Genomic DNA, 72,089 nt, shown 5'->3' on the forward strand with positions numbered 1-72,089 from the left:
CCTTCCTACCGACCTGAGTGGCTAAGAAAGATTGGTAACAGTTTCTGAGTTTGCTGGCTGTGGTTAGCATTTCCTTACAATTCTATTCATGGTAGGATATCAAGTTTTAGGCTTCGTTTAGAAGAGAAGCACTGCTTAGTGCTTAGGCTGAGTTCACATCAGCGTTCAGCCTTTCCGTTCTCCTGCTCCATTTAGGAGCAAGAGAACGGAAAGGACGGATTCAGCACATAACTGAGCCGAACGGAGCATACGGACCCCATAGACTATAATGGGATCTGTTAGGTTTACGCTCAGAAGATGATTTTGGAGTGGAGACAAAAGTTGTGCGTGCAGGACTCCGATTCAAAAATCTTCCTCTGAGCGGAAACCTAACGGACCCCATTATAGTCTATGGAGTCCGTAGGCTCCGTTCGGCTCAGTTATGTGCCGAATCCGTCCTTTCCATTCTTCTGCTCCTATAACAGAGCAGGAGAACGGAAAGGCTGCACGCTGATGTGAACTCAGCCTTAGAGTTGTGTTAGTTAACTATTCGGCACTGTGGGATACATTGCTCTAATGGAAGAATTGCTATCAGTATTAGCAATGGGAAACATTGTTGCTTTAAATAACACCACTTTCATATAGTCTGGTTCCTTATTCCCAAACAGCTGTATTGTATGGAATGGTCATAAACTCAGAATATAAATGTATGCAAAATATATTTTGATTTCATGTGTTTTTATGGTCTGTGTGAGCTGGTAATAAAAACAGCTTGTGTTCTCTGAAAGGCATTGTAATTGCAGCAGTTATGTTTGTTTATGTGTTATATTACAATTTTTATTTTATTGCGTTGATGTTTATCCAAAAATGCTTTCAATTCTTTGTTCCACGTGTTATACTAGACCTTTTTCCTTCTTTGTGTCATCTCTAAAACTGTTTACTCTGCTTTTATGAACATGAGACTGAAGGAAATCTTACATTTCTAGAATGCAGATTGATTTAAATTCATCAAAAAATTATTATCCAAGGTATTAAGTCTACGAGAAGGAAAAGTATTAGATATTAAACTGAAGGTATGGCTACTCTGCAAAGCTAGTTATCTTGTTTTCAAAAATGTTTTACACATGTCGCCATGAATTAAACTTTGTCAACTAAATAGAAATATATTGTAGACATTAAAAATATTTATCAGATTTTGTGCACTGTTTTTTTTTTGTATACTTTTCAAGACAGCATATACAGTATGAGATCATTTGTCATGTCCCTATGCAATATAAAGGTATATTCCAGGCAAAGCAAAAAAAAAAAACTCAATTAAGCAATACTTACAAGACTTACCTAGCCTCTTCAATCTTGTCAGTTGCAATAATTTTTTCATATCTAGTCCATCATATGTGTCATATTCATGACTAGGATATTTCTGGCTTACTTGATTCCCAATGTGTCTTAAAGGTAACATTTTGGCAGAGTTTTACTTATTAAACCACTGTCAGGATGCTACAGGGATAGTGCTTACATGTATCTGCCAGGGAAGCTAGTCCTGAGCTGGAACGCCCTAGTAAATATGCCTGTTTGGCTGATATTAGGGATGAAAACCCAGGGCCAGCAACACTGCAGCAGGGCGTTTCTCCTAGTAACCAAGAGGATGACCTCTGCAGGAAGGATGGGAAAAGGAGTGCAGCAAAGGTCAGACAGATGCTGGTGGTAGGGGACTCTATTATTAGGAGGACAGACAGGCTCATCTGTCGCCGAAACCATGAATGCCGAACAGAGTGTTGTCTTCCGGGTGCTCGGGTTTGGCATATTGCAGATCAGATTGACAGATTGCTGGGTGAGGCTAGGGAAGACCCGGCGGTCATGGGACACATTGGCACCAATGACAAAGTCAGGCGGAGATGGAAGGTCCTTAAAAATGATTTTAGGGAACTAGGAGAGAAGCTCAAGTCCAGGACCTCCAAGGTAGTGTTTTCAGAAATACTACCAGTGCCACGAGCATCACCAGAGAGACAAAGGGAGCTTAGGGAGTTAAATAAGCGGCTCAGAAGCTGGTGCAGGAAGGAAGGGGTTTGGGTTCATGGAGAACTGGGCCAACTTCTCTGTCGGTTACAGGCTCTACAGTAGAGACGGGCTGCACCTTAATGGGAAGTGTGCAACTGCTCTGGGGGAAAAAAATGGTTAGATGTCTGGAGGAGCTTTTAAACTAGGATCTGGGGGAAGGGGTCATACTAATAAGTGGGTGTATAGTGTAGATAGAGAGTGGGATATAGGAGGGGACACTGGGCATTTAGTAGGGGCTGGGGTTAGTGAGGAAAGTAGGGAGAAGACTGGGCAGAACTATACACCGATGAAAAATAGAACTGCTGGTAATAAGAACTAGAGATGTCGCGAACATAAAATTTTCCGTTCGCGAACGGCGAATGCGAATTTATGCAATTCTAGGGCGAATTTTAAACCCCACAGGGACTCTTTCTGGCCACAATAGTGATGGAAAAGTTGTTTCAAGGGGACTAACACCTGGACTGTGGCATGGCTCTGTAGTTGACGCAGAGTGTGGTAAGTTGAATTTGAAATGCGATTAATATAACCTGGATTAATCGCATTGCGATTACAACTTAGATCTGAGTTCCTAATGGTTGTATTGCTAGAATTGACGAATATAATGAATATAGCACTATATTCTCAATCTTCGTTATACTGTATTCTAGCAATACAACCATTAGGAACCCAGCTCTAAGTTGAATTCGAAATGCAATTAATATAACCTGTATTAATCGCATTGCGATTACAACTTAGATCTGAGTTCCTAATGGTTGTATTGCTAGAATTGACGAATATAGCACTATATTCTCAATCTTCGTTATATTCTAGCCATACAACCATTAGGAACCCAGCTCTAAGTTGAATTTGAAATGCGATTAATATAACCTGTATTAATCGCATTGCGAGTACAACTTAGATCTGAGTTCCTAATGGTTGTATTGCTAGAATTGACGAATATAATGAATATAGCACTATATTCTCAATCTTCGTTATATTCTAGCAATACAACCATTAGGAATCCAGCTCTAAGTTGAATTCGAAATGCGATTAATATAACCTGTATTAATCGCATTGCGATTACAACTTAGATCTGAGTTCCTAATGGTTGTATTGCTAGAATTGACGAATATAGCACTATATTGTCAATCTTCGTTATATTCTAGCCATACAACCATTAGGAACCCAGCTCTAAGTTGAATTTGAAATGCGGTTAATATAACCTGTATTAATCGCATTGCGATTACAAGTTAGTCAAATTTGTGACACTGCAGCTTCCGAATGAATCTAAGATGGATGCTGTCCTTGCTTTTTGATAGGAGGTGGGAGGGTCTGGGAGGGGGGGGGGTATGCTGATTGGCTGTAATGTGTCTGCTGACTGTGAGGTACAGGGTCAAAGTTTGCTCAATGATGATGTATAGGGGGCGGACTGAACATGTGATGTTCGCCGGGAACTGTTTGCCGGCGAATAGTTTGGGACATCTCTAATAAGAACCTGTTACATACAAACATCAACCAAGGTAACCCAAAAATTCCAGATATTCACTTTATAGGTAATAGTCATTTAAAATGTATTTTCACAAATGCCAGAACTCTAGCTAGCAATAGGGGGGAGCTGGAGGCTATGGTACTAGAAGAACACATGGATGTAGTTGGTGTGGCTGAGACATGGTTGGATTCTTCGCATGACTGGGCTGAAAATATTGAGGGTTTTTCACTATTTAGAAAAGACAGGGTCAATAGAAAAGGTGGTGGCATGTGCCTGTATGTGAGGAGTGATCTGAAGACAAGTATGAAAGAGATAATTGTGGGTGAAGATGGTGAGGATGTGGAAACCTTATGGGTGGAAGTTCAAAGGGATATAAACACTGAAAAAAATAATACTTGGTGTAATCTATAGACCTCCTAACATCACAGAGGATATATAAATGCAACTGTATAACCAAATGCAACTGTATAACCAAATAGAGCGGGCGGCACAGGCTGGTACAGTGGTCATAATGGGAGATTTTAACTTTCCAGATATGGACTGGGGTCATGGATCGGCCTCAAACGCAAAGGGGAGAAAATTTCTCAACTTGCTGCAGGACCACCTTATGGGCCAGTTTGTGGAAGCTCCCACTAGGGGCGATTCTCTGTTGGATCTGGTAATTTCAAATGATGCAGAGCTTGTTGGTAATGTTACTGTTTGAGAAACACTAGGTGATAGTGACCATAATATAATTATATTCCCCCTAAACTATAAAAAGCAAACTCTGTCAGGCATAGCAGAGACACTGAATTTCAAAAAGGCTAATTTCACTGGGTTGAGGGCTGAATTTCAGGGCATAGACTGGGAGCAGCTACTGTCACAGAATAATACTGAGGATAAATGGGAGAGCTTCAAATCCACATTGAGTAATTGCACAAAAAAAATGATCCCTTTAGATAACAAGTATAAAAGGTTAAAATTAAACCCCCCATGGCTTACAGCTACTGCAAAAAGGGAAATAAAAGACAAAAAGCGATCATTTAAAAAATACAAATCTGAGGGGTCAGCTGTAGCGTTTTAAGATTACAAAGGGCTTCATAAGATCTGTAAAAAGGAGATAAAATTAGCAAAACTACAAATCAAACAGCAGGTAGCTAAAGAGAGCAAAACAAATCCCAAAAAATTATTTAAATATATAAATGCTAAAAAACCTAGGTCTGAGCAGGTAGGACAACTAAATAATGGTAAAGGGGGGGGGGGGTAGTAACTAAAGATGAGGAAAAGGCGGAGTTACTAAATGTTTTTTTTAGCTCTGTACCATATATATAAAAGAAGAGAAAGTAGCTGATATCTGTGGCGCCGGGGCTGTTAGTACATCCAGTGATATACTCAATTGGATAACTGGTCCAAGAGAAGTTAAATAGGGTAAATGTGAACAAGGCTCTGGGTCCAGATGGATTACACCCAAGAGTGCTTAAATAGCTCAGTTCAGTCATTGCTGTGCTCCTGTTTTTAACTTTTATAGGTACTGGTACAGTGCCAAGTGATTGGCTCAAGGCAAACGTGGTGCCCATATTCAAAAAAGGATCAAGGTCCTTCACAGGTAATTATAGACCAGTTAGTTTACCTTCTGTTTTTGGAAAATGTTTAAAGGACTCTTAATGGACTATATACACGAGTATGTGACTATAAATAATATTATAAGTGATAACCAACATGGGTTTACCAAGGACAGAAGATGTCAGACTAACGTGATTTGTTTTTATGAGGAGGTGAGTAGTAGCTTGGACAGAGGGGCGTCTGTGGATGTAGTGTTTCTGGATTTTGCAAAGGCTTTTGATATTGTCCCTCATACTCTAGACGTTTAATAGTAAATGGTAAAATAAGGTCTATAGGCTTAGAAAGTATAAATTCTAATTGGATTAAAAACTGGCTGAAAGACCATGTTGAGATAGTTGTAGTCAATGATTCCTATTCAGAATGGTCCTGGGTTATAAGTGGTGTACCCCAAGGTTCTGTGCTGGGTCCTTTATTATTTAATTTATTTATTATTGATATAAAGGATGGGATTAATGGCACCATTTCTATTTTTGCAGATGCCACCAAGCTATGTAGTACTGTGTAGTTTATAGAAGATATCCATACACTGCAAGCTGACTTGGACACTCTGAGTGTTGGGCATCAACTTGGCGAGTTTAATATGGAAAAATGGGTAGGAATAATCTCCATGCATCATATGTCCTAGGGTGAGTAACATTAGGAGAGTAATGCACCTGCCTGACCCTTAACGTAAATGTGAAATGGTCTGCCTCGTCCTCTGCCTGTCATTTTCTAAATAACCCTCTGCCTAACTCCGTAGAGAAGAGCAGTATTTGTAGAAAAAGGTATATCGCAGCCCTCCATCAGTATTTGGAGGAAACAGGTATATTGCACACCTCAATCAGTATTTGGCTGAAACAGGTATATAGCACCCCTCAATCAATATATGGCTGAAACAGGTATATGGCACCCCTCAATCAGTATTTTGTGGAAGCAGGTGTATAGCACCCCTCAATCAGTATTTGGTGGAAGAAGGTATATGGCACCCCTCAATCAGTATTTGGCAGAAAAAGGTATATTGCACCCCTCAATCACTATTTTGTGGAAGCAGGTGTATCGCAGCCCTCAATTAGTATTTGGTGGAAGAAGGTATATTGCACACCTCAATCAGTATTTGGCTGAAACAGGTATATAGCACCCCTCAATCAATATATGGCTGAAACAGGTATATGGCACCCCTCAATCAGTATTTTGTGGAAGCAGGTGTATAGCACCCCTCAATCAGTATTTGGTGGAAGAAGGTATATGGCACCCCTCAATCAGTATTTGGCAGAAAAAGGTATATTGCACCCCTCAATCACTATTTTGTGGAAGCAGGTGTATCGCAGCCCTCAATTAGTATTTGGTGGAAGAAGGTATATGACACCCCTCAATCATTATTTGGCAGAAAATGGTGTATTGCACCCCTCAATCAGTATTTGGTGGAAAAAGGTATATAGCAATAGCACCCCTCACTCAGTATTTTTTTAGAAAAAGGTATATGGCACCCCTCAATCAGTATTTGGTGGAAACAGATATATAGCACCCCTCAATCAGTATTTGGCGGGAAAAAGTATATGTCAGCCTTAAATCAGTATTTGGTGGAAGAAGGCATATAGCAATAGCACCCCTCAATCATAATTTAGTGGAAGATGATATATGGCATCCCTAAATCAGTATTTGACAGAAACAGGTATAAAGCACCCCTCAATCAGTATTTAGTGGAAGAAGGTATATAACAATAACACCTCTTAATTAGGGATGAGCGAACCCGAACTGTATAGTTCGGGTTCGTACCGAATTTTGGAGTGTCCGTGACACGGACCCGAACCCGAACATTTTCGTAAAAGTCCGGGTTCGGGTTCGGTGTTCGCCGCTTTCTTGGCGCTTTTTGAAAGGCTGCAAAGCAGCCAATCAACAAGCGTCATACTACTTGGCCCAAGAGGCCATCACAGCCATGCCTACTATTGGCATGGCTGTGATTGGCCAGTGCACCATGTGACCCAGCCTCTATTTAAGCTGGAGTCACGTAGCGCCGCACGTCACTCTGCTATGATCAGTATAGGGAGAGGTTGCAGCTGCGACGTTAGGGCGAGATTAGGCAGATTAACTCCTCCAAAAGACTTCATTCTGTGATCGATCTGCAGCTGTGGATCATTGAAGTGCTATTATTGACTTGCTCACTTTTTTGAGGCTGCCCAGAGCGTTTTAAGATCACTTTTTTTCTGGGGTGATCGGCGGCCATTTTGTGACTTGCGGTGCGCCAGCACGAGCTATCACCAAGTGTATTTAACCATCGATAGTGTGGTTATTTTGTGCTATATACTACATCAGCTGCAGGCTGAGCCTGTTTCACCGAAGTGCATTTAACCATCAACAGTCTGGTTATTTTTTGGCCATATACTACATCAGCTGCAGGCTGAGCCTGTGTCACCCAAGTGCATTTAACCATCAACAGTCTGATTATTTTTTGGCCATATACTACATCAGCTGCAGGCTGAGCCTGTGTCACCCAAGTGTATTTAACCATCGATAGTGTGGTTATTTTGTGCTATATCCTACATCAGCTGCAGGCTGAGCCTGTGTCACCCAAGTGCATTTAACCATCAACAGCCTGATTATTTTTTGGCCATATACTACATCTGGTGCAGGCTGAGCCTGTGTCACCCAAGTGCATTTAACCAGCAACAGTCTGATTATTTTTTGGCCATATACTACATCTGGTGCAGGCTGAGCCTGTGTCACCCAAGTGCATTTAACCATCAACAGTGTGGTTATTTTTTGGCCATATATTACATCAGGGGCAAGTTGAGCCTGTCACCCAGCGCCTAAAAAATAGACCTGACATTTCTATTCAACCAAATCTGTACTGTTTTAGCTGGTCAAGTTATTTGTATTGACCGTAAAAGCACACTTTTTTTTCTGGGTTGAAAAAGCATTCCCAAATTTCCCATTCTCAAAATAACTAGTTTCTGGTATTTGAGGCCTACTTGAAATCTATCCCAAAAAGAAAATCTTACATTGAAGGTATTGATAGTGTCATTCAGAAAAACCTAAGACACCCGCTAGCGTGCTGATAGAAGTGTCATTCTGTGATTAAACCTATACCTGTCACACAGTGCAAAAAAAACCATGTCTCACATCTCTATTCAACCAAATCTGCACTGTTTTTGCTGGTCAAGTTATTTGTAGTGACCGTAAAAGCAGACTTTTTGTTCTGGGTTGAAAAAGCATTCCCAAATTTCCCATTCTCAAAATTGTGGTGAACGGAAACAATGAGGAAAACATCTAATAAGGGACGCGGACGCGGACGTGGACATGGTCGTGGTGGTGTTAGTGGACCCTCTGGTGCTGGGAGAGGACGTGGCCGTTCTGCCACAGCCACACGTCCTAGTGAACCAACTACCTCAGGTCCCAGTAGCCAGCAGAATTTACAGCGATATTTGGTGGGGCCCAATGCCGTTCTAAGGATGGTAAGGCCTGAGCAGGTACAGGCATTAGTCAATTGGGTGGCCGACAGTGGATCCAGCACGTTCACATTATCTCCCACCCAGTCTTCTGCAGAAAGCGCACAGATGGCGCATGAAAACCAAGCCCATCGGTCTGTCACATCACCCCCATGCATATCAGGGAAACTGTCTGAGCCTCAAGTTATGCAGCAGTCTCTTATGCTGTTTGAAGACTCTGCTGCCAGGGTTTCCCAAGGGCATCCACCTAGCCCTTCCCCAGGGGTGGAAGAGATAGAATGCACTAACGCACAACCACTTATTTTTCCTGATGATGAGGACATGGGAATACCACCTCAGCACATCTCTGATGATGACGAAACACAGGTGCCAACTGCTGCGTCTTTCTGCAGTGTGCAGACTGAACAGGAGGTCAGGGATCAAGACTGGGTGGAAGACGATGCAGGGGACAATGAGGTCCTAGACCCCACATGGAATGAAGGTCGTGCCACTGACTTTCAGAGTTCGGAGGAAGAGGCAGTGGTGAGACCGAGCCAACAGCGTAGCAAAAGAGGGAGAGGTGGGCAAAATCAGAACACCCGCTGCCAAGAGACTCCGCCTGCTACTGACCGCCGCCATCTGGGACCGAGCACCCCAAAGGCAGCTTCAAGGAGTTCCCTGGCATGGCACTTCTTCAAACAATGTGTTGACTACAAGACCCGAGTGGTTTGCACGCTGTGCCATCAGAGCCTGAAGCGAGGCATTAACTTTCTGAACCTTAGCACAACCTGCATGACCAGGCACCTGCATGCAAAGCATGAACTGCAGTGGAGTAAACACCTTAAAAACAAGGAAGTCACTCAGGCTCCCCCTGCTACCTCTTCTGCTGCTGCCGCCTCGGCCTCTTCTGCTGCTGCGGCCGCCTCGGCCTCTTCTGCTGCTGCTGCCGCCGCCTCGGCCTCTTCCTCCGCCTCTGGAGGAACGTTGGCACCTGCCGCCCAGCAAACATGGGATGTACCACCAACACCACCACCTGCGTCACCAAGCATCTCAACCATGTCACACGGCAGCGTTCAGCTCTCCATTTCACAAACATTTGAGAGAAAGCGTAAATTACCACCTAGCCACCCTCGATCCCTGGCCCTGAATTCCAGCATTTCTAAACTACTGGCCTATGAAATGCTGTCATTTAGGCTGGTGGACACACACAGCTTCAAACAGCTCATGTCACTTGCTGTCCTACAGTATGTTGTTCCCAGCCGCCACTACTTCTCCAAGAGAGCCGTGCCTTCCCTGCACAAACAAGTGTCCGATAAAATCAAGTGTGCACTGCTCAACGCCATCTGTGGCAAGGTCCACCTAACCACAGATACGTGGACCAGTAAGCACGGCCAGGGACGCTATATCTCCCTAACTGCACACTGGGTAAATGTAGTGGCGGCTGGGCCCCAGGCGGAGAGCTGTTTGGCGCACGTCCTTCCGCCGCCAAGGATCGCAGGGCAACATTCTTTGCCTCCTGTCTCCTCCTCCTCCTACTCAGCTTCCTCCTCCTCTTCCTCCACCTGCTCATCCAGTCAGCCACACACCTTCACCACCAACTTCAGCACAGCACAGGGTAAACGTCAGCAGGCCATTCTGAAACTCATATGTTTGGGGGACAGGCCCCACACCGCACAGGAGTTGTGGCGGGGTATAGAACAACAGACCGACGAGTGGTTGCTGCCGGTGAGCCTCAAGCCCGGCCTGGTGGTGTGCGATAATGGGCGAAATCTCGTTGCAGCTCTGGGACTAGCCGGTTTGACGCACATCCCTTGCCTGGCGCATGTGCTGAATTTGGTGGTGCAGAAGTTCATTCGCAACTACCCCGACATGTCAGAGCTGCTGCATAAAGTGCGGGCCGTCTGTTCGCGCTTCCGGCGTTCACACCCTGCCGCTGCTCGCCTGTCTGCGCTACAGCGTAACTTCGGCCTTCCCGCTCACCACCAGGTGGAACTCCACCTTGCATATGCTGGACAGACTGTGCGAGCAGCAGCAGGCCATAGTGGAGTTTCAGCTGCAGCACGCACGGGTCAGTCGCACTGTGGATCAGACACACTTTACCACCAATGACTGGGCCTCCATGCGAGACCTGTGTGCCCTGTTGTGCTGTTTCGAGTACTCCACCAACATGGCCAGTGGCGATGACGCTGTTATCAGCGTTACAATACCACTTCTATGTCTCCTTGAGAAAACACTTAGGGCGATGATGGAAGAGGAGGTGGCCGAGGAGGAAGAGGGGTCATTTTTAGCACTTTCAGGCCAGTCTCTTCGAAGTGACTCAGAGGGAGGTTTTTTGCAAAACCAGAGGCCAGGTACAAATGTGGCCAGACAGGGCCCACTACTGGAGGACCAGGAGGACGAGGATGAGGAGGAGGTGGAGGAGGATGAGGATGAAGCATGTTCACAGCGGGGTGGCACCCAAAGCCCCTGGGGCCCATCACTGGTGCGTGGCTGGGGGGAAACACAGGACGATGACGATACGCCTCCCACAGAGGACAGCTTGTCCTTACCTCTGGGCAGCCTGGCACACATGAGCGACTACATGCTGCAGTGCCTGCGCAACGACAGCAGAGTTGCCCACATTTTAACGTGTGTGGACTACTGGGTTGCCACCCTGCTGGATCCCCGGTACAAAGACAATGTGCCCACCTTACTTCCTACACTGCAGCGTGATAGGAAGATGCGCGAGTACTACACGTTGGTAGACGCGCTACTGAGAGCATTCCCAAATGTCACAGGGGAACCAGTGGAAGCCCAAGGCGAAGGCAGAGGAGGAGCAAGAGGTCGCCAACGCAGCTGTGTCACGGCCAGCTCCTCTGAGGGCAGGGTTAGCATGGCAGAGATGTGGAAAAGTTTTGTTAACACGCCACAGCTAAGTGCACCACCACCTGATACGGAACGTGTTAGCAGGAGGCAACATTTCACTAACATGGTGGAACAGTACCTGTGCACACCCCTCCACGTACTGACTGATGGTTCGGCCCCATTCAAATTCTGGGTCTCCAAATTGTCCACGTGGCCAGAGCTAGCCTTTTATGCCTTGGAGGTGCTGGCCTGCCCGGCGACCAGCGTTTTGTCTAAACGTGTATTCAGCACGGCAGGGGGCGTCATTACAGACAAACGCAGCCGCCTGTCTACAGCCAATGTGGACAAGCTGACGTTCATAAAAATGAACCAGGCATGGATCCCACAGGACCTGTCCATCCCTTGTGCAGATTAGATATTAACTACCTCCCTTTAACAATATATTATTCTACTCCAGGGCACTTCCTCATTCAATACTATTTTTAATTTCATTTTACCATTATATTGCGGGGCAAGCCAAAGTTGAATGAACCTCTCCTCTGTCTGGGTGCCGGGGCCTAAATGTGTGACAGTGGCCTGTTCCAGTGGTGGGTGACGTGAAGCCTGATTCTCTGCTATGACATGAATACAGATTCTGCGCTGACATAAGGCCAGATTCTCTGTTACGGGACCTCTCTCCTCTGCCTGGGTGCCTGGGCCTAAATGTGTGACAGTGGCCTGTTCCAGTGGTGGGTGACGTGAAGCCTGATTCTCTGCTATGACATGAATACAGATTCTGCGCTGACATAAGGCCAGATTCTCTGTTACGGGACCTCTCTCCTCTGCCTTGGTGCCTGGGCCTAAATGTGTGACAGTGGCCTGTTCCAGTGGTGGGTGACGTGAAGCCTGATTCTCTGCTATGACATGAATACAGATTCTGCGCTGACATAAGGCCAGATTCTCTGTTACGGGACCTCTCTCCTCTGCCTGGGTGCCTTGGCCTAAATTGGTGACAGTGGCCTGTTCCAGTGGTGGGTGACGTGAAGCCTGATTCTCTGCTATGACATGAAGACAGATTCTGCGCTGACATAAGGCCAGATTCTCTGTTACGGGACATCTCTCCTCTGCCTGGGTGCCTGGGCCTAAATGTGTGACAGTGGCCTGTTCCAGTGGTGGGTGACGTGAAGCCTGATTCTCTGCTATGACATGAAGACAGATTCTGCGCTGACATAAGGCCAGATTCTCTGTTACGGGACCGCTCTCCTCTGTCTGGGTGCCGGGGCCTAAATGTGTGACAGTGGCCTGTTCCAGTGGTGGGTGACGTGAAGCCTGATTCTCTGCTATGACATGAATACAGATTCTGCGCTGACATAAGGCCAGATTCTCTGTTACGGGACCTCTCTCCTCTGCCTGGGTGCCTGGGCCTAAATGTGTGACAGTGGCCTGTTCCAGTGGTGGGTGACGTGAAGCCTGATTCTCTGCTATGACATGAAGACAGATTCTGCGCTGACATAAGGCCAGATTCTCTGTTACGGGACCGCTCTCCTCTGTCTGGGTGCCGGGGCCTAAATGTGTGACAGTGGCCTGTTCCAGTGGTGGGTGACGTGAAGCCTGATTCTCTGCTATGACATCAATACAGATTCTGCGCTGACATAAGGCCAGATTCTCTGTTACGGGACCGCTCTCCTATGTCTGGGTGCCGGGGCCTAAATGTGTGACAGTGGCCTGTTCCAGTGGTGGGTGACGTGAAGCCTGATTCTCTGCTATGAAATGAATACAGATTCTGTGATGACATAAGGCCAGATTCTCTGTTACGGGACCGCTCTCCTCTGTCTGGGTGCCGGGGCCTAAATGTGTGACAGTGGCCTGTTCCAGTGGTGGGTGACGTGAAGCCTGATTCTCTGCTATGACATGAAGACAGATTCTGCGCTGACATAAGGCCAGATTCTCTGTTACGGGACCTCTCTCCTCTGCCTGGGTGCCTGGGCCTAAATGTGTGACAGTGGCCTGTTCCAGTTTTGGGTGACGTGAAGCCTGATTCTCTGCTATGACATGAAGACAGATTCTGCGCTGACATAAGGCCAGATTCTCTGTTACGGGACCGCTCTCCTCTGTCTGGGTGCCGGGGCCTAAATGTGTGACAGTGGCCTGTTCCAGTGGTGGGTGACGTGAAGCCTGATTCTCTGCTATGACATGAAGACAGATTCTGCGCTGACATAAGGCCAGATTCTCTGTTACGGGACCGCTCTCCTCTGTCTGGGTGCCGGGGCCTAAATGTGTGACAGTGGCCTGTTCCAGTGGTGGGTGACGTGAAGCCTGATTCTCTGCTATGAAATGAAGACAGATTCTGTGATGACATAAGGCCAGATTCTCTGTTACGGGACCGCTCTCCTCTGTCTGGGTGCCTTGGCCTAAATGTGTGACAGTGGCCTGTTCCAGTGGTGGGTGACGTGAAGCCTGATTCTCTGCTATGACATGAATACAGATTCTGCGCTGACATAAGGCCAGATTCTCTGTTACGGGACCTCTCTCCTCTGCCTGGGTGCCTGGGCCTAAAAGTGTGACAGTGGCCTGTTCCAGTGGTGGGTGACGTGAAGCCTGATTCTCTGTTATGACATGAAGACAGATTCTGCGCTGACATAAGGCCAGATTCTCTGTTACGGGAACGCTCTCCTCTGTCTGGGTGCCGGGGCCTAAATGTGTGACAGTGGCCTGTTCCAGTGGTGGGTGACGTGAAGCCTGATTCTCTGCTATGACATGAAGACATATTCTGCGCTGACATAAGGCCAGATTCTCTGTTACGGGACCGCTCTCCTCTGTCTGGGTGCCGGGGCCTAAATGTGTGACAGTGGCCTGTTCCAGTGGTGGGTGACGTGAAGCCTGATTCTCTGCTATGACATGAAGACAGATTCTGCGCTGACATAAGGCCAGATTTTCTGTTACGGGACCGCTCTCCTCTGTCTGGGTGCCGGGGCCTAAATGTGTGACAGTGGCCTGTTCCAGTGGTGGGTGACGTGAAGCCTGATTCTCTGCTATGAAATGAAGACAGATTCTGTGATGACATAAGGCCAGATTCTCTGTTACGGGACCGCTCTCCTCTGTCTATGTGCCGTGGCCTAAATGTGTGACAGTGGCCTGTTCCAGTGGTGGGTGACGTGAAGCCTGATTCTCTGCTATGACATGAATACAGATTCTGCGCTGACATAAGGCCAGATTCTCTGTTACGGGACCGCTCTCCTCTGCCTGGGTGCCTGGGCCTAAATGTGTGACAGTGGCCTGTTCCAGTGGTGGGTGACGTGAAGCCTGATTCTCTGCTATGACATGAATACAGATTCTGCGCTGACATAAGGCCAGATTCTCTGTTACGGGACCGCTCTCCTCTGTCTGGGTGCCGGGGCCTAAATGTGTGACAGTGGCCTGTTCCAGTGGTGGGTGACGTGAAGCCTGATTCTCTGCTATGACATGAATACAGATTCTGCGCTGACATAAGGCCAGATTCTCTGTTACGGGACCTCTCTCCTCTGCCTGGGTGCCTGGGCCTAAATGTGTGACAGTGGCCTGTTCCAGTGGGGGGTGACGTGAAGCCTGATTCTCTGCTATGACATGAAGACAGATTCTGCGCTGACATAAGGCCAGATTCTCTGTTACGGGACCGCTCTCCTCTGTCTGGGTGCCGGGGCCTAAATGTGTGACAGTGGCCTGTTCCAGTGGTGGGTGACGTGAAGCCTGATTCTCTGCTATGACATGAAGACAGATTCTGCGCTGACATAAGGCCATATTCTCTGTTACGGGACCGCTCTCCTCTGTCTGGGTGCCGGGGCCTAAATGTGTGACAGTGGCCTGTTCCAGTGGTGGGTGACATGAGCCTGATTCTCTGCTATGACATGAATACAGATTCTGCGCTGACATAAGGCCAGATTCTCTGTTACGGGACCTCTCTCCTCTGCCTGGGTGCCTGGGCCTAAATGTGTGACAGTGGCCTGTTCCAGTGGTGGGAGACGTGAAGCCTGATTCTCTGCTATGACATGAAGACAGATTCTGCGCTGACATAAGGCCAGATTCTCTGTTACGGGACCGCTCTCCTCTGTCTGGTTGCCGGGGCCTAAATGTGTGACAGTGGCCTGTTCCAGTGGTGGGTGACGTGAAGCCTGATTCTCTGCTATGACATGAAGACAGATTCTGCGCTGACATAAGGCCAGATTCTCTGTTACGGGACCGCTCTCCTCTGTCTGGGTGCCGGGGCCTAAATGTGTGACAGTGGCCTGTTCCAGTGGTGGGTGACGTGAAGCCTGATTCTCTGCTATGAAATGAAGACAGATTCTGTGATGACATAAGGCCAGATTCTCTGTTACGGGACCGCTCTCCTCTGTCTGGGTGCCGGGGCCTAAATGTGTGACAGTGGCCTGTTCCAGTGGTGGGTGACGTGAAGCCTGATTCTCTGCTATGACATGAAGACAGATTCTGCGCTGACATAAGGCCAGATTCTCTGTTACGGGACCGCTCTCCTCTGTCTGGGTGCCGGGGCCTAAATGTGTGACAGTGGCCTGTTCCAGTGGTGGGTGACGTGAAGCCTGATTCTCTGCTATGACATGAATACAGATTCTGCGCTGACATAAGGCCAGATTCTCTGTTACGGGACCTCTCTCCTCTGCCTGGGTGCCTGGGCCTAAATGTGTGACAGTGGCCTGTTCCAGTGGTGGGTGACGTGAAGCCTGATTCTCTGCTATGACATGAATACAGATTCTGCGCTGACATAAGGCCAGATTCTCTGTTACGGGACCGCTCTCCTCTGTCTGGGTGCCTGGGCCTAAATGTGTGACAGTGGCCTGTTCCAGTGGTGGGTGACGTGAAGCCTGATTCTCTGCTATGACATGAAGACAGATTCTGCGCTGACATAAGGCCAGATTCTCTGTTACGGGACCGCTCTCCTCTGTCTGGGTGCCGGGGCCTAAATGTGTGACAGTGGCCTGTTCCAGTGGTGGGTGACGTGAAGCCTGATTCTCTGCTATGACATGAAGACTGATTCTGTGATGACATAAGGCCAGATTCTCTGTTACGGGACCGCTCTCCTCTGTCTGGGTGCCGGGGCCTAAATGTGTGACAGTGGCCTGTTCCAGTGGTGGGTGACGTGAAGCCTGATTCTCTGCTATGACATGAATACAGATTCTGCGCTGACATAAGGCCAGATTCTCTGTTACGGGACCGCTCTCCTCTGCCTGGGTGCCTGGGCCTAAATGTGTGACAGTGGCCTGTTCCAGTGGTGGGTGACGTGAAGCCTGTTTCTCTGCTATGACATGAATACAGATTCTGCGCTGACATAAGGCCAGATTCTCTGTTACGGGACCGCTCTCCTCTGTCTGGGTGCCGGGGCCTAAATGTGTGACAGTGGCCTGTTCCAGTGGTGGGTGACGTGAAGCCTGATTCTCTGCTATGACATGAAGACAGATTCTGCGCTGACATAAGGCCAGATTCTCTGTTACGGGACCGCTCTCCTCTGTCTGGGTGCCGGGGCCTAAATGTGTGACAGTGGCCTGTTCCAGTGGTGGGTGACATGAAGCCTGATTCTCTGCTATGACATGAATACAGATTCTGCGCTGACATAAGGCCAGATTCTCTGTTACGGGACCTCTCTCCTCTGCCTGGGTGCCTGGGCCTAAATGTGTGACAGTGGCCTGTTCCAGTGGTGGGTGACGTGAAGCCTGATTCTCTGCTATGACATGAAGACAGATTCTGCGCTGACATAAGGCCAGATTCTCTGTTACGGGACCGCTCTCCTCTGTCTGGTTGCCGGGGCCTAAATGTGTGACAGTGGCCTGTTCCAGTGGTGGGTGACGTGAAGCCTGATTCTCTGCTATGACATGAAGACAGATTCTGCGCTGACATAAGGCCAGATTCTCTGTTACGGGACCGCTCTCCTCTGTCTGGGTGCCGGGGCCTAAATGTGTGACAGTGGCCTGTTCCAGTGGTGGGTGACGTGAAGCCTGATTCTCTGCTATGAAATGAAGACAGATTCTGTGATGACATAAGGCCAGATTCTCTGTTACGGGACCGCTCTCCTCTGTCTGGGTGCCGGGGCCTAAATGTGTGACAGTGGCCTGTTCCAGTGGTGGGTGACGTGAAGCCTGATTCTCTGCTATGACATGAAGACAGATTCTGCGCTGACATAAGGCCAGATTCTCTGTTACGGGACCGCTCTCCTCTGTCTGGGTGCCGGGGCCTAAATGTGTGACAGTGGCCTGTTCCAGTGGTGGGTGACGTGAAGCCTGATTCTCTGCTATGACATGAATACAGATTCTGCGCTGACATAAGGCCAGATTCTCTGTTACGGGACCTCTCTCCTCTGCCTGGGTGCCTGGGCCTAAATGTGTGACAGTGGCCTGTTCCAGTGGTGAGTGACGTGAAGCCTGATTCTCTGCTATGACATGAATACAGATTCTGTGATGACATAAGGCCAGATTCTCTGTTACGGGACCGCTCTCCTCTGTCTGGGTGCCGGGGCCTAAATGTGTGACAGTGGCCTGTTCCAGTGGTGGGTGACGTGAAGCCTGATTCTCTGCTATGACATGAAGACAGATTCTGCGCTGACATAAGGCCAGATTCTCTGTTACGGTACCGCTCTCCTCTGTCTGGGTGCCGGGGCCTAAATGTGTGACAGTGGCCTGTTCCAGTGGTGGGTGACGTGAAGCCTGATTCTCTGCTATGACATGAATACAGATTCTGCGCTGACATAAGGCCAGATTCTCTGTTACGGGACCTCTCTCCTCTGCCTGGGTGCCTGGGCCTAAATGTGTGACAGTGGCCTGTTCCAGTGGTGAGTGACGTGAAGCCTGATTCTCTGCTATGACATGAATACAGATTCTGCGCTGACATAAGGCCAGATTCTCTGTTACGGGACCGCTCTCCTCTGTCTGGGTGCCTGGGCCTAAATGTGTGACAGTGGCCTGTTCCAGTGGTGGGTGACGTGAAGCCTGATTCTCTGCTATGACATGAATACAGATTCTGCGCTGACATAAGGCCAGATTCTCTGTTACGGGACCGCTCTCCTCTGTCTGGGTGCCGGGGCCTAAATGTGTGACAGTGGCCTGTTCCAGTGGTGGGTGACGTGAAGCCTGATTCTCTGCTATGACATGAAGACAGATTCTGCGCTGACATAAGGCCAGATTCTCTGTTACGGGACCGCTCTCCTCTGTCTGGGTGCCGGGGCCTAAATGTGTGACAGTGGCCTGTTCCAGTGGTGGGTGACATGAAGCCTGATTCTCTGCTATGACATGAATACAGATTCTGCGCTGACATAAGGCCAGATTCTCTGTTACGGGACCTCTCTCCTCTGCCTGGGTGCCTGGGCCTAAATGTGTGACAATGGCCTGTTCCAGTGGTGGGTGACGTGAAGCCTGATTCTCTGCTATGACATGAAGACAGATTCTGCGCTGACATAAGGCCAGATTCTCTGTTACGGGACCGCTCTCCTCTGTCTGGTTGCCGGGGCCTAAATGTGTGACAGTGGCCTGTTCCAGTGGTGGGTGACGTGAAGCCTGATTCTCTGCTATGACATGAAGACAGATTCTGCGCTGACATAAGGCCAGATTCTCTGTTACGGGACCGCTCTCCTCTGTCTGGGTGCCGGGGCCTAAATGTGTGACAGTGGCCTGTTCCAGTGGTGGGTGACGTGAAGCCTGATTCTCTGCTATGAAATGAAGACAGATTCTGTGATGACATAAGGCCAGATTCTCTGTTACGGGACCGCTCTCCTCTGTCTGGGTGCCGGGGCCTAAATGTGTGACAGTGGCCTGTTCCAGTGGTGGGTGACGTGAAGCCTGATTCTCTGCTATGACATGAAGACAGATTCTGCGCTGACATAAGGCCAGATTCTCTGTTACGGGACCGCTCTCCTCTGTCTGGGTGCCGGGGCCTAAATGTGTGACAGTGGCCTGTTCCAGTGGTGGGTGACGTGAAGCCTGATTCTCTGCTATGACATGAATACAGATTCTGCGCTGACATAAGGCCAGATTCTCTGTTACGGGACCTCTCTTCTCTGCCTGGGTGCCTGGGCCTAAATGTGTGACAGTGGCCTGTTCCAGTGGTGAGTGACGTGAAGCCTGATTCTCTGCTATGACATGAATACAGATTCTGTGATGACATAAGGCCAGATTCTCTGTTACGGGACCGCTCTCCTCTGTCTGGGTGCCGGGGCCTAAATGTGTGACAGTGGCCTGTTCCAGTGGTGGGTGACGTGAAGCCTGATTCTCTGCTATGACATGAATACAGATTCTGCGCTGACATAAGGCCAGATTCTCTGTTACGGGACCGCTCTCCTCTGTCTGGGTGCCGGGGCCTAAATGTGTGACAGTGGCCTGTTCCAGTGGTGGGTGACGTGAAGCCTGATTCTCTGCTATGACATGAAGACAGATTCTGCGCTGACATAAGGCCAGATTCTCTGTTACGGGACCGCTCTCCTCTGTCTGGGTGCCGGGGCCTAAATGTGTGACAGTGGCCTGTTCCAGTGGTGGGTGACGTGAAGCCTGATTCTCTGCTATGACATGAAGACTGATTCTGTGATGACATAAGGCCAGATTCTCTGTTACGGGACCGCTCTCCTCTGTCTGGGTGCCGGGGCCTAAATGTGTGACAGTGGCCTGTTCCAGTGGTGGGTGACGTGAAGCCTGATTCTCTGCTATGACATGAATACAGATTCTGCGCTGACATAAGGCCAGATTCTCTGTTACGGGACCGCTCTCCTCTGCCTGGGTGCCTGGGCCTAAATGTGTGACAGTGGCCTGTTCCAGTGGTGGGTGACGTGAAGCCTGATTCTCTGCTATGACATGAATACAGATTCTGCGCTGACATAAGGCCAGATTCTCTGTTACGGGACCGCTCTCCTCTGTCTGGGTGCCGGGGCCTAAATGTGTGACAGTGGCCTGTTCCAGTGGTGGGTGACGTGAAGCCTGATTCTCTGCTATGACATGAAGACAGATTCTGCGCTGACATAAGGCCAGATTCTCTGTTACGGGACCGCTCTCCTCTGTCTGGGTGCCGGGGCCTAAATGTGTGACAGTGGCCTGTTCCAGTGGTGGGTGACATGAAGCCTGATTCTCTGCTATGACATGAATACAGATTCTGCGCTGACATAAGGCCAGATTCTCTGTTACGGGACCTCTCTCCTCTGCCTGGGTGCCTGGGCCTAAATGTGTGACAATGGCCTGTTCCAGTGGTGGGTGACGTGAAGCCTGATTCTCTGCTATGACATGAAGACAGATTCTGCGCTGACATAAGGCCAGATTCTCTGTTACGGGACCGCTCTCCTCTGTCTGGTTGCCGGGGCCTAAATGTGTGACAGTGGCCTGTTCCAGTGGTGGGTGACGTGAAGCCTGATTCTCTGCTATGACATGAAGACAGATTCTGCGCTGACATAAGGCCAGATTCTCTGTTACGGGACCGCTCTCCTCTGTCTGGGTGCCGGGGCCTAAATGTGTGACAGTGGCCTGTTCCAGTGGTGGGTGACGTGAAGCCTGATTCTCTGCTATGAAATGAAGACAGATTCTGTGATGACATAAGGCCAGATTCTCTGTTACGGGACCGCTCTCCTCTGTCTGGGTGCCGGGGCCTAAATGTGTGACAGTGGCCTGTTCCAGTGGTGGGTGACGTGAAGCCTGATTCTCTGCTATGACATGAAGACAGATTCTGCGCTGACATAAGGCCAGATTCTCTGTTACGGGACCGCTCTCCTCTGTCTGGGTGCCGGGGCCTAAATGTGTGACAGTGGCCTGTTCCAGTGGTGGGTGACATGAAGCCTGATTCTCTGCTATGACATGAATACAGATTCTGCGCTGACATAAGGCCAGATTCTCTGTTACGGGACCTCTCTCCTCTGCCTGGGTGCCTGGGCCTAAATGTGTGACAGTGGCCTGTTCCAGTGGTGAGTGACGTGAAGTCTGATTCTCTGCTATGACATGAATACAGATTCTGTAATGACATAAGGCCAGATTCTCTGTTACGGGACCGCTCTCCTCTGTCTGGGTGCCGGGGCCTAAATGTGTGACAGTGGCCTGTTCCAGTGGTGGGTGACGTGAAGCCTGATTCTCTGCTATGACATGAAGACAGATTCTGCGCTGACATAAGGCCAGATTCTCTGTTACGGTACCGCTCTCCTCTGTCTGGGTGCCGGGGCCTAAATGTGTGACAGTGGCCTGTTCCAGTGGTGGGTGACGTGAAGCCTGATTCTCTGCTATGACATGAATACAGATTCTGCGCTGACATAAGGCCAGATTCTCTGTTACGGGACCTCTCTCCTCTGCCTGGGTGCCTGGGCCTAAATGTGTGACAGTGGCCTGTTCCAGTGGTGAGTGACGTGAAGCCTGATTCTCTGCTATGACATGAATACAGATTCTGCGCTGACATAAGGCCAGATTCTCTGTTACGGGACCGCTCTCCTCTGTCTGGGTGCCTGGGCCTAAATGTGTGACAGTGGCCTGTTCCAGTGGTGGGTGACGTGAAGCCTGATTCTCTGCTATGACATGAAGACAGATTCTGCGCTGACATAAGGCCAGATTCTCTGTTACGGGACCGCTCTCCTCTGTCTGGGTGCCGGGGCCTAAATGTGTGACAGTTGCCTGTTCCAGTGGTGGGTGACGTGAAGCCTGATTCTCTGCTATGACATGAAGACTGATTCTGTGCTGACATGAAGCCAGATTCTCTGCTATGGCATGAAGAGACTGATTCTGTGTTGACATGAAGCCAGATTCTTTGCTATGGCATGAAGAGACTGATTCTCTGCTGACGTGAAGCCAGATTCTCTGCTATGGGACCTCTGTCCAATTGATATTGGTTCATTTTCATTTTTTTAATTTTTATTTTAATTCATTTCCCTATCCACATTTGTTTACAGGGGATTTACCTACATGTTGCTGCCTTTTGCAGCCCTCTAGCTCTTTCCTGGGCTGTTTTACAGCCTTTTTAGTGCCCAAAAGTTCGGTTCCCCATTGACTTCAATGGGGTTCGGGACGAAGTTCGGTTCGGGTTCGGATCCCGAACCCGAACATTTACGGGAAGTTCGGCCGAACTTCTCGAACCCGAACATCCAGGTGTTCGCTCAACTCTACTCTTAATCAGTATTTTCTGGAAGAAGGTATATGACACCCCTCAATCAGTATTTGGCGGAAGAAGGTATATAGCAATAGCACCTCTTAATCAGTATTTTCTAAAAGATGTTATATAGCACCCCTCAATCAGTATTTGGAGGAAACAGGTATATAGCACCCCTCAATCAGTATTTGGCGGAAACAGGTATATAGCACCCCTGAATCAGTATTTGGCAGAAACAGGTATATGGCACCCCTCAATCAGTATTTTGTGGAAGCAGGTGTATCGCAGCCATCAATTAGTATTTTGTGAAGAAGGTATATGGCACCCCTAAATCAGTATTTGGCGGAAACAGGTATATGGTACCCCTCAATCAGTATTTTGTGGAAACAGGTATATGGCACCCCTCAATCAGTATTTTGTTGATGCAGGAGTGTTGCAGCCCTCAATCACTATTTGGTGGAAAAAGGTATACTGAAATAGTACCTTTCAATCAGTATATAGTTGAAGATGGTATATGACACCCCTCAATCAATATTTGGCGAAAAATTGTGTATTGCCCCCCTCAATCAGTATTTGGTGGAAGAAGGTATATAGGAAAAGCACCCCTCAATCAGTATTTTTGGGAAAAAAGTATATTGCACCCCTCAATCAGTATTTAGCGGAAACAGGTATATAGCACCCCTCAATCAGTATTTGGTGTGAAAAAGTATATGGCACCACTAAATCATTATTTTTTGGAAGCAGGTGTATCGCAGCCCTCAATCAGTATTTGGCGGAAGAAGGTATATAGCAATAGCACCCCTCAATCAGAATTTAGTGGAAGAAGATAAATGACACCCCTAAATCAGTATTTGGCGGAAACAGGTATAAAGCACCCCTCAATAAGTATTTGGCGGAAACAGGCATATGGCACCTCTCAATCAGTATTTGGCGGAAACAGGTATATAGCACCCCTCAATTAGTATTTGGCGGAAACAGATGTAGGGCACCCCGCAATCAGTATTTTGTGGAAGCAGGTTTATTGCACCCCTCAATCAGTATTTGGTGGAAGAAGGTGTATTGCACCACTCAATCAGTAATTGGTGGAAGAAGGTATATGGCACCCCTAAATCAGTATTTGGCGGAAACAGGTATATAGCACCCCTCAATAAGTATTTAATGGAAACAGGAGTATGGCACCCCTCAATCAAAATTTTGTAAAAGTAGGTGTATTGCACCCCTCAATCAGTATTTGGTGGAAGAAGGTATATAGCAATAGCACCCCTCAATCAGTATTGAGTGGAAGTAGGTATGTGACACCCCTCAATCATTATTTGACGGGAAAATGGTGTATTTCACCCTCCAATCAGTATTTGGTGGAAGAAGGTATATAGCAATAGCACCCTTCAATGAGTATTTAGTGGAAGAAGGTATATGGCACCCCTTAATCAGTATTTGGCGGAAAACAGGTATATAGCACATCTCAATCAGTTTTTGGCGGAAACAGGATATGACACACCTCAATCAGTATTTTGTGGAAGTAGGTGTATTGCACTCCTCAATCAGTATTTGGTGGAAGAAGGTATATAGCAATAGCACCCCTCAATCAGGAATTTAGTGGAAGAAGGTATATGGCAACCCTCAATCAGTATTTGGCGGAAACAGGTATATAGCACCCCTCAATCAGTTTTTGGTGGAAACAGGAGTATGGCACCCCTCAATCCGTATTTGGTGGAAGTAGGTGTATTGCACCACTCAATCAGTAATTGGTGGAAGAAGGTATATGGCACCCCTAAATCAGTATTTGGTGGAAACAGGTATATAGCACCCCTCTAAGTATTTAGTGGTAACAGGAGTATGGCACCCCTCAATCAAAATTTTGTGGAAGTAGGTGTATTGCACCCCTCCATCAGTATTTGGTGGAAGAAGGTATATAGCAATAGCACCCCTCAATCAGTATTTAGTGGAAGTAGGTATGTGACACCCCTCAATCATTATTTGACGGAAAATGGTGTATTTCACCCTCCAATCGGTATTTGGTGGAAGAAGGTATATAGCACCCCTCAATCAGTATTTGGCGGAAACAGGTATATAGCACATCTCAATCAGTATTTGGCGGAAACAGGATATGACACACCTCAATCAGTTTTTTGTGAAAGTAGGTGTATTGCACCCCTCAATCAGTATTTGGTGGAAGAAGGTATATAGCAATAGCACCCTGTGGCGAAACCAGCCTCGTCACAGTGTTTTGGAGGGGGCTGTTTGCCAGCCTCCTGCCCCAGGATTATGGCCCATACTAACTTTGAATGAGAAGACAGACCGGCCGCACAGCTTAAATCTGTAGAACTGTTTTGGGCAGGAAAGCCATGCTTGCGGCCGGCCAAATGTGACTTCCATGGAATTCGGGAACCCCTGCTCGGATCTGGGTGATTTTTGGATATGTTGTTCACCCAGATCAGAGCTATCCATGGATGTATACATTATGGGGATGTGTGGGGTTTTGGGGTGTTTTCTGTGTGTTGAGAAAAATGTGTGTTTTCTGTCTGGTAGTGATTAAGTTAGCCCATTACGTTTGGTAATTGTATTTTGTGGATTGCGTCTCAGACAATGCTCATTGTATTTTGTTGATTGTGTTACAGACAGAGGGAAGGGGATTTTTTGTACAATTGCTGGGGGGGTTTCAATACTGTAAATGCATGTGATTGGCAAAAATATAAACTGTCACAGTCTTTTACAAGGGCCCCAGGGGGAGTGTCCCTTGCTAGGAGACCTGCACAAAAGGCTGAAAAATAACCCATTAAAGAGTTCCTGTTTTTATACCTTCATGAAGTTTTGGCTCATGTTTGGGGAATGGGATAACTACACTCTTGGGGATTGCTATATCACAATACTCCCATGAGTATAAGCTCTTGTAAGAGCTTGTTCATGGTTCCTGCTCTCTGCATTTAGGAGAGGTTCACCCACTGGAGCCTGGAGCCTTGTCGTAGGTCCAGGGTGGGTAGGAGACGGCAAGACCTCCACCAAGCTTCGGCCCTCCACCAAGCTTCGGCAGTTCGTGGGGTCTGCAGTGCTGACAGTGTCAAGTGGAGTGCTTGGAGTCCTCTGGAAGCACTAGGAGCATCTATCGAAGGAGGTGCTAGGCGTTCCGTTACACACCCCTCAATCAGTATTTAGTGGAAGAAGTTATGTGACAACCCTCAATCAGTATTTGGCGGAAAATGGTGTATTGTACCCCCCAATCAGTATTTGGTGGAAGAAGGTATATAGCAATAGCACCTCTTAATCAGTATTTACTGGAAGAAGGTATATGGCATACCTCAATCAGTATTTGGCAGAAACTGTTATATAGCGCCCATCAATCAGTATTTGGCGGAAACAGGTATATGGCACCCCTCAAACAGTATTTTGTGGAAGCAGGTGTATCGCAGCCCTCTATTAGTATTTTGTGGAAGAAGGTATATGGCACCCCTCAATCAGTATTTGGCGGAAACAGGTATATGGTACCCCTCAATCAGTATTTTGTGGAAACAGGTATATGGCACCCCTCAATCAGTATTTTTTTGAAGCAGGTGTATTGCAGCCCTCAATCACTATTTGGTGGAAAAAGGTATATTGCAATAGTACCTTTCAATCAGTATGTAGTGGAATATGGTATATAACACCCCTCAATCAGTATTTGGTGAAAAATGGTGTATTGCACCCCACAATCAGTATTTGGTGGAAGAAGGTATATAGCAATAGCACCTCTTAATCAGTATTTTCTGGAAGTATGTATATAGCACCCCTCAATCAGTATTTGGCTGAAAATGGTGTATTGCACCCCACAATCAGTATTTGGTGGAAAAGGTATATAGCAATAGCACCTTTTAATCAGTATTTTCTGGAAGAAGTTATATAGCACCCCTCAATCAGTATTTGGAGGAAACAGGTATAAAGCACCCATCAATCAGTATTTGGCGGAAAAAGGTATATATCACCCCTCAATCAGTATTTTGCGAAAACAGGTATATGGCACCTGTCAATCAGTATTTTGTGGAAGCAGGTGTATCGCAGCCCTCAATAAGTATTTGGTGGAAGAAGGTATATGGCACACTGCAATCAGTGTTTGGCGGAAACAGGTATATAGCACTCCTCATTTAATATTTGGCGGGAAAAAGTATATGGCAGATTTCAATCAGTATTTGGTAGAAGAAGGTATATAGCAATAGCACCCCTGAATCAGAATTTAGTGGAAGATGATATATGGCATCCCTTAATCAGTATTTGGCAGAAACAGGTATAAAGCACCCCTCAATCAGTATTTGGTGGAAGAAGGTATATAGCACCCCTCAATTAGTATTTAGCGGAAACAGGTATATAGCACCCCTCAATCAGTATTTGGCGGAAATAGGTATATGGCACCCCTCAATCAGTATTTGGTAGAAGCATGTGTATCGCAGCCCTCAATCAGTATTTGGTGGAAGAAGGTATATGGCACCCCTCAATCAGTATTTGGCGAAAACAGGTATATAGCAACCCACAATCAGTATTTGGCGGAAACAGGTATATGGCAACATTCAATTAGAATTTTGTGGAAGTAGGTGTATTGCACCCCTTAATCAGTATTTGGTGGAAGAAGGTAAATAGCAATATCACACCTCAATCAGTATTTCGTGGAAGAAGGTATATGGCAACCCTCAATCAGTATTTGGCGGAAACAGGTATATAGCACCCCTCAATCAGTATTTGGCGGAAAAAGGTATATGGCAATCCTCAATCAGTATTTTGTGGAAACAGGTGTATTGCACCCCTTAATCAGAATTTGGTGGAAAAATGCTTTCAGCAATAGTACCCCTTAATCAGTATTTAGTGGAAGATGGTATATGACACCCCTCAATTAGCGATGTCGCGAACATAAAATTTTCTGTTCGCTAACGGCGAACGTGAATTTTCGCAAATGTTAGGGAACGGGCGAACCGGGCGAACCGTCATAGACTTCAATAGGCAGGCAAATTTTAAAACCCACAGGGACTCTTTCTGGCCACAATAGTGATGTAAAAGTTGTTTCAAGGGGACTAACACCTGGACTGTGTCATGCCGGAGGGGGATCCACGGCAAAACTCCCATGGAAAATTACGTAGTTGATGCAGAGTCAGGTTTTAATCCATAAAGGGCATAAATCACCTAACATTCCTAAATTGTTTGGAATAACGTGCTTTAAAACATCAGGTATGAAGTTGTATCAATCAGGTAGTGTAAGGGTTACGCCCGCTTCACAGTGACAGACCAAACTATGACAGACCAAACTCCCCGTTTAACGCACCTCAAACAACCACAAACAGTCCATTTGCACAACCGCAAACTCCCCATTTGCACAATGTTGGATACCAAGCTAGCCATGTCCCGTTCCTTGTCCTCACTGATGTCATTGAAGGTCTCTTCCTCCACCCAGCCATGTACAACACCAAGGGTCCCCAAAAGGTGACAACAAGCCCCCTGGGACGCCTGCTGTGGTTGGTCTTTCACCTCCTTCAAGCCACCTTCCTCCTCTGACTCCTCTTCTTCAGACTCCTCTCTCTGCGTTGCCGCAGGTTCAGCAATCGACGACTACAAGGCTGCTTCTGGTGGTTATGGTGACCACAACTCTTCCTCTTGATGCTCATCTACGGCCTGATCCATCACTCTTCACAGGGCACGCTCCAGAAAAAACACATATGGATGAGGTCGATGATGTTGCCTTGGGTTTGACTGACCAGGTTTGTCACCTCCGCAAAAGGACGCATGAGCCTACAGCCATTGTGCTTGAGCGTTCAGTAACACGGCCAAAAAATACCCAGCTCCGCACAGGCTGTCCCCTTTTTTTTTTATTAAAAAAATCAGTTCTTACCAGTTTAATCTCTGTTTTGTCCCCTATCAGGGGCCGGTGTGGTGTATGGAATAGATTTTAGGAACCGGGAGATGGAAAAAGATGCTTGGTCGGTCCTCTTACTTCCAATTTGGGGCACTGCGCGCGCGCCGTCCAATGTACTGTGCTACCCGATTTGAGTGTTATGATAAGTAGTACTATTCCTATCAGTTTAATCCCTGTTACGTCCCCTATCAGGGGCCGGTGTATGGAATAGATTTTAGGAACCGGGAGATGGAAAAAGATGCTTGGTTGGTCTTCTTACTTTCAATTTGGGGCACTGCGCGTGCGCCATGCAATGTACTGTGCTACCCGATATGAGTGGTATGTTAAGTAGTACTATTCCTATCAGTTTAATCCCTGTTACGTCCCCTATCAGGGGACGTGTATGGAATAGATTTTAGGAACCGGGAGATGGAAAAAAATTCTTGGTTGGTCCTCTTACTTCCAATTTGGGGCACTGCACGTGCGCCGTGCAATGTACTGTGCTACCCGATATGAGTTGTATTTTAAGTAGTACTATTCCTATCAGTTTAATCTCTGTTACGTCCCCTATCAGGGGACGTGTATGGAATAGAGTTTAGACAACCGCAAAGTGTTGTCAATAGTTGACACACTCATGACATAAATTTTATTCCTCTATGCGTCAATCTTGGTGTAGTGATGACTGTGCTCGTGCGCACGTTTGGGAGATTAAAGTCGATGGCGGTTTTTCAAAGCCTGTGGTCGTGCTGAGCTAGTTCAGTGACAGTTAAGTGACCCAGACAACAATGATTCTGCAGCGTGGGCCCATTGTTGGCCTAGTAGGCTTTAATGATCACCTTAGATGATCACAAAGAAAATTAATGTTTTTTCTATGCAAAATTATCCAGCCGATCGCTTTTGGTCTGTTCACAATGAAGCAACGACCTTATCTCATCTGGGGTGTGCCAACATTGCCATTGCCAACACACTCATAGAGGTGATCACTTAATTGTGATACGCAAGCCCCTTCACCACAAGGTAACGTTCACGAAAAGGGAATTGACACATATATGTGTCTTTTTTTTTTGTTTTGTTTTTGCAGCCACAGTGCAGCACCAGAGGCCAGAAAAATTAGGCATGTACACACGCCTGAAAAACTAGGTATTGTTGCAGCCGTAGCAGCGGCCGGAAAAATTGATGTTTTCCAGGCAGAAAGTGCACGAAAACATTGCGGCTTGAACCCTAGTTGGTGGCGGAGAAGTCACGCAAGTCATTCGGCATGCAGAGATTAAATACAGCAGCGTGTGGACCATTTTATAGCCCAAGGCATCTCATCTCATTAGGCCTTTTTTAGTCAAATGCATCCCCCACTGTCAGTCCCTTCGGGATCCATGCCTCATTCATCTTAATAAGGGTGAGGTAATCTAGATTTTTTTGACCTAGGCGACTTCTCTTCTCAGTGACAGTACCTCCTGCTGCGCTGAAGGTCCTTTCTGACAGGACACTTGAAGCGGGGCAGGCCAGAAGTTGTATCGCAAATTGGGATAGCTCAGGCCACAGGTCAAGCCTGCACACCCAGTAGTCAAGGGTTTTTATCGCTCCTCAGAGTGTCAATATCTGCAGTTAAGGCGAGGTAGTCTGCAACCTGTCGGTCGAGTCGTTCTCTGAGGGTGGACCCCGAAGGGCTGTGGCGATGTGTAGGACTTAAAAATCTTCGCATGTACTCCATCAACAACTCGTCTGTAAAGCGTACTGTCCTTGCCGGCGTGGTCGTGGTAGGAGGAGGATTACTTTCACCTCTTCCCCTGTTAGATTCCCGTTGTTCTGTGACATCACCCTTATACGCTGTGTAAAGCATACTTTATAACTTGTTTTGGAACTGCTGCATCCTTTCCGACTTCCGTTAATTCGGTAACATTTCAGGCACTTTCTGCTTATACCGGGGGTCTAGTAGCGTGGCCACCCAGTACAGGTCGTTCTCCTTCAGCCTTTTTATACAAAGGTCCCTCAACAGGCATGACAGCATGAAAGACCCCATTTGCACAAGGTTGGATGCCGAGCTACTCATGTCCCGTTCCTCGTCCTCACTGATCTCATTGAAGGTCTGTTCTTCCCCCCCAGCCACGTACAACACCATGGGTACCAGATAGGTGACAACGAGCACCCTGGGATGCTTGCTGTGTTTGGTCTTCCTCCTCAAAGCCACATTCCTCCTCTGACTCCTCTTCCTCAGACTCCTCTTCCAGAGTTGCCGCAGGTCCAGCAAGCGATGCTGATAAGGCTGTTTCTGGTGGTGATGGTGACCACAACTCTTCCTCTTCACGCTCATCTATGGCCTGATCTAGCACTCTTCGCAGGGCACACTCCAGCAAAAAAACAAATGGGATGATGTCGCTGATGGTGCCTTCGGTACGACTGACTAGGTTTGTCACCTCCTCAAAAGGACGCATGAGTCTACAGGCATTGCGCATGAGCGTCCAGTAATGTGGCAAAAAAATCCCCAGCCCTGCCAAGGCTATCCTAGCACCCCGGTCATAGAAATACTCGTTGACGGCTTTTTCTTGTTGAAGCAGGCGGTCGAACATTAGGAGTGTTGAATTTCAACGTGTCGGGCTGTCGCAAATAAAGTGCCTCACTGGCATGTTGTTTCGCAGCTGAATATCTGAAAAGTGCGCCATGGCCGTGTAAGAACGCCTGAAATGGCCACACACCTTCCTGGCCTGCTTGATGACGTCCTGTAAGCCTGGGTACTTATGCACAAAGCGTTGTACGATCAGATTCAACACATGTGCCATGCACGGCACATGTGTCAACTTGCCCAAATTCAATGCCGCCAACAAATTGCTTCCATTGTCACACACCACTTTGCCGATCTCCAGTTGATGCGAAGTCAGCCACTGATCCACCTGTGCGTTCAGGGCGGACAGTAGTGCTGCTCCGGTGTGACTCTCTGCTTTCAGGCAAGTCAACCCCAAGACGGTGTGACACTGTCGTATCCGGGATGTGGAATAGCCCCTGGGGAGCTGTGGGGGTGCAGTTGATGTGGAGCAAGACGCAGCAGCAGAAGAGGACCCAGCCGAGGAGGTTAGCGAAGAGGATGGAGTAGGAGGAGTAGAGGAGGTGGCAGCAGGCCTGCCTTCAACTCGTGGCGGTGTAACCAACTCCTCTGCAGAGCCACGCATTCCATGCTTGGCAGCCGTCAGCATTTTTACCCAATGCGCAGTGTACGTGATATACCTGCCCTGACCGTGCTTTGCAGACCAGGTATCAGTGGTCAGATGGACCCTTGGCCCAACACTGTGTGCCAGACATGCCATGACTTCCTTTTCCACAATAGAGTACAGGTTGGGGATTGCCTTTTGTGAAGAATAAATTCGGCCGTGTACCTTCCACTGCGGTGTTCTAATAGCTACAAATTTTTTGAAGGCCTCAGACTCCACCAGCTTGAATGTTAAAAGCTGGTGGGCTAAGAGTTATGACAAGCCAGCTGTCAGACGCCGGAGAAGGGGGTGACTCTGTGACATTGGCTTCTTATGCTCAAACATTTCCTTGACAGACACCTGACTGTGGGCAGATGAGCAGGAACTGCTGAAGGTGCGAGGCGGAGTGGCGGATGGTTGAGAGGGGGCAATTAGGACAGCAGTGGTTGACGTGGCTGAAGATGCTGGACCACGAGGAGGATGGTGGCTTTAAGTTTGTGTGCTGCTTGTACTCATCATGTGTTGATCCCATAGGCGTTTGTGATGTGCGATCATGTGCCTTCGCAAAGCAGTTGTACCTAGGTGGGTGTTGGACTTCCCACGACTCAGTTTCTTTTGGCACAGGTTGCAAATGGCATCGCTGTTATCAGAGGCTGACACACAAAAAAAAATGCCACACTGCTGAGCTTTGCAATGATGGCATTCTGGTGGTGGCAACAGCATGCGTTGATTGGCATGCTGTCTGGCTGACCCCGGGTGCCAATACATGCTGTCTGACTGTGCCACTAGCTCCTTGCGACGAACTCTCCCTTCTTCTAACTCGTCTCCTCCTCCTCTCTGTCTCCCCATATGAACTTTCCCCCTGTTCGTCTTCTCTTTGAGCGGGCACCCACGTGACATCCACGGACACATCGTCATCATCAACCGCTTCACTTGTATCTGACAACTCAACAAAGGAAGCAGCAGCGGGTACAACATCATCATCATCACACCGTACGTCCATGTGTGTAATGCTGCCTGACTGAGACATATCCCTGTTATCTACATCCTCTGGCAATAATGGTTGCGCATCACTCATTTCTTCCAACTGATCTGTAAATAACTCCTCTGACAGATCTAGTGAAGCAGCTGTGGTGCTAGTGTTGGAGGTGGCGGCAGGCGGGCGATTGGTAACTTGAGAGGTGCCCGAAGCTGAGCTGGAGGAGGATGGTGCGTCAAGGTTCCAAACAAAAGCTGTACAAGATTAGGTGTCCTGTGTTAGCCAGTCAACTATGTCCTCAGAACTTTTCGAGTTCAGTGTACGTGACCTCTGAACACTAGGCATTATTCTAGGGCCAAAGGAAATCACAGCACCACGACCACGACGGCCCCTGCGGCGTGGCCTGCCTCTGCCTGTCATTTTTTTTTCAATTAGTTGAATATGCGTGCATGCTACTGTGACACCAGATATGAGTGGTGGCACTGAGCACTGGCAGTAGTGGGCACAGTACACGCTGTAGGCCTGAAACACACGCTTGCAGGCAACTGCAATTATATTACAGTGAATTTTTTTTTTTTTTTTTTTAAATGCAAGCTACTGTGAAACCAGATGTGAGTGGTGCAAATAGGCACTGGCAGTAGTGGGCACAGTACACACTGTGGGCCTGACACACACGCATGCAGGCAACTGCAATTATATTACAGTAAAAAAATAGTTTTTTTTTAAAATGCAAGCTACTGTGACACCAGATATGAGTGGTGCAACTGGACACTGACAGTAGTGGGCACAGTACACGCTGTGGGCCTGACACACACGCTTGCAGGCAACTGCAATTATATTACAGTAAAAATTGTTTTGTTTTTTTAAATGCAAGCTACTGTGACACCAGATATGAGTGGTGCAACTGGGCACTGGCAGTAGTGGGCACTGACAGTAGTGGGCACAGTACATGCTGTGGACGGCCTGACACACACGCTTGCAGGCAACTGCAATTATATTACAGTGAAATTTCATTTTATTTTTTTAAATGCAAGCTACTGTGACACCAGATATGAGTGGTGCAACTGGGCACTGGCAGTAGTGAGCACAGTACATGCTGTGGGCCTGACACACACGCTTGCAGGCAACTGCAATTATATTACAGTGAAATTTCTTTATATTTTTTTAAATGCAAGCTACTGTGACACCAGATATGAGTGGTGCAACTGGGCACTGGCAGTAGTGGGCACATTACACCCTGTGGGCCTGACACACACGCTTGCAGGCAACTGCAATTATATTACAGTGAAATTTTTATTTTTTTAAATGCAAGCTACTGTGACACCAGATATGAGTGGTGGCACTGGGCACTGGCAGTAGTGGGCACAGTACACGCTGTGGGCCTGACACACACGCTTGCAGGCAACTGCAATTATATTACAGTGAAAAAATGGTTTAATTTTTCTAAATGCAAGCTACTGTGACACCAGATATGAGTGGTGCAACTGGGCACTGGCAGTAGTGGGCACAGTACACGCTGTGGGCCTGACACACACGCTTGCAGGCAACTGCAATTATATTACAGTTAATTTTTATTTTATTTTTTTAAATGCAAGCTACTGTGACACCAGATATGAGTGATGCAACTGGGCACTGGCAGTAGTAGGCACAGTACACGCTGTGGGCCTGACACACATGCTTGCAGGCAACTGCAATTATATTACAGTCTAAAAATAGTTTTATTTTTTTAAATGCAAACTACTGTGACACCAGATATGAGTGGTGGCACTGGGTACTGGCAGTAATGGGCACAGTACATGCTGTGGGCCTGACACACACGCTTGCAGGCAACTGCAATTATATCACATTGAATTTTTATTTATTTTTTTTAAATGCAAGCTACTGTGACATCAGATATAATTGGTGCAACTGGGCACTGGCAGTAGTGGGCACAGTACACGCTGTGGGCCTTACACACCTGCTTGCAGGCAACTGCAATTATATTCCAATGAAAAAATAGTTGTTGTTTTTTTAAATGCAAGCTACTGTGACACCAGAAATGAGTGGTGGCACTGGGTACTGGCAGTAGTGGGCACAGTACACGCTGTGGGCCTGACACACACGATTGCAGGCAACTGCAATTATATTACAGTGAAAAAATTGTTTTGTTTTTTTAAATGCAAGCTACTGTGACACCAGATATGAGTGGTGCAACTGGGCACTGGCAGTAGTGGGCACATTACACCCTGTAGGCCTGACACACACGCTTGCAGGCAACTGCAATTATATTACAGTGAATTTTTTTTATTTTTTTAAATGCAAGCTACTGTGACACCAGATATGAGTGGTGCAACTGGGCACTGGCAGTAGTGGGCACATTACACCCTGTAGGCCTGACACACACGCTTGCAGGCAACTGCAATTATATTACAGTGATTTTTTTTTGATTTTTTTAAATGCAAGCTACTGTGACACCAGATATGAGTGGTGGCACTGGGTACTGGCAGTAGTGGGCACAGTACACGCTGTGGGCCTGACACACACGCTTGCAGGCAACTGCAATTATATTACAGTAAAAATTGTTTTGTTTTTTTAAATGCAAGCTACTGTGACACCAGATATGAGTGGTGCAACTGGGCACTGGCAGTAGTGGGCACTGACAGTAGTGGGCACAGTACATGCTGTGGACGGCCTGACACACACGCTTGCAGGCAACTGCAATTATATTACAGTGAAATTTCATTTTATTTTTTTAAATGCAAGCTACTGTGACACCAGATATGAGTGGTGCAACTGGGCACTGGCAGTAGTGAGCACAGTACATGCTGTGGGCCTGACACACACGCTTGCAGGCAACTGCAATTATATTACAGTGAAATTTCTTTATATTTTTTTAAATGCAAGCTACTGTGACACCAGATATGAGTGGTGCAACTGGGCACTGGCAGTAGTGGGCACATTACACCCTGTGGGCCTGACACACACGCTTGCAGGCAACTGCAATTATATTACAGTGAAATTTTTATTTTTTTAAATGCAAGCTACTGTGACACCAGATATGAGTGGTGGCACTGGGCACTGGCAGTAGTGGGCACAGTACACGCTGTGGGCCTGACACACACGCTTGCAGGCAACTGCAATTATATTACAGTGAAAAAATGGTTTAATTTTTCTAAATGCAAGCTACTGTGACACCAGATATGAGTGGTGCAACTGGGCACTGGCAGTAGTGGGCACAGTACACGCTGTGGGCCTGACACACACGCTTGCAGGCAACTGCAATTATATTACAGTTAATTTTTATTTTATTTTTTTAAATGCAAGCTACTGTGACACCAGATATGAGTGATGCAACTGGGCACTGGCAGTAGTAGGCACAGTACACGCTGTGGGCCTGACACACATGCTTGCAGGCAACTGCAATTATATTACAGTCTAAAAATAGTTTTATTTTTTTAAATGCAAACTACTGTGACACCAGATATGAGTGGTGGCACTGGGTACTGGCAGTAATGGGCACAGTACATGCTGTGGGCCTGACACACACGCTTGCAGGCAACTGCAATTATATCACATTGAATTTTTATTTATTTTTTTTAAATGCAAGCTACTGTGACATCAGATATAATTGGTGCAACTGGGCACTGGCAGTAGTGGGCACAGTACACGCTGTGGGCCTTACACACCTGCTTGCAGGCAACTGCAATTATATTCCAATGAAAAAATAGTTGTTGTTTTTTTAAATGCAAGCTACTGTGACACCAGAAATGAGTGGTGGCACTGGGTACTGGCAGTAGTGGGCACAGTACACGCTGTGGGCCTGACACACACGATTGCAGGCAACTGCAATTATATTACAGTGAAAAAATTGTTTTGTTTTTTTAAATGCAAGCTACTGTGACACCAGATATGAGTGGTGCAACTGGGCACTGGCAGTAGTGGGCACATTACACCCTGTAGGCCTGACACACACGCTTGCAGGCAACTGCAATTATATTACAGTGAATTTTTTTTTATTTTTTTAAATGCAAGCTACTGTGACACCAGATATGAGTGGTGCAACTGGGCACTGGCAGTAGTGGGCACATTACACCCTGTAGGCCTGACACACACGCTTGCAGGCAACTGCAATTATATTACAGTGATTTTTTTTTTATTTTTTTAAATGCAAGCTACTGTGACACCAGATATGAGTGGTGGCACTGGGTACTGGCAGTAGTGGGCACAGTACACGCTGTGGGCCTGACACACACGCTTGCAGGCAACTGCAATTATATTACAGTAAAAATTGTTTTGTTTTTTTAAATGCAAGCTACTGTGACACCAGATATGAGTGGTGCAACTGGGCACTGGCAGTAGTGGGCACTGGCAGTAGTGAGCACAGTACATGCTGTGGGCCTGACACACACGCTTGCAGGCAACTGCAATTATATTACAGTGAAATTTAATTTTATTTTTTTAAATGCAAGCTACTGTGACACCAGATATGAGTGGTGCAACTGGGCACTGGCAGTAGTGAGCACAGTACATGCTGTGGGCCTGACACACACGCTTGCAGGCAACTGCAATTATATTACAGTGAAAAAATTGTTGTTTTTTTTTTAAATGCAAGCTACTGTGACACCATATAAGAGTGGTGGCACTGGCAGTAGTGGGCACAGTACACGCTGTGGGACTGACACACATGCTTGCAGGCAACTGCAATTATATTACAGTGAAATTTTTATATTTTTTTTTTAAATGCAAGCTACTGTGACACCAGATATGAGTGGTGGCACTGGGCACTGGCAGTAGTGGACACAGTACACGCTGTGGGCCTGACACACACGCTTGCAGGCAACTGCAATTAGATTACAGAGAAAAAAAAAAAAACAGACTGATGTACTAGCCCTAAAAAGGGCTTTTTGGGGTGCTGTCAGAACGCTGCCCTTACAGCAGATTAGATGAGTCTTTGAGGACTGGAGTGGACACAGAACACTAGCCTAGCTAACGATTTCCCTATTAAATCAGCAGCAGCTGTACTTTCCCTGCTCTCACTAACACTGCAGCTTCCGAATGAATCTAAGATGGATGTTGTCCTTGCTTTTTGATAGGAGGTGGGAGGGTCTGGGAGGGAGGTTATGCTGATTGGCTGGAATGTGTCTGCTGACTGTGAGGTACAGGGTCAAAGTCAAAGGTACAGGGTCAAAGTTTTTTTAAAATGCAAGCTACTGTGACACCAGATATGAGTGGTGGCACTGGGCATTGACAGTAGTGGGCACAGTACACGCTGTGGGCCTGACACACACGCTTGCAGGCAACTGCAATTATATTACAGTGAAAAAGTTTTTTTTTTTTTTTAAATGCAAGCTACTGTGACACCATATAAGCTCTCACTAACACTGCAGCTTCCGAATGAATCTAAGATGGATGTTGTCCTTGCTTTTTGATAGGAGGTGGGAGGGTATGCTGCTGATTGGCTGGAATGTGTCTGCTGACTGTGAGGTACAGGGTCAAAGTTTGCTCAATGATGACGTATAGGGGGCGGACCGAACATCATATATGTTTGCCCGCCGCGGCGAACGCAAACAAGCAATGTTCGCCAGCGAATAGTTCGGGACATCTCTACCCTCAATCAGTATTCGGTGGAAAATGGTGTATTGCACCCCTTAATCAGTGTTTGGTGAAAGAATATATATAGCAATAGCACCCCTCAATCAATATTTTTTGGATAAAGGTATATGGCACCCCTCAATCAGTATTTGGCGGAAACAGGTATATAGCACCCCTAAATCAGTATTTGGTGGAAACAGGTACATGTCACCCATCAATCAGTATTTTCCGAAAGCAGGTGTATTGCACCCCTCCATCAGTATTTGGTGGAAGAAGGTAAATAGCAATAGCACCCCAAAATAAATATTTTGTGGAAGAAGGGATATGACAACCCTTAATCAGAATTTGGCAAAAACAGGTATATAGCACCCCTCAATCAGTATTTGGCGGGAAAAAGTATATGGCACCCCTCAATCAGTATTTTGTGGAAGAAGGTGTATCACATCCCTCAATCAGTATTTGTTGGAAAAAGAGATATAGCAATAGCACCCCTCAATCATAATTTAATTAAAGAAGTTATATGTCACCCCTAAACCAGTATTTGGCAGAAACATGTATAAAATGACCCCTCAATCAGTATTTGGCAGAAACATATATATGGCATCCCTCAATCAGTATATTGCTGAAACAGGAATATGGCACCCCTCAATCAGAATTTTGTGGAAGTAGGTGTATTGCACCCGTCAATCAGTATTTGGTGGAAGAAGGTATATAGCAATAGTACTCCTCAATCAGAATTGAGTGGAAGAAGGCATATGTCACCCCTAAATCAGTATTTGGCGGAAACAAGAATAAAGCACCCCTCAATCAGTATTTGGCGGAAACAGGGATATGGCACCCCTCAATCAGTATTTTGTGGAAGCAGGTGTATAGCAGCCCTCAATCAGTATTTTGTGGAAGCAGGTGTATAGCACCCCTCAATTAGTATTTGGTGGAAGAAGGTAAATAGCAATAGCACCCCTCAATAAGTATTTAGTGGAAAAAGGGATATGGCACCACTCAATCAGTATTTGGCGGAAACAGGTATATAGCACCCCTCAATCAGTATTTGGTTGAAACAGGTATATGGCACCCCTCAATCAGTATTTTGCGGTAGCAGGTGTATTGCACCCCTCAATCAGAAATTGGTGGAATAAGGAAAATATCAATAGCACCCCTCAATCAGTATTTGGAGAAAACAGAAATATATATCACCCCTCAATTAGTATTTTGTGGAAGTAGGTGTATTGCACCCCTCAATCAGTATTTAGTAGAAGATGGCATATGACACCCCTCAATCAGTATTTGGCAGAAAATGTTGTATTGCACCCCACAATCAGTATTTGTTGGAAGAACGTATATAGCAAGAGCAACTCTTAATCAGTATTTTCAGGAAGAAAGTATATGGCACCCCTCAATTAGTATATGGCGGAATCAGGTATATTGCACCCCTCAATCAGTATTTGGTGAAAACAGGAATATATCACCCCTCAATTAGTACTTTGTGGAAGTAGGTGTATTGCACCCCTGAATCAGCGTTTAGTGGAAGAAGGCATATGGCACCCCTCAATCAGTATTTTGTGAAATGAGTTGTATTGCATCGCTCGATCACAATTTGGTGGAAGAAGTTATATAGTAATAGCACCCCTCAATCAGTATTTAGTGGAAGAAGGTATATGACACCCCTCAATCAGTATTTGGCGGAAGCAGGTATATAGCACCCCTAATCAGTATTTGGCGTAAACAGTTATATGGCAACCCTCAATCAGTATATGGCGGAAAAAGGTATATGGCACCCCTCAATCAGTATTTTGTAGAAGTAGGAGTATTACATCCTTCAATCAGTATTTGGTGAAAGAAGGTATATAGCATTAGAAACCCCAAATCCAGTATTTAGTGGAAGAAGGTATATGGCGGCCATCAATCAGTATTTGGCGGAAACAGGTAAATAGAACCCCTCAATCAGTATTTGGCGGAAACAGGAATATAGCACCGCACAATCAGAATTTTGTGGAAGTAGGTGTATTGCACCCCTCAATCAGTATTTGGTGGAAGAAGGTAAATAGCAATAGCACCCCTCAATAAGTATTTAGTTGAAGAAGGGATATGACAACCTTCAATAATTATTTGGCGGAAACAGGTATATAGCACCCCGCAATCAGTATTTGGCTGGAATAAGTATATGGCACTCCTCAATCATTATTTTGTGGAAGCAGGTGTATTGCAGCCCTTAATCAGTATTTGGATTAAGAAGGTATATAGCAATAGCACCCCTTAATCAGAAGTGGGTGGAAGAAGGTATATGGCACCCCTAAATCAGTATTTGGCGGAAACAGGTATAAAGCACCCCTCAATTAGTATTTGGAGGAAACAGTTATATGGCATCCCTCAATCTTTATATGGCGGAAAGAGTTATATTGCACCCCTCAATAAGTATTTTGTGGAAACAGGAGTATTACACCCCTCAATCAGTAATTGGTGGAAGAAGGTATATAGCAATAGTACCCCTCAATCAGTATTTGTTGGAAGAAGGTATATGGCACCCCTCAATCATTATTTGGCAGAAACAGGTATATAGCACCCATCAATCAGTATTTGGTGGAAACATGAATATGGCACCCCTCAATCAGAATGTTGTGGAAGTTGGTGTATTGCACCCCTCAATTAGTATTTGGTGGAAGAAGGTATATAGTAATAGCACCCCTCAATCAGTATTTAGTGGAAGAAGGTATATGACACTCCTCAATCATTATTTGGAGGAAAATGGTGTATTTCACCCTACAATCGGTATTTGGTGGAAGAAGGTATAAAGCAAGAGCACCCCTCAATCAATATTTCGTGGAAGAATGTATATGGCACCCTTCAATCAGTATTTTGCGGAAACAGGTATATAGCACCCCTCAATTAGTTTTTGGTGGAAACAGAAGTATGGCACCCCTCAATCAATATTTTGTGGAAGTAGGTGTTTTGCACCCCTCAGTCAGTATTTGGTGGAAGAAGGAATATATCAATAATACCCCTCAATCAGTATTTAGTGGAAGATAGTATATGACACCCCAAAATCTGTATTTCTCAGAAACAGGTATATTGCACCCCTCAATCAGTATTTCGCAGAAGAAGGTTTATATCAATAGCACCCCTCAATATGAATTTAGTGGAAGAAGGTATATGGCACCCCTAAATCAGTATTTGTCAGAAACATGTATAAAGCACCCATCAAACAGTATTTGGCGGAAACAGGTATATGGTACCCCTCAATCAGTATTTGGCGGAAAGAGGTATATAGAACTCCTCAATCAGTATTTAGCGGAAACAGGAATATGGCAGCCCTCAATCAGTATTTTGTGGAAGCAGGTGTATCGCAGCCCTCAATCAGTATTTGGTGGAAGAAGGTATTAGGCACCCCTCAATCATTATTTGGCAGAAACAGGTATATAGCACCCCTCAATCAGTATTTTATGGAAACAGGAATATGGCACTCCTCAATCAGAATAATGTGAAAGTAGGTGTATTGCACCCCTCAATTAGTATTTGGTGAAAGAAGGTATATAGTAATAGCACCCCTCAATCAGTATTTTTTGGAAGCAGGTATATGGCACCACTCAATCAGTATTTGGCGGAAACAGGTATATAGCACCCCTCAATCAGTATTTGGTTGAAAGAGGTATATGGTACCCCTCAATCAGTATTTTGCGGTAGCAGGTTTATTGCACCCCTCAATTAGAATTTGGTGGAATAAGGAAAATATCAATAGCACCCCTCAGTATTTGGTGAAAACAGAAATATATATCACCCCTCAATTAGTATTTTGTGGAAGTAGGTGTATTGCACCTCTCAATCAGTATTTAGTGGAAGAAGGTATATGGCACCCCTCAATCAGTATTTTGTGGAATTAGTTGTATTGCATCGCTCGATCACAATTTGGTGGAAGAAGTTATATAGTAATAGCACCCCTCAATCAGTATTTAGTGGAAGAAGGTATATGACACCCCTCAATCAGTATTTGGCGAAAAAAGTTGTATTGCACCCCACAATCAGTATTTGGTGGTTAAAGGTATATAGCAATAGCACCACTCAATCAGTATTTGGCGTAAACAGGTATATAGCATCCCTCAATCAGTATTTGGTGAAAACGGGTATATAGCAACCCTCAATCAGTATTTGGCGGAAAGAGGTATATAGCACCCCTCAATCAGTATGTTGTGGAAGTATGTGTATTGCACCCCTCAATTCGTATTTGGTGGAAGAAGGTATATAGCAATAGCACCCCTTAATCAGAATATAGTGGAAGATGGTATATGACACCCCTCAATCAGATTTTGGCGGAAACAGGTTTATAGCACTCCTCAATAAGTATTTGGCGGAAACAGGTATATGTCACCCCTCAATCAGTATTTGGCGGAAACAGGTGTATTGCACCCCTCAATCAGTATTTGGTAGAAGAAGGTATATAGCAATAGTACCCCTCAATCAGAATTTAGTGGAAGATGGTATATGACACCCCTCAATCAGTATTTGGCAGAAAATGGTATATTGCATCCCTCAATCAGTATTTCGCAGAAGAAGGTTTATAGCAATAGCACCCCTCAATATGAATTTAGTGGAAGAAGGTATATGGCACCCCTAAATCAGTATTTGTCAGAAACATGTATAAAGCACATATCAAACAGTATTTGGTGGAAACAGGTATATGGTACCCCTCAATCAGTATTTGGCGGAAAGAGGTATACAGAACTCCTCAATCAGTATTTAGCGGAAACAGGAATATGGCAGCCCTCAATCAGTATTTTGTGGAAGCAGGTGTATCGCAGCCCTCAATCAGTATTTGGTGGAAGAAGGTATTAGGCACCCCTCAATCATTTTTTGGCAGAAACAGGTATATAGCACCCCTCAATCAGTATTTTATGGAAACAGGAATATGGCACTCCTCAATCAGAATAATGTGAAAGTAGGTGTATTGCACCCCTCAATTAGTATTTGGTGAAAGAAGGTATATAGTAATAGCACCCCTCTATCAGCTTTTAGTGGAAGATGGTATATGACACCCCTCAATCAGTATTTGGCGGAAAATAGTGTATTGCACCACTCAATCAGTATTTGGTGGAAGAAGGTATATAGCAATAGCACCCCTCAATCAGTATTTTTTGGAAGCAGGTATATGTCACCCCTCAATCAGTATTTGGTGGAAACAGGTGTATTGCACCCCTCAATCAGTATTTGGTGGAAGAAGGTATATAGCAATAGTACCCCTCAATCAGAATTTAGTGGAAGATGGTATATGACACCCCTCAATCAGTATTTGGAAGAAAATGGTGTATTGCACCCCTCAATCAGTATTTGGCTGAAGAAGGTATATAGCAATAGCACTCCTCAATCAGTATTTTTTGGAAAAAGGTATATGGCACCCCTCAATCAGTTTTTGGTGGAAGAAGGTATAAAAGGTATATAGCAATAGCACCCCTCAATCAGAATATAGTGGAAGATGGTATATGACACCCCTCAATCAGTTTTTGGCGGAAACAGGTATATAGCACCCCTCAATCAGTATTTTGCGGAAACAGGTATATGGCACCCCTCAATTGGTATTTGGCTGGAAAAAGTATATGGCACCCCTCAATTATTGTTTCGTGGAAGCAGGTGTATCGCAGCCCTCAACCAGTATTTGGTGGAAGAAGGTATATAGCAATAGCACCCCTCAATCAGTATTTTTTGGAAAAAGGTATATGGCACCCCTCAATCAGTATTTGGTGGAAGAAGGTATATAGCAATAGCACCCCTCAAGAAGTATTTTTTGGAAAAAGGTATATGGCACCCCTCAATCAGTATTTGGCGGAAACAGGTATATAGCACCCCTCAATCAGTATTTGGTGGAAACAAATACATGGCACCCATCAATCAGTATTTTCCGGAAGCAGGTGTATTGAACCCCTCAATCAGTATTTGGTGGAAGAAGTTAGAAAGAAATAGCACCCCTCAATAAGTATTTAGTGGAAGAAGGGATATCAAAACCCTCATTCAGTATTCGGCGGAAACAGGTATATAGCAACCCTCAATTGGTATTTGGCTGGAAAAAGTATATGGCACCCCTCAATTATTGTTTCGTGGAAGCAGGTGTATCGCAGCCCTCAATCAGTATTTGTTGGAAGAAGTTATATAGGAATAGCACCCCTCAATCAAAATTTAGTGGAAGAAGGAATATGGCACCCCTAAATCAGTATTTGGCGGAAACAGGTATATGACATACCTCAATCAGTATTTTGAAGAAAGAGGTATATACAGTTGCAAGAAAAAGTATGTGAAACCTTTGGAATGATATGGATTTCTGCACAAATTGGTCATAAAATGTGATCTGATCTTCATCTAAGTCACAACAAGAGACAATCACAGTCTGCTTAAACTAATAACACACAAATAATTAAATGTTACCATGTTTTATTGAACACACCATGCAAACATTCACAGTGCAGGTGGAAAAAGTATGTGAACCCTTGTATTTAATAACTGGTTGAACCTCCTTTGGCAGCAATAACTTCAATCAAACATTTCCTGTAGTTGCAGATCAGACGTGTACAACGGTCAGGAGTAATTCTTGACCATTCCTCTTTACAGAACTGTTTCAGTTCAGCAATATTCTTGGGATGTCTGGTGTGAATCGCTTTCTTGAGGTCATGCCACAGCATCTCAATCGGGTTGAGGTCAGGACTATGACTGGGCCACTCCAGAAGGCGTATTTTCTTCTGTTTAAGCCATTCTGTTGTTGATTTACTTCTATGCTTTGTGTCGTTGTCCTATTGCAACACCCATCTTCTGTTGAGCTTCAGCTGGTGGATAGATGGCCTTAAGTTCTCCTGCAAAATGTCTTGATAAACTTGGGAATTCATTTTTCCTTCGATGATAGCAATTCGTCCAGACCCTGACGCAGCAAAGCAGTCCCAAACCATGATGCCCCCACCACCATACTTCACAGTTGGGATGAGGTTTTGATGTTGGTGTGCGGTGCCTCTTTTTCTCCACACACAGTGTTGTGTGTTTCTTCCAAACAACTCAACTTTGGTTTCACCTGTCCACATAATATTTTGCCAGTACTGCTGTGGAACATCCAGGTGCTCATGTGCAAACTGTAAACGTGCAGCAATGTTTTTTTTGGACAGCAGTGTCTTCCTCTGTGGTATCCTCCCATGAAATCCATTCTTGTTTAGTGTTTTACGTATCGTAGATTCGCTAACAGGGATGTTAGCATATGCCAGAGACCTTTGTAAGTCTTTAGCTGACACTCTAGGATTCTTCTTCACCTCATTGAGCAGTCTGCGCTGTGCTGTTGCAGTCATCTTTACAGGACAGCCACTCCTAGGGAGAGTAGCAGCAGTGCTGAACTTTCTCCATTTATAGACAATTTGTCTTACCGTGGACTGATAAACAGCAAGGCTTTTGGAGATACTTTTATAACCCTTTCCATCTTTATGCAAGTCAACAATTCTTAATCGTAGGTCTTCTGAGGGCTCTTTTGTGTGAGGCATCATTCACATCAGGCAATGCTTCTTGTGAAAAGAAAACCCAGAACTGGTGTGTGTTTTTTATAGGGCAGGGCAGCTGTAACCAACACCTCCAATCTCATCTCATTGATTGGACTCCAGTTGGCTGACACCTTACTCCAATTAGCTCTTGGAGAAGTCATTAGTCTAGGGGTTCACATACTTTTTCCACCTGCACTGTGAATGTTTGCATGGTGTGTTCAATAAAAACATGGTAGCACTTAATTCTTTGTGTGGTATTAGTTTAAGCAGACTGTGATTGTCTATTATTGTGACTTAGATGAAGATCAGATCACATTTTATGACCAATTTGTGCAGAAATCCATATAATTCCAAAGGGTTCACATACTTTTTCTTGCAACTGTAGCACCACTCAATCAGTATTTTGTGGAAGTAGGTGTATTGCAGCCCTTAATCAGTATTGGGTGGATGAAGGTATATGGCACCCCTCAAACAGTATTTGGTGGAAACAGGTAAATAGCAACCTCATTCAGTATTTGGCAGAAACAGGTATATGGCAGCCCACAAACAGTATTTTGTGGAATCAGGAGTATTAGACCCCTCAATCAGTATTTGGTGGAAGAAGGTATATAGCACCCCTTAATCAGTATTTTTGCGGAAACAGGAATATGGTACCCCTCATTCAGAATTTTGTGGAAGTAGTTGTATTGCACCCCTCAATCAGTATTTGGTAGAAGAAGGTATATAGCAATAGTACCCCTTAATCAGTATTTAGTGGAAGATGGTATATGACACCCCTAAATCAGTATTTGGCGGAAAATGGTGTATTGCACCCCTCAATCAGTATTTGGTGGAAGAAAGAATATAGCAATAGAACGACTCAATCAGAATTTAGTGGAGGAAGGTATATGTCACCCCTAAATCTGTTTTTCGCGGAAACAGGTATAAATAACACCTCCATTAGTATTTGGCGGAAAGAGGTATATAACACCCCTCAATCAGTATTTTGTGGAAACAGATATATGGCACCCCTCAATCAGTATTTTGTGGAAGCAGGTGTATAGCAGCCCTCAATCAGTATTTATTGGAAGAAGGTATATGGCACCCCTCAATCAGTATTTGGCGGAAACAGGTATATAGCACCCCTCAATCAGTATTTTGAGGAAACAGTTATATGGCACCCCTCAATCAGTATTTTGTGGAAGCAGGTGTATCGCAGCCCCTCAATCAGTATTTGTTGGAAGAAGTTATATGTAACACCTCTATCAGTATTTGGCAGAAACAGGAATATTGCAACTGTAGCACCACTCAATCAGTATTTTGTGGAAGTAGGTGTATTGCAGCCCTTAATCAGTATTGGGTGGATGAAGGTATATGGCACCCCTCAAACAGTATTTGGTGGAAACAGGTAAATAGCAACCTCATTCAGTATTTGGCAGAAACAGGTATATGGCAGCCCACAAACAGTATTTTGTGGAATCAGGAGTATTAGACCCCTCAATCAGTATTTGGTGGAAGAAGGTATATAGCACCCCTTAATCAGTATTTTTGCGGAAACAGGAATATGGTACCCCTCATTCAGAATTTTGTGGAAGTAGTTGTATTGCACCCCTCAATCAGTATTTGGTAGAAGAAGGTATATAGCAATAGTACCCCTTAATCAGTATTTAGTGGAAGATGGTATATGACACCCCTAAATCAGTATTTGGCGGAAAATGGTGTATTGCACCCCTCAATCAGTATTTGGTGGAAGAAAGAATATAGCAATAGAACGACTCAATCAGAATTTAGTGGAGGAAGGTATATGTCACCCCTAAATCTGTTTTTCGCGGAAACAGGTATAAATAACACCTCCATTAGTATTTGGCGGAAAGAGGTATATAACACCCCTCAATCAGTATTTTGTGGAAACAGATATATGGCACCCCTCAATCAGTATTTTGTGGAAGCAGGTGTATAGCAGCCCTCAATCAGTATTTATTGGAAGAAGGTATATGGCACCCCTCAATCAGTATTTGGCGGAAACAGGTATATAGCACCCCTCAATCAGTATTTTGAGGAAACAGTTATATGGCACCCCTCAATCAGTATTTTGTGGAAGCAGGTGTATCGCAGCCCCTCAATCAGTATTTGTTGGAAGAAGTTATATGTAACACCTCTATCAGTATTTGGCAGAAACAGGAATATAGCAACACTCAATTAGTATTTGCGGAAACAGGTATATGGCACCCCTCAATCAGTATTTTGTGGAAGCAGGAGCATTACATCCCTCAATCAGTATTTGGTGGAAGAAGGTATATAGCAATAGAAACCCAACAATCAGTATTTAGTGGAAGAAGGTATATGGCACCTATCAATCAGTATTTGGCGGAAACAGGTATATAGCACCCCTCAATCAGTATTTGGCGGAAAAAGGAATATAGCACCCCTAAATCAGTATTTTGTGGAAGTAGGTGTATTGCACCCGTCAATCAGTATATGGTGGAAGAAGGTATATAGCAATAGGATTCCTTAATCAGTATTTAGTGGGAGATGGTATATGACACCCCTCAATCATTATTTGGCGGAAAATTGTGTATTGCGCCCCTCAATCAGTATTTGGTGGAAGAAGGTATATAGCAATAGCACCCCTCAATCAGTATTTTTTGGTAGAAGGTATATGGCACCCCTCAATCAGTATTTGGCGGACACAAGTATATAGCACCCCTCAATCAGTTTTTGTTGGAAACAGGTACATGGCTCCCCTCAATCAGTATTTTCCGGAAGCAGGTGTATTGCACCCCTCAATCACTATTTGGTGGAATAAGGTAAATAGCAATAACACCCCTCAATAAGTATTTATTGGAAGAAGGGATATGACAACCCTTTAATCAGTATTTGGCAGAAACAGTTATATAACACCCCTCAATCATTATTTTGTGGAAGCAGGTATATCGCAGCCTTTAATCAGTATTTGGTTTAAGAAGGTATATAGCAATAGCACCCCTCAATCAGAATTGAGTGGAAGAAGGTATATGACACCCCTAAATCAGTATTTGGCGGAAACAGGTATAAAGCACCCCTCAATTAGTATTTGGCGGAAACAGTTATATGGTATCCCTCAATAAGTATTTGGCGGAAAGAGTAGTATAGCACCCCTCAATCAGTATTTTGCGGAAACAGTTATATGGAACCCTTCAATTAGTATTTTGTGGAAGCAGGTGTATCAAAGCCCTCAATCAGTATATGTTGAAAAAGGTATATGGCACCCCTCAATCAGAACTTGGCGGAAAGAGGTATATAGCAACCCTCAATCAGTATTTGGCGGAAACAGGTATATGGCACCCCTCAATCAGTATTTGGTGGAAGAAGGTATATAGCAATAGCACCCCTCAATCAGTATTTTTTGGTAGAAGGTATATGGCACCCCTCAATCAGTATTTGGCGGACACAAGTATATAGCACCCCTCAATCAGTTTTTGTTGGAAACAGGTACATGGCTCCCCTCAATCAGTATTTTCCGGAAGCAGGTGTATTGCACCCCTCAATCACTATTTGGTGGAATAAGGTAAATAGCAATAACACCCCTCAATAAGTATTTATTGGAAGAAGGGATATGACAACCCTTTAATCAGTATTTGGCAGAAACAGTTATATAACACCCCTCAATCATTATTTTGTGGAAGCAGGTATATCGCAGCCTTTAATCAGTATTTGGTTTAAGAAGGTATATAGCAATAGCACCCCTCAATCAGAATTGAGTGGAAGAAGGTATATGACACCCCTAAATCAGTATTTGGCGGAAACAGGTATAAAGCACCCCTCAATTAGTATTTGGCGGAAACAGTTATATGGTATCCCTCAATAAGTATTTGGCGGAAAGAGTAGTATAGCACCCCTCAATCAGTATTTTGCGGAAACAGTTATATGGAACCCTTCAATTAGTATTTTGTGGAAGCAGGTGTATCACAGCCCTCAATCAGTATATGTTGAAAAAGGTATATGGCACCCCTCAATCAGAACTTGGCGGAAAGAGGTATATAGCAACCCTCAATCAGTATTTGGCGGAAACAGGTATATGGCACCCCTCAATCAGTATTTTGTGGAAGCAGGAGTATTACACCCCTCAATCAGTATTTGGTGGAAGAAGGTATATAGCAATAGTACCCCTCAGTCAGTATTTGTTGGAAGAAGGTATATGGCACTCCCCAATCATTATTTGGCGAAAACAGGTATATAGCACCCCTCAATAAGCATTTGGCGGAAACATGAATATGGCACCCCTCAATCAGAATTTTGTGGAAGTAGGTTTATTGCACCCCTCAATTAGTATTTGGTGGAAGATGGTATATGACACCCCTTAGGCTCTATTCACACGTCCGCAAAATGGGTCCGCATCCGTTCCGCAATTTTGCGCAACAGGTGCGGACCCATTCATTCTCTATGGGCACGGAATGCATGCGGACAGCACACAGTGTGCTGTCCGCATCCGCATTTACGGTGCGCGGCTCCGATCTTTGGGTCCGCAGCTCCGCAAAAAGATAGAGCATGTCCTATTCTTGTCCGCAGCTTGCGGACAAGAATAGGCATTTCTATGGGGGTGCCGGGCTGGTGTGTTGCAGACCCGCAATTTGCGGGTTTGCAACACACCACGGACGTGTGAATGCAGCCTAAATCAGTATTTGGCATAAAATGGTATATTGCAGCCCTCAATCAGTATTTAGTGGAAGAAGGTTTATAGCAATAGCACCCCTCAATCAGAATTTAGTGGAAGAAGGTATATGGCCCCCTAAAATCAGTATTTGTCGGAAACAGGTTTAAAGCACCCCTTAATCAGTATCTGGCAGAAACATGTATATGGCACCCCTCAATCAGTATTTGGCGGAAAGAGGTATATAGCACCCCTCAATCAGTATTTTGTGGAAACAGGTATATGGCACCCCTTAATCATTATTTTGTGGAATCAGGTGTATCGCACCCCTCAAACAGTATTTGGTGAAAGAAGGCATTTGGCACCCCTCAATCAGTATTTGACGGAAACAGGTATATAGCACCCCTCAATCAGTATTTAGCAGAAACAGGTATATGGCACCCCTCAATCAGTATTTTGTGGAAGCAGGTGTATCGCAGCCCTCAATCAGTATTGGGTGGAAGAAGGTATATGGCACCCCTTTATCAGAGTTTGGCATAAACATGTATGTTATTAAAAAGGAATATGTCGCACTAGAGTGATCAGGGAACAACGTGAGGTGCACCCACTAACAGATTACCAAATCTGAAAAGGGGTTGTAGTAATGAGTAAATAACAGTGAGGCACTCTCTAAAGCAATGGGAACAGTCGGTAATGGTGCATAAAACTCCCCAATCAACATCCTATGTATAGAAGAAATTTTGGGGAAGGCCATATCTTATACTGTTGAATCATGTATTCATAATAATTTTAGATAATGCATGTAATCCAAATGAGCATCAGATTACATTTTTAATGTTCATTTTTATCATTTTTAACGTTTTTAATAGAATTTTATGAAAAACGCACCGAAACCGCACTGGAACCGCAGTGTCGACGGTGCGTTTTTTTATACCATAGGATTTGGGACTGATGTAATAACAAATGTATGGAAGGATTCTGATTTCAGAGATTGCTAAACATTTGATTTGGGTAATTTTAAGTCCATAATGACAATTTTATGCTTATAGAATATTTTTCGATGTTCCCTGACGTATGATCGGACATATGCAACAAAACATTAACTATTTGCTCTGGTTAGATTACTCCACAGAATCTCAGAACATTTAAAATTTGGATGATTCAAAATTCAGACGATCCATGACCAGGTTTTTCTATGAACCAGCAGCCCTATAAAGGAGGGGTTCTAATAGGGGGACACTAGCCACTGATGAAGGGTTCAATCGCTCTAACCCCGAAACGCGTTTGGTAAACGGACCCCCATGTTTGGAACATTAGACTGAGACTTTCGATCAGTTTTGGAGGTGAACAATTTAATGCTGTAACGATCCCGAAAACGCCAGCTGTAGGAGATCTTTGCTGGACAAGGGAAGCTTACCTTCAGCGAGACTACGTGGACTTCCGGCGGTGGCGTGGGATTCTTTCGAAGAACAAACAGCCCTCGAGACCGAAGCACCGATACATCCAGCAGGTACATCGAGACGAGGGTAGGAGATTTTCTGTCGAAAACCTTACGGGTAAGATCGAACTGTCTATGAGAAAATAAGCGATCGCTTTTCGAAAAATTACAGCGGGACGCCGCTGTCTCAGGCTAAGGCGTGGGACGCCGCTCTGTGTATAGCTACTATTAATCGAGACCAAAGATCGGAGTGCTATTAATCGAGACCTGATATTGGAGTTTATTTATCGAGATTGGAGTGTTATTAACATTTGTTGATATCCAGAGCTTTTTAAAGAAACTTTTGATATTTTTGGAGGCAAAGTTTCTATTGATTCTTGATTGACTTTTATTGTTGGATTGCAAATTGTGTTTTACCCTTATATTTATTCACAATGTTGTTTTAGCATGCACATTTTACCATCTATGCTGCTATATTTATGTAATTAATATTGTGAATTACTTGAAAAATTAACGGTGAACGACGTATTTTCGATATATTAATAAAAATTTTATGCACCATTACCCACTGTTCCCATTGCTTTAGAGAGTGCCCCACTGTAATTTACTCATAAACATGTATATAATAACCCTCAATCAGTATTGCTGTGATGCATCAGGCTAGATCAGGGATGGCCAACCTGAGGCTCTCCAGCTGTTGCCAAACTACAACTACCAGCATGCCCAGACTGCCTACAGCTATTAGCCTACAGCAGGGCATGGTGGGAGTTGTAGTTTTACAACAGCTGGAGAGCCGCAGGTTGGCCATGCCTGGTCTAGATCATCCATGGTGCCATACCAACACTTTGACAAAAGAGACCGCTTTCTTCTGGCTACCTGCCTCAGCTACTATTCTGATACTGCCACTCGCCTGATGCCACACATCTGATGACAAGTACTCCTTCTTTCACCCACCATCTTCAGCAGGTACTGGAATTGCCACCCACCTCACCACTCTGTCACCAGATCACTCTGTGGTCTACTCATGCTGCTGCCACCTCCATACTATTTCACCTTCCCACTCTGTGGTCTTCTGATGCTGCTGCCACCTCCCCACTAATCACCTTGCCACTCTGTGGTCTCCTCATGCTGCTGCCACCTCCACACTATGTCACCTTGCAACTCTGTGGCCTCCTGATGCTGCTGCCACTTCCACACTATGTCACCTTGCCACTCTGTGGCCTCCTGATGCTGCTTCCACCTCCACACTATGTCACCTTCCCACTCTGTGGTTTCCTGATGCTGCTGCCACCTCCACACTATGCCACCTTGCCACTCTGTGGTCTACTCATGCTGCTGCCACCTCCACACTATGTCAACTTGCAACTCTGTGGTCTTCTGATGCTGCTGCCACCTCCATACTATGTCGCCTTGCCACTCTGTGGTCTCCTCATGCTGCTGCTACCTCCACACTATGTCACCTTGCCACTCTGTGGTATCCACATGCTGCTGCCACCGCCACACTGTGTCACCTTGCCACTCTGTGGCCTCCTGATGCTGCCACCACCTTAATACTATCATAGGGCCACTATGTTGCCTCCTCCTGATGCTGCTGCTTCCACCACCTTCACACTCTGTCATTGTTCCACTCTGTGGCCTCCTGATGCTGCTGCTGCCACCTCCACACTGTCATTGTGCCACTCTGTGGCCTCCTCATGCTGCTTCCACCTCTTCAATATGTCATAGGGCAACTCTGTGGACTTCTCATGCTGTTCCCACCCTCCCCACTTCATGACTGGGCCACTATTTTGCCTTTCGGCCTGGCTGACATCATTATTTATTTGACCCTTCTTCTGATCTGTCATAAGGAAGAAAAAATGAGACGCACAATGGATCCTGTCTGTGTAGCAGCTGTAAGGCCTGTTTGGTCCCATCAGACTTGGCTAGTGATTTAATAGCCAAAAGCAGTAGTGGTACAAAACACAGAAGACATGCAAATATTCCATTTACGTGTTATCTCTGTTTTGGATCCTCTCCTGTTTTTTTTGGGCATTAGCAATACTGATGGATTACTGACCAAATGCTGACCGAGTGAAGGCGGATGCTCAACAGACAGGATCTGTTATTTGGGGGTTATTGTTCTGACGGATCAGAGGAGGGGCAGAATAATCAGTGACGTCAACACAAACTTACTGCTGACACCCTCTCCACTCTGTCGGGGAGCTCTGCATGTAAAATCATTTATTAGAACAGGTTCTGTAGACATCTATGTGGAATCAGCTGATGATGGTGTAAAAGGAGTGTGCTTTTACTTGGCGCTAACATCGACCTGTAAGGCTAATTTCATACTTGAGTTATTTGGTCAGTTTTGGCCCCATGACTGCCCAAATAAGTGAAGTGTGCAGTGATTCTAAGAGCAAAACCTGTTATCTGCATGTCATACTGACTCACAATATTATTTCACTACCACAGCAGACTCCCTATGCATGTTAATGCTGGGCACAGTGTTCTACACCACTATAAAGGCACACTACATATATTACACAGTATTATAGATGCAATATGTACAGATATACAGTACAGACCAAAAGTTTGGACACACCTTCTCATTCAAAGAGTTTTCTTTATTTTCATGACTATGAAGGCATCAAAACTATGAATTAACACATGTGGAATTATATACATAACAAACAAGTGTGAAACAACTGAAAATATGTCATATTCTAGGTTCTTCAAAGTAGCCACCTTTTGCTTTGATTACTGCTTTGCACACTCTTGGCATTCTCTTGATGAGCTTCAAGACGTAGTCCCCTGAAATGGTCTTCCAACAGTCTTGAAGGAGTTCCCAGAGATGCTTAGCACTTGTTGGCCCTTTTGCCTTCACTCTGCGGTCCAGCTCACCCCAAACCATCTCGATTGGGTTCAGGTCCGGTGACTGTGGAGGCCAGATCATCTGGCGCAGCACCCCATCACTCTCCTTCATGGTCAAATAGCCATTACTTTCAAAGTTTTCCCAATTTTTCGGCTGACTGACTGACCTTCATTTCTTAAAGTAATGATGGCCACTCGTTTTTCTTTACTTAGCTGCTTTTTTCTTGCCATAATACAAATTCTAACAGGCTATTCAGTAGGACTATCAGCTGTGTATCCACCTGACTTCTCCTCAACGCAACTGATGGTCCCAACCCCATTTATAAGGCAATAAATCCCACTTATTAAACCTGACAGGGCACACCTGTGAAGTGAAAACCATTTCAGGGGACTACCTCTTGAAGCTCATCAAGAGAATGCCAAGAGTGTGCAAAGCAGTAATCAAAGCAAAAGGTGGCTACTTTGAAGAACCTAGAATATGACATATTTTCAGTTGTTTCACACTTGTTTGTTATGTATATAATTCCACATGTGTTAATTCATAGTTTTGATGCCTTCAGTGTGAATCTACAATTTTCATAGTCATGAAAATAAAGAAAACTCTTTGAATGAGAAGGTGTGTCCAAACTTTTGGTCTGTACTGTATATAGTGTATTGATATGTGAGATACGAGGTATAATAGTTGCAGTGTGTATAGATATACAGTGAGGAACAGAAGTATTTGAACACCCTGCAATTTTGCAAGTTCTCCCACTTAGAAATCATGTAGGGGTCTGAAATTAACATTGTAGGTGCATGTCCACTCTGAGAGACGGAATAAAAATAAGAAAACAGGAAATCACATTGAATGATTTTTAAAGAATTTATTTGTCTTGCACTGCTGAACATAAGTATTTGAACACTTGAGAAACAGCAAGAATAGCTGGCACCCCACTCCGTATCAAAAACTTCTCCACCCATTAAGGGGAAGTTGTGGCAAAAATGAGTGGGGGGTATCCCCCTCCAAGGAGCGTGTGCCTACTTGATGCTTCACATGTGTGCGCCGAAACCAAATGTGGTGAACCCTATTTTATTCACCTTAACTGGAATGTTTCAACCTATCTCTATAAGGTCTTTCTCAAGCAAATATATATATATATATATATATATATATATATACTAGCAGAAGGGCCCAGCTTCGCACATGTATATTTCATCTATTTCATTTTATGTTTCCATGTGTCGTAAAAAGATATTGACAGTTTCCCCATAACAGTGACCTCTATTTTATCCACTCCTTTAACAATGACCTCTACAGTGCCCGCCCCTTTAACATTGACATCCACAGTGGCCCCCTCTTTAAAAATGACCTGCACAGTGCCTGCCTCTTTAACAGTGACCTCGACAGTGCCTGCCACTTTAACAGTGATCGCCCCTTTAGCATTGATCACATCTTTAACAGTGACCTTCATAGTGGCCACCCACTTAACAGTAGCTTTCACAGTGCCTGGTCCTTTAACAGAGACCTCCACAGTGCCCGCCCCTTTAAAAGTAACTTTCACAGTGACCGCCCCTTTAACAGTGATTTTCACATTGACCGCCCTTTAACAGTGATTTTCACAGTAATCGCCCCTTTAACAGTGACTTTCACAGTGACCTCCCCTTTAACAGTGACTTTCACAGTGACTGCCCTTTTAACAGTGACCGCCCCTTTAACAGTGACTTTCACAGTGGCCGCCCCTTTAACAGTGGCCGCCTCTTTAACAGTGACTTTCACAGTAACCGCCCCTTTAACAGTGGCCGCCCCTTGAACAGTGACTTTCACTTTGACCGCCCCTTTAACAGTGACCTCCCCTTTAACAGTGATTTTCACAGTGACCGCCCCTTTAACAGTGACTTCAACAGTGACCGCCCCTTTAACAGTGACTTTTACAGTGACCGTCCCTTTAACAGTGACCGTCCCTTTAACAGTGACTTTCACAGTGACCGCCCCATTAACAGTGACTTTCACAGTGACCGCCCCTTTAACAGTGACTTCCCATTTAACAGTGACCTTCATAGCGCCCGACCCTTTAATAACACTGACCTCCACAGTGCCCGCCCATTTAATAACAGTGACCTCCACAGTGCCTGTCCCTTTATTAACAGTGACCTCCACTGTGCCCACCCCTTTATTAACAGTGACCTCCACTGTGCCCGCCCCTTTAAAATGGGAATATCTCAGGAACGGTACATCTAAAACTTTCCCGGACACCTGATGTACCTGTGTGCCAAATTTGGTGAAGATCGGTCCAGTCGTTTGGTCGCGCATAAAGAACATCCAGACAGACAGACGTCTAGACAGACAGACAGAAATTCATTTTTATATATATAAGAGGTATATATATATATATATATATATATATATAGTAGGAAGGCGCAAGGGTCCGTCATTGACTGAAGTTATGTGTCACCGAGATTCCTGGCCTCGATGAGGTAAGAGCCGGTAATTTCATGTGTCATCTTCAGCTAGAGCTGGCTGACATGGTTTTACTATTTAGAATGGCTGTAAAGCTGTTCCGGGACGGCTCTTACTGGGAGCAGCCAAAGTGCAGGGTGGGTGGCTGCATCCCATGTTCCAGGCCACGTCTTGGTTTAGGTTATAAAACGCAGGCAGCACTGTCAGGTGGTAGGAATTTACTCCTCTCTGACAGTTAAGCTCTGTCAGTCTCTGTGTCGGGTTCTGGGAGTTTGGGCCTGGGTAAAGGCCGGCTACCTTGAGAGCAGGTGGTTTCTGCTACGACCAAGGACTTCTGCATTGCTGCATGGTGTGAACAAACACCAGACTCAAAGTGACTGTTTTCCTTGAAACTGACTTTTTGTTTTGCTTATCCTTATGTGTGAATAAACACCAAACTGTTTAAGCTAAAGACATTGTCGTTGCCTCTATACTGCGTCTGCAAGCCTGTCTACCAGAGAAAATCCCCACAATTGGTGTCAGATGCGGGCAAACGCAGTGAGGGCCCGAAAAGTTTTTGTTTTCCCCAGCACAAGTGCATGTCCTACATTAAGCCGGCATGGTTGTGTCCCGTGTCCCCTGACAAAATGGAGGCGGTCGTGAAGTCCTTCGTGGAGGCTAACTTGCAGCAGCGGGATGCTAACAAGCAGCAGCAGGAAACTAACCAGCTGCTATTGCAACATGCAGCAGGAGCATATCTGAACGTCTGCGATGCCCGGAAAGTTGTCCGTGCAGTGATCCCTAAGATGACCCCCACTGATGACGTCGAGACCTATCTGGAGGTGTTCGAAAAGGTGGCCGTGAGGGAAAAGTTACCCTGAGACCAGTGGGCTGAGGTTGTCGCTCCGTTCCTGGCGTCTGAATCCCAGCAAGTGTTTTTTGATCTCCCCGATGATCAAGCGGCCGACTATCTGACTGTAGGTGAGATCCTGGCGAGACTGAAGGTGAATGTGTTGGTCTGGGCCCAGCGATTGCATCAGTGGGAATTTAACTCGGTTGAACCCGCCAGACCGCAGTTTTATGACCTGTTACACCATTTTCAAAAATGGCTGCAGCCTGACGTTCTGACCCCCAATGCTATGCTGGTCTGTCTCTTGGCGGATGTGTCTGGAGGGCTTTGCCGTACCCCCTAAAGCACTGGATCGGCCAGGTGTCTCCGGGTAATGTCTTGGAGATGGTCGACCTGGTGGAGCGCTACAAGGCCACCAGAAATCTACAGGGGGGGTTCATTTGGGAGGGGACAGTCAAGACCCGGAAATCTCCACCCCAGACCCGGCGTCTGGTGTCAGCCAAACCCGCCCGGGACATCCCCTCTGTAGACCCAGCCCCGGTTGTCTGCTGGCGATGTCAGGAGCCTGGACACATAAGGGCCGACTGTACCCATTGGGGTGAACCCATGGACACCAACTATGGCTACCCCCACTCATTATATTCCAGGAAGTTGTGTGCCACAGGAACCTCCGAGACTATAGACAATAGCTACCTGTGCCTGGTGGAAGTGGGGGACACTCTCGCGGTGGCTCCGCTGGATTTAGGGAGCCTGGTGTCCATGGTAAGAGCTGCCCTGGTACGGCCCGCTGAGTATACTGGCCGAAAGGTCGGCGTAGTGTGTATTCATAGAGACTTAAAGGACTATCCCACCGCCCTGGTCTCTCTATCAGTGGTGGCCGCCACAAAATTACAGTATGAACTCATAAATGGGAGAAACCTCCCCGACGGGGGGAGACCAGAACCCTGGGAACCTGAGTCCAAATGGCCAGAGGTAGGGGTGACCGCCACTTTGGTGGAACAGGGGGAGACAACCCCGCTAAGTGTGATGGTGGGAGACGTGGAGGACTTGCCACCGGGTCCGGAGTTGGCAGACCTCAACGTCTCCGGAGATAATTTTGGTACAGCACAGCACCAGGACGACTCTATCCCGAACCTGGGAGAATGCGGTAGTAGTTGAGGGTGAGCCACAACAACCAGGGGTCGAGTTTATATTCCCCCATTTTGTGGTTAAACAGGAGATGCTGTACCAGGTAAATCAACTACGGGGTGAGCATATTGAACAGCTGGTGGTGCCCAAGGCGTATTGCAAGCTCGTGTTGGAGTTAGCCCCCCAACATTTTCTTGGGGGACACCTGGGCCAGCAGAAAACGCCAGATAACCATCCCCCAGCCACATTTTCGTAGTCCTCTGGACCCTCTCCCGATTATTCGAGATGTCGAGTGGATCGCTATGGATCTCATAGGCCCAGTACCAAAGTCCGCTAGAGGGCAACAACACATCTTGGTCATCCTCGACTACGCCACTCGGTACCCGGAGGCGGTGCCACTGCGTCATATATCAGTTAAACTCATAGCTAAGGAGTTAATGGAGATGTTTTCTTTCACAATATTTTTATTAAGTTAATGAGTGAAACAATACAGGCATTGTGGTAATAGCAGCGTATACAGACATTCAATGATCTTGATGCTACATACAATCATGGCTCTACATCCATTAATTGCCCGTATCAGGGTGATGGAGATGTTTTCTTAAGTGGGTCTGCCTAAGGAGGTTCTGACTGACCAAGGGACCCTGTTTATGTCCAAGGTCATGAGGGAACTCTGTAAGTTGCTCCACATAAAACAGTTACGGACGTCCGTGTATCATCCGCAAACGGATGGCCTGGTAGAGAGGTTTAATCAAACATAAAAAAAATGTTAAAAAGAGAGGTGTCTAAGGATGGGAGGGACTGAGATCTTCTTCTGCCCTATTTCATGTTCGCAGTGCAAGAAGTGCCCCAGGCCTCTACTGGGTTGTCGCCCTTCAAACTGCTATACGGCAGACACCCTCGCGGTCTGTTGGACGTGGCCAAAGAGGCGTGGGAACAACAACCCACGCCGCACAAAAGTGTTGTTGAGTACGTCACCCAGCTGCGAGGACGGATGGAAGCAGTGTTACCTCTGGTTAGGGAGAATATGGAGGCAGCACAGTGAGCTCAGTGTAGGTTCTATAATCGGCAGGCTCGGGTCCGGATCTTTAACCCGGGTGATCGGGTGTTGGTTCTGGTACCGACTGTAGACAGTAAGTTCCTAGCTAGGTGGCAGGAGCCCTACGAGGTACTTGAAGAAATTTGAGAGGTAGATTACAAGGTACACCAGCCAGGGAGGCGAAAGCCGGAGCAGGTGTACCATGTGAATCTGCTCAAACCATGGAGAGATAGGAAAACAGCCCAGAACTGGAAGACAGCCCAAAACTGGCCTGTAACCATCATTCTACAGTCATGGCCAAAAGTTTTGAGAATGACACAAATATTAGTTTTCACAAAGTTTGCTGCTAAACTGCTTTTAGATCTTTGTTTCAGTTGTTTCTGTGATGTAGTGAAATATAATTACACGCACTTCATACGTTTCAAAGGCTTTTATCGACAAATACATGACATTTATGCAAAGAGTCTGTATTTGCAGTGTTGGCCCTTCTTTTTCAGGACCTCTGCAATTCGACTGGGCATGCTCTCAATCAACTTCTGGGCCAATTCCTGACTGATAGCAACCCATTCTTTCATAATCACTTCTTGGAGTTTGTCAGAATTAGTGGGTTTTTGTTTGTCCACCCGCCTCTTGAGGATTGACCACAAGTTCTCAATGGGATTAAGATCTGGGGAGTTTCCAGGCCATGGACCCAAAATGTCAACGTTTTGGTCCCCGAGCCACTTAGTTATCACTTTTGCCTTATGGCACGGTGCTCCATTGTGCTGGAAAATGCATTGTTCTTCACCAAACTGTTGTTGGATTGTTGGAAGAAGTTGCTATTGGAGGGTGTTTTGGTACCATTCTTTATTTATGGCTGTGTTTTGGGGCAAAATTGTGAGTGAGCCCACTCCCTTGGATGAGAAGCAACCCCACACATGAATGGGCTTGGGATGCTTTACTGTTGGCATGACACAGGACTGATGGTAGCGCTCACCTTTTCTTCTCCGGACAAGCCTTTTTCTAGATGCCCCAAACAATCGGTAAGAGGCTTCATCGGAGAATATGACTTTGCCCCAGTCCTCAGCAGTCCATTTTCTTGTGTTCACGAACATGGCATCTGGGTATCTGCTGTGTAAAACAGCAGCCATCTAGTGGCTAAGGCGCCCAGTCAGAATCTGAACGGGCACCATGTCTAAAACACAAACTTCAACTGTACGTGTATCTCTCCTTTAGGGGATAATATCAAAATTAAGTTAACTTGTTTTAGTAGTTATCTATTTAAAGATATTTTCCACTGTCTATATCTCATAATATGAAATGGAAATGGAAAAACATCTGCATGAAGCTTTTAAAATGATGCCCTCCTTCTAGAAATGTAGCATTCTTTAATGCTCCCTGTGGTGTAATAATTTAGAATATATTGTTTTTTCCACCTTCACATTGCATCTGAATCACATAGTACTGCTTTTTCTCAATTTAGTTTTCTGTTGTTCTTTTTCGCCCAGTTTGCTGCCACTTATATTCTTCATTGTAATGCATAAAGTTATCAACTTGGCTTTCTATGTGCTGCTATTATTATTATTATTATTATTATTATTATTATTATTATAGCACTATTTATTCCATAGCACTGTACATATGCTAAGGGGTTTACATTCAGTGGATATGAAAAGTCTACACACCCCTTTTAAAATGTCAGGTTTCTGTGATATAAAAAAATTAGACAAAGATAAATCATTTCAGAACTTTTTCCACCTTTAATGTGACCTATAAACTGTACAACTCAATTGAAAAACAAACTGAAATCTTTTAGGTATGCTAAATACATACATACATACATGCATAGTGCTGTGATGTCACAAGTTCACAACAATACTTAGTGCACCAATCACTAATAAGTAGTCAGACCTGTTAAAATGTGAAGTTGCACGTATTGCGCCAAAATATTTGCACCATTAGTTCCGATTTCACAATAACAAATATATTGGAGCACTCTATCTGCATATAAAGCTATTGTAATGTTCTGCCGTGCCAACCATTTTCTCCAGTCTCTGAAAACTTCTAGCAGCATGAAAAATGTAGCTATAATGACACACGCCTGTATTTCGCGCGCATTACGTAAATATTACATTGCCGATTTTTCGCGATTAAGAAAATAATCTCAAATTCGTAAATTTGCGAATATATGACAAATATTCTACCAAATATTCACGAAATATCGCAAATTCAAATATTGACCCTGCCGCTCATCACTAGTCGTGACGGTATAGTGGCAACAGGTTACTATTAATATAGAGGAGTAATTTTTGACATATTTTGCCATTTACTATATGAAAAGCGAGACTATTATTTTGCTTAAAGGGGTTGTCCGGATTCAGAGCTGAACCCGAACATATCCCCTTCTTCTCCCACTCAGCCCCTCTGAAATGAGCATTGGAGCATTTTTATGTTCCAATGCTCTTCCTTGCCCTGCGCAGGAACTCTGGAAAGGCTGTATCACCCATAATGCCATGCATGCAGCCAATCAGCAGCCAGACAGCCCTGTGATGCCAGCCCTGTTTTTCATAAATAATACTTCAGTCAATTACAGTGACCATTACCTCATGTACCTCACATAGTGACCATAATGTATAACTGACCATATATATCTGTACACACTGCACCTATTATACCTTCTATGTCTCACATCAATACACTGCTATATATATATATATATATATATATATATATATTGTATTTGCTCTGGCAGACAGGCTAGCGGAGGCAGTATAGAGGCAATCACAAAGTCTTTAACTTTGTTTGGTGTTTATTCACACGTAAGGAAAAAACAAAAATGACCATTCACAGTCTTAGTGTTTTTTCACACCATGCAAAACAAAACCTGGTTAGCAGTTTTCCACCCACAGTCCACAGCAGGCTTTAGGGGCCTTTTTCCCAGCATGCGGCTCTCAGCCCTTTAGCACGGCAGAACTTCACAGGTCCCAAAACACAGAGACTCCCCAGCTTCTCTGTCAAATGGAGGATAAACCACACCCACACCCAGCTGAGATTGCTGGCTGGCTTTTATATAGGCCAAAAAGACCGAGCCTGGAGTGTGGGGAGAAGCCACCCACCCAGCACTTTGGCTACTCCCAGTAAGAGCCGGCCTGGATCGGCTTTACAGCCATACTAACAATAAACAATGTCAGTCAGCACTAGCTGCCACTGACACTTAAAACTACCGGCTCTTACCTCACCGAGGCCAGAAATCTCGACGACACATACCTTCCATCAATGACGACCCCTTGCGCCTTCCTACATACCTCCCCCCTTTGTTCAACCCTGAGGGGGTGAACACCCGCCAGACAGTGTACCCGGGACAGGGCATCTGCGTTTCCCTTTAACCCTCCTGCCCTATGTTCCACGGAAAACTTCAAGTTTTGTAAAGATAAGAACCATCTGGTGACCCGAGCATTCCTCTCTTTGGCTTGGCTCATCCACTTGAGAGTGGAGTGGTCAGTCACCAGACAGAACTTTCTCCCCAACAGATAATAGCGGAGATACTCGAGTGCCCACTTGATGGCCGAGTATTCTCTCTCCACTATACTGTCCTTAGTCTCGACTGGGGTAAGCTTCCGGCTCAGGAAAACAACAAGATGTTCCTCCCCTTTGATGTCCTGAGAGAGTACAGCTCTGAGGTCTACTTCAGACGCATCGGTCTGTACCACAAACTCCCTCTTGAGGTCAGGTGTCAACAATACCGGGGACCCACACAGGGCAGACTTCAAAGCAGAGAAAGCCTTTTCCGCCTGCTCATTCCACTGAACCGTCACTGACTTGCGTCCCTCCAAAAAGCCTGTCAATGGTGCAGCGACTGTAGCAAAATTTGGGACAAACCTCATACAGTACCGCACCATATCCAGGAACGACTTTACTTGCCAAGTAGTGACAGATTGAGTCCTATTCCTCATTGCCTCAATTTTGTTCACCTGAGGTTTGATAATTCTGCGCCAAATTACATACCCCAGGTACTTGGTCTCTTCTAATTAGAGTTGAGAGGACACCTGGATGTTCGGGTTCGACGGGTTTGGCCGAACTTCACAAAAAAGTTTGAGTTCGGGACCTGATCTTGACACGAACTTGACCCCAAACCCCATTGAAGTCAATAGGGACCCGAACTTTTGAGCACTAAAATGGCTGTAAAATTTTAATGAAAAGGGCTAGAGGGCTGCAAATAGCATCAAAATGTGGTTAAGGGCATGACAAGTACTCTGCAAACAAATGTGGAAAGGCAAATGACTTTAAATAACATAAAATACATAAAAAGAAAAAATAATAATCTTGATCTAGGAGGACGAGGTCCATATGGAGTAGGAGGTTGAGGAGATGTTGTATGTGGCGGTGTAGGTGGAAGCAGCAGGAGAGGAGGAGGAGGAGGTAGCCTACAATTCTTTTTGGTTTTAAATTTATTTATATTTTTTTAAATTAGGGTACACCCCAAAACATTGGGAAATATAACCTGCGATATCCCCCTCCAGTCGTGCTAAACACACGTTCAGACAATACACTGGCTGCAGGGCAAGCCAGTACCTCTAAGGCGTAAAGGGCAAGCTCTAGCCATGTGCCCAATTTGGAGACCTAGAAGTTGCAGGGGGCCGAACCATCAGTCAGTTCGTGTAGTCGTGTGCAAATATACTGCCCCACCATGTCGCACGTCCCCGTGATGTTCACGATCCAATTGGATATCTGCTCTATCAACTTTCGATGTTCTTTTCTGCGCCTACCTTGTTGATCACAGTTAGTGGCGAATCAGGGTTCCACCCGCGAGAGGGAGTGTGAGAAAGAGAGACCACATCCAAGGGAGATCAATGGATGAAATTTAATTGTGATCGAGCGGAAATATGGGAGAAGCTATTTAAACTGAAGAATTGAAGGAAAAGAGGAGGCACGCGGCAATTACCCACTCCCGACTCGGGGAGGTAGTGACGATAAAAAACAATACAGGACTCTTAAGATGCCCTGTTATTTGAATGATTAATTAAAAATTACAGGAAATGTCACTGCAGTATTTTGGATTAGGAAATGTTAGACAGGAGAGGCCCTGCTGCCGCTTTGTTGACTCTAGATTACTTCTGCCTGATCGCACGTCCTTGTGACATCCACCATCCATTTGGATATCTTCTCTATCAACTTTCGATGTTCTTTTCCGAGCCTACCATGTTGATCATGGTTATCGGCGAATCAGGGTTCCACGCCAGAGAGGGAGCGTGAGAAAGAGAGACCACATCCAAGGGAGATCAATGGATGAAATTTTATTTTGATCAAGCGTAAATTTGGGAAAAGTTATTAAAGCAGAAGGATCGAAGGAAAGTGCCAATTAAAGACGAATTTTAGGAATATATGTCCCTTTCACATATGCAAAGTAGGGGTTTTTCATCACCAGAAATGGGTTAATGTCACCCACCAATGGAACAGATTATTTTTAAAAATTTCGGTCCCTGTCACCTATGCAGAGCAGGGGTTTATTCACATCAAAAATTTTAAAATGTCAACCCAAGAATGTAACAGAATAAATTGTGAAATTTATTAACCTGTTTACTAGGTAGAGCAGGGGTCTATCACAGCTAAAAATTGTTAAATGTCACCCGAAAATGTAAAAGAAAAATTTGTGAAACGTATTAAGCTTTCAACTAGATAGAGCAGGGATATATCACAGCCAAAAATTGGTTAATTTCACCCGAAAATGTAACAGACAAATTAGTGATTTTTTTTTTACCTGTCTACTAGGTATAGCAGTTTTATGAGGTGGACGTCCATATGGAGTAGGAGTTTGAGGAGGCGGTAAACGTGGCGGTGGAGGTGGACGAGGTAGCCAACACTGGTTTTTGGTTTTAATTTTTTAAAATTTATTTTTATTAGGGTACACTCCAAAAGAGTGGGACATATCAAAAATACAACAATGAGCAATTGCGCTGTAGTATAACAATGGCTGGGTAAGGCTGGTATACATGTCTATTCTGCACAAGGTATGGACAAGTCCTGTGGGATCCATGCCTGGCTCATTTTAATAACTGTGAGCTTGTCCACATTGGCTGTGGACAGGCGGCAGCGCTTGTCTATGATAACTCCCCCTGCCGTGCTAAACACACGTTCAGATAATACACTGGCTGCAGGGCAGGCCAGCACCTCCAAGGCAAAAAGGGCAAGCTCAAGCCATGTGCACAGTTTGGAGACCCAGAAGTTGAAGGGGGCAGACCCATCATTCAGTACGTGTAGGCGTGTGCACACATACTGCTCCACCCTGTTGGTGAAATGCTGCCTCCTGCTAAGACGTTCCATATCAGCTGGTGGTGCTGGTTGTTGTGGCGTGCTGACAAAGCATTTCCACATTTCGGCCATGCTAACCCTGCCTTCTGAGGTGCTGGCGGTGCCTCAGCTGCGTTGGCGACTCTTCCTCCTCCTCCTCTGCCTTCGCCTTGTGCTTCCACTGTGCCCCCGCTGTCACCAGCAGCGCATCTACCACCATGCGCTTGTACTCGCACATCTTACTCTCCATCTTACTCTCTTAATTCCCTTACTCTCCAGTAAGGGAATTAAGGATGGTACGTTGTCCTTGTAATGGGGATCTAGCAGCGTGGCCACCCAGTAATCAGCACAAGTTAGAATGTGGGCAACTCGGTGGTTGTTGTGGAGACACTGCAGCATGTAATCGCTTATGTGTGCCATGCTGCCCAGAGGCAATGAAAAGCTGTCCTGTGTGGGAGGTGTATTGTCTGTGTCCTCTGTATCCCCCCAGCCACGCACCAGTAATGGCCATGAGCTGGTCTGGGTGCCACCTTGCTGTGAATAATGTTCCTCCTCCTCCATATCATCCTCCTCATCCTCCACCTCCTCATCCACCAGAACTGTGCCCTGGCTGGACAATTGTGTACCTGGCGTTTGTGGATGTAGGAACCCACCCTCGGAGCCACTTGTGAATGACTGGCCGGAAACCCGACAAAATGATCCCTCTTCCTCCTCCTGTGCCACATCCTCTTCCATCATCGGCAGCAGTGTTTTTTCAAGGAGATATAGAAGTGGGATAGTAACGCTGAGAACAGCGTTATCGGCAGTGGCCATGTTGGTGAAGTACTCGAAACAGCGCAACAAGGAAAACAGGTCTCGCATGGAGGCCCAGTCATTGGTGGTGAAGTGGTGCTGTTCCGCAGAGCAACTCACCCGTGCGTGCTGCAGCTGAAACTCCACTATGGCCTGCTTCTTGCACAGTCAGGCCAGCATGTGCAAGGTGAAGTTCCACCTTGTGGGCACGTCGGATATGAGGCATTAAGCGGGAAGGCCGAAGTTATGCTGCAGCGCTGACAGGCGAGCAGCAGCAGGGTGAGAACGCCGAAAGCGCGCACAGACGGCCCGCAATTTATGCAGCAGCTCTGACATATCGGGGTAATTTTTAAGGAATATCTGCAGCACCAAATTTAGCACATGCGCCATGCAAGGGATGTGTCCATCAAACCGGCTAGTCCCAGAGCTGCTACGAGATTTCACCCATTATCGCATACCACCAGGCCAGACTTGAGTCTCACTGGCACCAACCACTCATCGGTCTGTTGTTCAAGGCCCGTCCACAGTTCCTGCGTGGTGTGGGGTTTGTGCCCCCAAACAGATTAGTTTTTAAACTGCCTGCTGTCGTTTACCCCTGGCTATGCTGAAGTTGGTGGTGAAGGTGTTACGCTGAAGCAACAGGAGGCAAACTGAAGCACCCTGCAATCCTCGGTGGTGGAAGGACATGCGCCAAACTGCTATCAGCCTCAAGCCCAGCCGCCCCTTCATTTACCCAGTGTGCTGTTATGGAAATATAACGTCCCTGACCGTGCTTAGTGGTCCACGTATCCGTAGTGAGGTGAACCTTGCCACAGATGGCGTTGCGCAGTGCACACCTGTTTTTGTCCCCCACTTGGTTGTGCAGGGAAGGGATGGTACGCTTGGAAAAGTAGTGGCGGCTGGGCACGATATACTGTGGGACAGCCACCGCCATTAGGCTTTTAAAACTCTTTGTCTCCACCAGACGGAATGACAGCATTTCAAAGGCCAGTAATTTTAAAATGCAGGCATTCAGGGCCAGGGATCGCAGTTGGGTAGGGGAATACTTACTCTTGCGCTCCAGTGTTTGGGAGATGGAGAGCTGAACGCTTCCGTGGAACATTGTGGAGATGCTTGGTGACCCAGATAGTGGTGTTGCTGGCAGATTAGTGGGGTGGCAGGTGGCACTGTCACTCTAGAGGTGGATGAAGAGGACGAGACTGCAGCAGAAGAGGAAGCAGGAGGAGCCAGAGACCTTTCTTGGTTTTTGAGGTGTCTACTCCACTGCAGCTCGTGCTTTGCACTTAGATGCCTGGTCATGCAGGTTGTGCTCAGGTTGAGAACGTTTATGCTTCTTTTCAGGCTCTGATTGGACAGCATGCAAACCACTAGTGTTTTGTCGTCAGCACATTGTCTGAAGAACTGCCACACCAGGGAACTCCTTGGAGCTGGCTTTGGTGTGCTCGGTCCCTTGCTGCGGTGGGCAGTAGCAGGCGTACTGTCTAGGGGACGGCCGCTCTGCTTTTGCAACCTGCTCCCTCTTCTGCTGTGCTGGTGGCTCTGTGTGACCACCGCCTCTTCCCTCCGAACTACACAGGTCACTTGCATGACCTTGATTCCTTGTGGGGTCGAGGACCTCATCGTCCTCCACATCATCTTCCACCCAGTCTTTACCCCTGCCCTCCTTGTCGTTCTGCAGTTGGCATCTGTGTTTCGTCATCATTCGAGACGTGTCGTGATGTTCCTCCCATGTACTCATCTTGAAACATAAGTGGTTGGGCATCTCTTCCACTTCTGGGGCAGGGCTAGGAGGATGGTCCTGGGAAACCCTGCTAACAGAGTCATCAAACAGCAGAAGAGACTTGCACTAAATGGATGTTTTTCTAATTAGCAGAATAGAACCACAGTATGGAAAGGGTGTATCTCACACGTACAGATGCAGACTAGGCTGCAATTAAAGATTTTTGGCCAAAATTGGTGTTTTATTAATAGCAGAATAGAACCAGAGTATGTAAAGGGTGCATCTCACAAAGACATATGCAGCAAAGGCTGCAAAATTAAGTTTTTTGCCCAAAATGTGTTTTTTTTTCAAATAGCAGAATAGAACATGCAGCAAAGGTTGCAAAATTATTTTTTTTGCCAAAATGGGTGTTTTTTTAATAGCAGAATAGAACCACAGTATCTAAAGGGTGTATCTTACAATGACATATGCAGCAAAGGCCGCAAAATAAAAACAAATTGCCCAAAATTTTATTTTTTTTAAAAGCAGAATGGAACCACAGTGTCTAAAGGGTGTATCTCACAATGACATATGCAGCAAAGGCTGCAAAATTAATTTTTTTGCACAAAATGGGTGTTTTTTTTATAACAGAATATGACAGCAGTATATAACGCTTGAATTTCACATGTGCAGATGCAGCAAGGGCTGTAATATTGTGTATTTTGCCCAAAAAGGGTGATTTTTTAAAACCCAGAAAATTATTGCTGTATTTCTAGCTTAAATTGTACACTGACTAATGCGGCAGAGGTCCAAAATGAAGGTTATTGCCAAAAATGGGTGTTTTTTCAAAGCCAGAATATTATTGAAGTATTTCAAACTTGTTTTTAATAATCACAGATGCAGCAAGGGCTGCAGTATTAAGTATTTTCCCCAAAAAGGGTGATTTTTACTAACAGAATATGATATCTGTATATAACGCTTGAATTTCACATGTGCAGATGTAGCAAGGGCTGTAAAATTGTGTATTTTTCCCAAAAAGGGCGTTTTTTAAAATGTAGAAAATTATAGCTGTATTTCTAGCTTAAATTGCATACTGACTAATGTGGAAGAGGCCCAAGATGAAGGTTATTGCCAAAAATGGGTGTTTTTTCAAAGCCAGAAAATTATTGAAGTATTTCAAACTTGTTTTAACAATCACAGATGCAGCAAGGGCTGCAATATTAAGAATTTTGCCCAAAGAGGGTGTTTTTTTACTAACAGAATATGACAGCTGTATATAACGCTTGAATTTCACACGTGCAGAATTGTGTATTTTGCCCAAAAAGGGTGTTTTTTAAAACCCAGAAAATTATATTTCAAACTTGTTTTTAACAATCACAGATGCAGCAAGGGCTGCAATATTAAGTATTTTGCCCAAAAAGTGTGTTTTTTTTTACTAACAGAATATGACATCTGTATATAACGCTTGAATTTCACACGGGGAGATGCAGCAAGGGCTGTAAAATTGTGTATTTTGCCCAAAAAGGGTGTTTTTAAAACCCAGAAAATTAAAGCTGTATTTCTAGCTTAAATTGCACTCTGACTAATGTGGTAGAAGCCCAAGATGAAGGTTATTGCCAAAAATTGGTTGTTTTTTCAAAGCCAGAAAATTATTTCAAACTTGTTTTTAACAATAACAGATGCAGCAAGGGCTGCAATATTAACCTGTTGGGACATATGACGTACCGGTACGTCATGATGTCCTGGTACTTAAGGACACATGACGTACCGGTACGTCATGTGTAATTGCCGGTCGTTCCAGCGGGGATCGGCGGTGCCATCGGGTACCTGTGCTGCTGTGACGGGGACCCAATAGCAGGGAAGGCAGCGCGATGCCTTCCTTAGGCATCAGGGCTGCCTTCCGGTGAAAAGCCTGTGAGATCCAGCCCCCTGGATCTCACAGGCAGGAAGCTGTATGAGTAATACACACTGTATTACTCATACAGCCAATGCATTCCAATACAGAAGTATTGGAATGCAATGTAAATGGGATCAGACCCTCAAAAGTTGAAGTCCCAAAGTGGGACAAAAAATAAAGTGAAAAGAAAGTTGAAAAAAATAAACTTTTCACCCCAAAAAATGTAAAGTTTCAAGAAAAAAATAAATAATTAATGTAATTTCCCCCAAATAAAGTTAAAAAAAATTGGTAAAAGATAGGAAAAAAATATAAAGTAGACATATTAGGTATCGGCGCGTCCGTATCGACCGGCTCTATAAACATATCACATGACCTAACCCCTCAGATGAACACCATAAAAAATAAAAACTGTGCTAAATAAACCATTTTTTTGTCACCTTACCTTACTAAAAGTACAACAGCAAGCGATCAAAAAAGCGTATGCCCACCAAAATAGTACCAATCTAGCCGTCACCTCATCCCGCAAAAAATGAACCCCTACCTAAAACAATCGCCAAAAAAAAAAAAAAAAACTATGACTCAGAATATGGAGACACTAAAACATCATTATTTTTGTTTTTAAAAAGCTGTTATTGTGTACAACTTAAGTAAATTAAAAAAAATATACATATTAGGTATCGCCGCATCCGTAAAAACCTTCTTTATAAAAATATCACATGACCTAACCCCTCAGATGAACACCGTAAAAAAATTAAAAAACGGTGTAAAAAAAGCAATGTTTTGTCACCTTACATCACAAAAAGTGTAATAGCAAGCGATCAAAAAGTCATACGCACCCCAAAATAGTGGCAATCAAACCGTCATCTCATCCTAAAAAAAATGAGCCCCTACACAACAACACTGAATGTTGTAAATAACAAAAAATAAAAACTGTGCCAAACAGCTATTTCTTGTTACCTTGCCTCACAGAAAGTGTAATATAGAGCAACCAAATATCATATGTAACCTAAAAATGTTAACTACAGAATCAGAGCCATAAATATTGAGTTTGTTTGGCTATTAACCCTTGCTTTGTAACTGGAAAAAAAATTATTAAAATGGAAAATCTGCCAAAAAAGTGAAATTTTGAAATCTTATCTCTATTTTCCATTAATTTTTGTGGAACACCTAAAGGGTTAACAAAGTTTGTAAAAATCTGTTTTGAATACCTTGAGGGATGTAGTTTCTAGAATGGGGTCATTTTTGGATGTTTTCTATTATGTAAGCCTCACAAAGTGACTTAAGACATGAACTGGTCCTTAAAAAGTGGGTTTTTGAAAATTTCTGAATAATTTCAAGATTTGCTTCTAAACTTCTAAGCCTTGTAACATCCCCAAAAAATAAAATGTAATTCCCAAAATGATCCAAACAGGAAGTAGACATGTAGGGAATGTACATTGAGGTTGGCTTGCTCTGGACCTGACGGCAAGTCCTCCATGTCTCCCACCATCCCACTTAGCGGGGTTGTCTCCCCCTCTTCCACCGAAGTTGCGGTCACCCCTACTGCTGGCCCTTCAGACTCAGGTTCCCAGGGTTCTGGTCTTCCCCCTGAGCCAGGCGACTCTGCTAGGGTCACATCTGT

This window comes from Bufo bufo, chromosome 2, assembly GCF_905171765.1.
Source record: "Bufo bufo chromosome 2, aBufBuf1.1, whole genome shotgun sequence".
In the NCBI taxonomy this organism is placed as follows: Eukaryota; Metazoa; Chordata; class Amphibia; order Anura; family Bufonidae; genus Bufo; species Bufo bufo.